Raw genomic sequence first — 72,089 nt, 5'->3', positions numbered from 1 at the left:
ATGAAGACCTGTCTTTTTCAGCACTTCTGTTTCAACACTTAATACTGAAGTAAAAGCAAAGAAATGTATGCCAGATATTTGAGAAAAAGCTATTTAAATTACACTACTCTGCTTCTTTCAAGACCTGCATAGATACAGAATCTTTTAAAAGAACTGTACCAACAAGGCCCCATGTTGCGAAATGACAGTTTGCAACTGCCATGGACTAGTGGTGCCGGGACATTTGTCAGAGTGAGGGTGCCATGAATATTACATCACAGTCATAGGAAATGTGAAAAATCCATGTGTCACACAAAGAACAAGTGCAGCAAATGTACCCAGCAGAGGACAGGTGAGGGTGTAGCATGTATCTGGTGATCCATTTTGGAGCACACCGTCCAAAATATATTACTAAATCATGGTGTGGTAACACACTGTCATTTACAGACAACATATTTTCCCATTTAATGGCACACAAATTTACACCGACATACAGTTTTACTGATAAAACTATGCAGAGCTCAACATTTGAGGAAGTGTGGAAATCGGGTTTCAGTTAATCTTTCATTTGTATATCACCATGTGTACTGACTTGTTTAGTTACTATTTAAATATTTGTTTCCTCCACACAATAATATATTCTGAAATATTTATAAAGCTCATTTGCAGGTTTCTAACTGTTGTTGCATGCTAGAAAAAAACAAGTATTTGCAATGCAGAGGGTCTTGCATTTGCTTGACTTAGAGCTATTAGCTTAGTAAATTCCTAACTGGACTTTTCTTGCCACACAAATTGAAAATGAAAAGTAAAACAGTTGACATACGCAAGCTGAATCTAAGCACCTTAGCCACCATGAGCATGAGCGTGAAGGAGAGACACAAAAGAAAAAAGAAGTTCGCTTGCAGTCAAATGTATCAGCAAAAGTGAAATTATCCATGTAACAGGGTCGATGACTAAGGCGTTAATAAACCTGCCCCAAGGAGGGACAAACGTAAAGCATTTACAATGATAACAAAGGATTTTTGAAAGGCAAGCCCATGAACTAATGATAGTGATGGGTGTGCGGTGAGCGTGGTTAAAAGCCCACAGATAGTTTACATTACATCACATCAGAGCACATGCGCACTCGACCTAATGGTATCCTGCAGCCTTTCCTTTCACATTTGCACAGATTGTTGCATAGTTCACTTTACAATATCCTCTCATTTTGCAGTCAGAGAAAAGCAAGTGAACACCAACCTCCCTTTTAAAAGAATAAAGAGCAATTTGTCTGAAGACGTGATCTGAAATTTGACTTCTGTCTTTGAATGCACAGCAAATTTGCTAAGGTAAAAATACAATTTAAAGGGCTCTTCTGAACTCCACCATAGTCGCAGGCATGCCTGATTGATGAAGTCATAGTGCCAGCGATAAGTAGAGTCAGTCATGCAAAAATGTAATTCTCTGAACAAAAGTGAACTTCTTAAACACACTGAAGACTGTGAACAGGATCTTGACGTGACCTGCCATGAGTAATTGTTTGAATACTAAATCATCCTTGTTGCAACAAGGGTAGCAACATACAGAAATTGTAGGAAGCATTTTCAAAGAAATACAGTACATTCATTACAATCCACTGAGCTGCAGCAGGTGCTCTTTGAACTAGCATACAAGGGAGTCAGCTGAAAACACAGGCACTCTTAAGGAGTGCCTCACAAAAAAAGAGTTCCTGGAATGCGAGCACTGGTGGGAAAATAAAAGGAACCAGTAAGAGAGGAGGTAAAGAGGCTATCCTCCAAGAGAGGGGAAAAGATATGGTGGAAGGCCTGCAAAAATAAAACCAGTGAATCGATTGGAATCACATGTGAGTTACAAAATACAAAGCTAATGGCAAGGAATGGGTGGAATACATTCCAAAGTACGTTTTCAGCATGCCTTGAATATATCTTTGCAACCAGACAGTTGTGCTGCCTGGTTGGCTTTGACCTAATAAAAAGTTTCACAACTTATTTTTCTGGAAGAATAATGTGAAATATCAAGCAATTCACAACACTGTGACTGAATAATACTTCAAGTGACTTTAAAACCATGCAGAGTATCTCTTGTAGTAGCTGTATTTGTTTCTGGAAATATGATGATTATATTCTTGAGCATCATAACCTGTAACCTTTGTTCTGCATCTGTCTTGTTGTATACTGCTTCCACTTTTACTCACCACCTCAACCTTCATGCTATATACTAGTAACCACTTGCTCTTTACAGTTTTTCTGATTGAAGTGCTCCAATAGTTTTAATGTATGCTGATGATTGTGTTCTGATGACCAGAAGGGGCCTTCAAAAAGTGTTAGAAACATTTGTGGAGTTCATGACTGTTTTGGGTCTGACCATTCACAAAGCAAAATCTTACACTATGGTTTGTGACGGCCCGAGAAGTAGAGTTCCCCCAGTTTTATATCGAAGGCATCCCCTTGAACTGTGTGAATGCCTTCACGTACCTGGGGATTCCCTATGACAATGAGAGTAAATGGAATCACCTCAGAGAAATCAAGAACACGCAATATAATCAGGCGGTCGCAGCCTTGCATAAATTGATGATAAAACTGGGTTGTGCACCACTAAAGCCTATTACCACTATCTATAAGCCAAGACCGACATCAATTGCTAGATATGGAGCTGGGGTGTGGGGATATACAGGTGCACCTCTTTTGCAAGTAAGTGAAAATACATTTTGAGAAGTCTACGTTCCCTCCTTCCAAGTGTACCCGCAATAATCCCACATGAAGAACTGGGACTTCATTTTATTGAGGACTTGATCAAATTAGCCCCCTTAGCTCTCTGGATGTCCGTTTGGATTAGACCAGAAGCGGCCCTCACTCAGTCATTGCTCACGGACTGTATGAGATTGGACGGTGTCCAGAGGTGCATGTAGGTTTATGTACTTTAAAGAATCCCTGGGCAGTTTTAATAGATTTTACATGACGAGGTTTCGTCTGAGGTTGGATTACTTCATGGTGGCTTATCCTCCAAAGGTGTAATGCCAGGGATTTAAAACCTTGTCCATGCGACATGCGTTTGGAACAATCACAAACGCACATGTTTCTATTTTTTTAAATTATACAAAGAGCAGAGAAAGTCTTTTTTAATTCCAACCCTTAGTTTATTAACATTAGGATGTGCAAGGAAGCTATTTTCTACCTGCAGCTATTACAGTCTGATATGTGTGCATGGCTGTTTACCATTTTATTGCTTCAGTGATAAAAGAGAGGGAAAGGCAGGGCTCTGACTGTTAAACACTTTGATATTTTTACTGGCAATTTGCACACACTATCAAAGTATCCTTTTTCATTTTTATGATGATATATTTATTGTTTTTAACTCTTTGAATCAATGTTTTATGGATGCTCTTTTATCGAAATTTTTAAAAGATCTGAATAAAGATTTTTTGACTGACTGTGTCCTGGATCTCCCACTTTAATCACAGACTCTTTCGTTTTTAATGCTAAACTGTGCTTGTGGAGTGTAATTGAGTACTCTCTCAATGATTGCAGATGCAGCGGTGGAGCTAGTCTGACAGCACTTTGCCTCTTGTCTCGTGACAAACAGTAGAACACATGCCCTTCTGATCAACATTCCATCTACAGTGGGTGATTTGCTTTTACTCCCACTATACATACTTATAAAACCCTCAGTATTCGGTTTCTGCCTTTTCTCTTTGACCTGCTAGCCCAGCCAACAGTGAATCTAGATGCACAAGCCAAAACTAACCACCCACGGAAAGCAGCTAAAGCTTCCTTATGAGGCCATGATGGTGACAGAGGGGATGTCAGAAAGCAAGGCTTATTGATTATGGCTTGGTGGATGTGAGGGTTCAGTATTTCAAACACACTAGAGTTGAGTTCTTTTCAGAGAAGAAAAGGCTGGCAGTGTTGACAGATAGTTGGTGCTGCCTAGTATTAGGCTTCGCTTAAGTGGAGAACGCACTGTGTGATGGTGCCACAATGACAAGCTACATTTCCTGGCAGTCCTTAAACTCTCACATTGTTTGAGATGGCACCAGCCATCATGGATCCTTGGGTATAACTTTCCTCATGTTTCACACCATTCCAACTAGGCAATCATGAGTATGTTGCTGCAGTAATTACTTGGCTACTTGGATTTAGATTTTGGTTTTAGAACAGTTGCTTCTTTCAGAGTTTACTGGAGAAATGTTTTTTGAAAACAGAGAAGTTTTCTAAAAAAAAAAAAAAAATCAAGTTGCACTGATAAACAAGCTTTTAATTATTTTGGATATTCGACTTTAAACATTGCTAAAGACTTTCTCAACTGGTTGCATGTGCACTTGAGGGTTTGATACTGTGAAAGAGAAATATGAATTCTCATGTCAAGATAATGATAACACACAATACATTTATCTAATTAACTAGGTGCAGCGCCACTTTTCTTAAAATTTTTCCCCATATTTCCAACCCTTGGTTTTCATTTAACATCCTAAATTGTTCTGTCAGTTGTAGTATTGTTAGACTTTTATTGATCAGAATGGAATGACAAGGATGAAAACACTGATATGGACTGTAAACAGTGTGGAGCTACATTGCAATAATAATCAAGAAAAGCCATCTACGTCTGCTCCCAAAAGTCACAATGAGAATGTGGGGTTTCACCAGAACTCCTACCCTACTGTTAACGCGTCCTTTTATGTTAATTTATTACACATTAGGACTCGTTTTAGGCCAATGAATCTTTTGACCCAGTTGAGAGACACTGTAGGACGAGATAGCTGATCAATATGTCAATCAATATATCAATAATGTCATCAATATTTATCACCACAATACATTTTACTTTGGTCAAAGACATTAATCAAATTGACGTTGCAACCATGACCTTTCAGCCATGAATAACCACACCTTTGATAGAATTTTATGAAGTTTATTCCCTATTAATTACAATCTAATAGCAAATGCGTTAATCTTAACACCAAGAAACATAAAAGCATAGTCACGATATGGCAACTTTGGTAAGATTTCATTAAGGCAAGAATCACAAACATCAGAATGTAGCACGGCGCAAACATAGATCTGAATACAGCAAAGTGTCAATTACACGTCAGTTCAACATAGCATAACGTCAGTCGTTTGTCTATTTGCGTCAATTTAGTGATCACCTATCCTAACCGCTGATGTTGGGCTTCATGCAAAACAATTTAGAACACTAATTTGGAAAACATCTAGCTATGGTCTCTGTCAAAAATTAGCAGTTGGTACCTAGAAAGGAAAAGCAAACAGACAAATTACAAATTGCATTGTCATAATTACCCTCCAAAGGTTAGGTCAGCACAGAGATTCAGTCTTCGTCTTCAGGACATCCGTCAAAGCACCATTAATCAGGACTCCACTAAAGGGCAAATGGGCACTTCCCTCATAAGGAGGATAAGTGTAAAGGGCAGTCTATGGGTGAAGATGGTTTCTAATAAGTCTCAAGTCACCAAACAGAGTGACAGAGTTTCTGGATAAAATCAATAGCATTCCCTACCTAATTTCTAATGGCCCTTCTGTGACATGGGTTTTTATCCCTTTTTCGTAGTACATTCCCCCAAAATTCTATTGGCCACTTACTATACCCCACTATCATGAGCCTATCAAATTTAGCATTTCGTAATCCCAATTGTCACCCTCATTAATTCGTTATTCTTTGATTGGTCTTCATAATTGACGTCTTCGGAGGTGGCACATCCGGAGTTACTTCATCCTTTGGCATCTTTTGGCACGTCCTTTGGTCAGCAGTTTTTGTCGTTCAACGGTCTGAGTGACCTTGTACATAACATTAATCTACACTTGTTTCAATATGTTTAAACATTTATTTCAGGGCATCGAAAAATGCACCTGAGAACGGATTAGACATAGATACATTAGTCTTCCAAGTTTGAAGAAAAAGAACATTTACAGGGTCACGGCCCTTTGCGAGTCAGTACACTGGAAAAACAGAAAAATGCATTTAATATGAGAGCTGAGCAGCTAAACTGCAGCTCACGCTAACTTAAGGCCTACGAGGAATTTCAATACAGTTTCATCAATACAAACGTTAATATAAGCTTAATTGAACATAACATAAACATTTTATTCATCATTATTAGTTGCATCTACATCGTGGCCACAATTTCAGTACACGTTTAAGCAAAACCGCTATTATTATAGTTTTCTATGCAGTATCGTCACACATTAATATAGATATTCTGCTCTAATATAGGTTATATAAAACTACGCTCTCTCAGTCCCTCCTCTAATGACGCTCGTCATCACACAAAAACCTCTCTCTTTGACCTTTCACCTCAATTTTTCACTTTACGCGTGATGCGCATTTCAACATCTTGTCCCTTATGTGAGCTCTCCCAATTTCATTTTCACTTTCTTCATTTCTCCTGGTTCTTTTGGTCCAATTTTTCTTAATTGTATCATTAATTTTGCATGCCCCCCATAATCCTAATAGACAGGCCAGAACAATTAATAGACCCATTAGTATTTTTGCAAGTACCCTATTCCAAATGTTGGTAAACCAGCTCCCTACTCTGGGAATGTCCTTTCCAAATTTCTCCCAAACTCCTGGTTCCTTCAAATCCTTCAAATCTGCACTATCTCTAGTTAGGTTAGTAAGCATACCTCCCATCTTTTTTCTCTTGTCTGGAATGAATGAGCAGCAATGGCGCTCATTGATCATCTTGCAGACCCCTCCACTCTTTGCTAAAAGAATGTCTAAAGCAAGCCAATTTTGAAGAGTCATAGTTCTTTCTGCAGCAAGTTCAGTATCCATCAGGAGTATAGCCCCTGTAAAATTTGTCAGCATGTTATCCACTATAGTAGACAACTTTTGAATCTTCATAGAATTCAAGATAACCCCTACTGAAGGGATTATAGCTCCAAATATATATCCAATGACAGCAGCCACTGATTCTCATTTTTGTCTAGCATGTTGTAATTCAAACGTTTTAGGTATTTTCTTTAAGTCATCAATCTGGTAAATCTTTGGGAAAACTATTCCCAAATAACATGTCCCATACCATCCCTTTGGGAGACGGTAATAAGCATTAAGTCCACAGATGTAATAAATCCCAGGGATCGCTTGATCCTGTCCATTCAACATAAATGTCCATTTACTCTGAAACAAAAACACATGTCTACATTCACTTGTTCCCACAAACAAATTTTCCTGTTCAGATTTCGGCCTATATATACAAAGCCTACCTTCATGTAGTGCATCTATAGCTAGTTTGCCTTGTGTTTTGATTGCGGTGTAAGCATAATCATTTGCATATGTGCGCTTTTCTAATCCTTTTTCTAATCTTTCTTTTAATGCTTTGCGTTTATCATCAGTGTGATCTAAAAAGCTTTTCTCTACAGGTGACAATAAGCAGGTCAGATTGTTGCGATGTGCGTGAGCGGTTCCAAATGTAAGCGTTGGCTCAAAGAATCCTCTAACTATTTTTATATTATGTTCTTTAGCTAGCTTATTCAAGAATTCAATCACAGGCACAAAGGAAAACACAACATCCAGATTTGAGTAAAAGTATTGCACATGCTCTTGATTATAGAATCTGGTTAATAGCAAACTACAGCTAATCCCGTAGGTTAAAGGAAGGCTATGATAAGTAACCCCTTCTTGCACAGATGAAGGAATTTTGGTACATACATAACAGTCTTTCGCATCCATGGTTTCCACATACTCATTCAGCAAGCGATAGAAGACATTAGTAGAAAGTTCCCACTTTGAATTAGTTCCCTCATACAAGTGTCTTGCATCTTGCTCAAATCTCTCCCATGGTGTTAATGTTGTAGTTTCAGGTTTTGAAGTAGCGTTAATAGTCTTTTTCTTCAACCATGGGCATTCCCACAATCACTCCCACAATTATTATTGCACACACAATACCTATTATAAGGCTTAACCAACCACACACCTTACTTCCCTTATTACTACCCCTATTATAAGCCATGTCTGTATAGAATCAAATAGCAGAATAACAATCAACTCGAGGATGATATAAAACTTCTTTCTTTTTTTTTTTTCTTCTTTAACGTGTATTTACAGCGTTTTCACTCGCTCCAGGACCCCTTCGTAAAATCAGGTAAGCAGCTTGTCATAATTAGGTTTTTTCGAAGTCCAATTAGGTTCTAATGTCACATCCGGTAATTTATAAGTCTCTTTCTTAGTTTTCAGTTTTCGATTTTTAACAAAGTCTCTCCTTTGAGTTAATTCAGGTACCGTAGTTTTGACCTGGTAATTCTCGATCAAAACAGAATGCTAGGAATTCTTGTTGCCATTCAGATGTTGTAGCATACGCCCATTCAGGACTTGTATATCTTCTGTTTGCGACTCTCTTTCTCTTCAACCTGCGTTCACCTTGCAGTTCTCCTTCACTTAGATCTTCCACTCTGGATGTATCAGTTTCCTCTGTTATGGTTTTGTCTGGTATGCTTCTTATCCTTAAAAATGGTGTCTCTGGCCAGTTATCACCCTTATGCGTCTTCTTCCGATATGTCTTTTCAGGACGCTGGACAGCACCCTCCTCTTGTGATATGGACCTGCAACTGGCTCAGGGGATGTTGGTACACTCTGATCTCTTTCTATTATTTCCCCTCCTTCTTCTTCTTCAGTAACGGGTTCTAGTTCTAACCCGTATCCGTCTACTTCTGGGAGAACCTCTCCTTGACTTAGTTCTCCTGGCGCCTCTACTGAGGTAGGCACTCTGTCATCTCTCTCGAACTCATTTACTGTTTGAGGGACGAGGCCGTTCTCAGTGGGCTCTCCCGCAGTCTCAGTTCCTTCTTGGCCACTCTCTGGCCTTGAGACTCCTCTTCCTGGAACTGTTGTGCGGAAACTTCAAGTTCCTTGTCAGTTGGACATGTTACCTTCTTTGTGTGACTGGCATGTATCCAATTTGGAACACCTGCACATTTCACAGCAGTGGTTGTTGTCAAGATTACTTGATATGGCCCTTTCCAATGCGGCTCCAAACAAGACTTTCTCATGTGCTTCTTGACAACCACCCAGTCACCGGCATGTAGGGTGTGACCTGGATCTCCGATCGGTGGCAATGTGTTAGCCTCTACCTGGTGAGAGAAAGAGCAAATCACGTCAGCCAAACCTTTGCAGTAGTCCAACACCATATCATCTGTGATATTCACTAGAGCATTTGCCGGTACTGCTGGCAACCTCATACCTCTGCCCATGAGGATTTCATGGGGTGATAGTCCTGTTTTCTTATCTGGGGTGTTCCTCATTGACATCAGCACTAAGGGCAATGCATCTGGCCAATTCATATTGGTAGCTGCGCACATCTTTGCCATTCTTGATTTCAGGGTACCATTCATTTGCTCTACTAGTACTGATGCTTCAGGGCGGTAGCTACAATGCAGCTTTTGTTCAATGTCTAGTGCGGCACATAGAAGTTCAATCACCTCATTGTCGAAGTGTCTGCCCCTATCTTATTCTGTAGAGACCGAAAACCCGAACCTTGGTATTAGTTCTCTAAGTAGCAGCTTTGCAACTGTGAGGCTGTCATTTCTACGTGTGGGGTAGGCTTCAATCCAGTGACTAAAAACACACACAATCACCAACACGTACTTCAATCCTCCACAAACAGGCATCTCAAAGAAATCCATTTGCATTTTGCTGAAAGGACCACCAGCTCTCCCGATGTGGCTCAAAGTTACCACAGTCCCTTTTCCGGCATTCATCTGTTGACAAATGATGCATCTGTGACAGGTAACCTCTGCGGCATGTCTAAATTTTACGTTGAACCAGTCGATTTTGAATGACCTGATCATTGCATCTCTCCCAAGGTGAGCCTGTCCATGATATAGCCGGGCGAATTGTGATAGAAAGCTATTTGGCAAGACTAATTTCCCCTCCTCTGAGACCCATAAATCATCAGCCCTCTATACACATTGCATTCTCTGCCAGGAACGTTTTTCCTCTTTGCTAGCACGACCCTGTAATGTCTTTAGTTCATCTAAGGTATCCACCACCCTTAATGCAAGGTTCAAACATGTGTCATTTTCAGTTTGCGGTAACAATTCCCACTGTTCCTTGAACGATATACAGTTCAATGCACAAAATCTTGTGACTTGATCTGCATAGCCGTTTCCCATGGACACAAAGTCTTGTGATTTGACGTGAGCATTGCATTTTACCACAGCAATTTCAAGAGTTAACTGAATCGCATATAACAAATCCTTTATTTGTTCACCATTTTTCACAGGAGAACCAGAAGAGGTCATGAAACCTCTCTGCGACCACAGTTGGCCAAAATCATGTACAATTCCGAATCCATATCTGCTGTCAGTATAGATAGTGACTCTCAGGTCCACAGCTGCGTGGCATGCCTTAGTTAGGGCAATCATTTCTGCTACTTGTGCGGAAAACACTTTCTCGAGCCAGGAAGCTTCAATGATACCAGCTATGGTACATACAGCGTAACCAGCCCTCAGTGTTCCAACGGAATCTCTCAAACAAGACCCATCAACATACATGATACAATCATTTTCTTTCAGCTGTGTGTCTTGAATATCTGGTCGTGGTTTGGTACATAATTCCGTTACCTCAAGACAATCATGCTCAAATTCTTCCTCGTTGCTGATTTCAGTATTTTCAGCAGGAAGTAGAGTTGCCGGGTTCAACACAGTACATCGTTTTAGTGCAACATTAGGTGACCCCAGTATAATTGTCTCATATTTAGTAAGAGGGGCATTTTTCATGTGTTGAGTTTTAGTTCGAGTCAACAACATTTTAACTGAATGCGGAACCATTACAGTTAGGGGGTATCCCATGACTATGCCTTCGCACTGTGTAAGGCTCTGACCAACTGCTGCGACTGCGCGCAAACAACCCGGTAAGGCTGCTGCGACGGGGTCCAAGGTAGCTGAAAAATACGCTACAGGGTGATTTGCACCTCCATGGACCTGTGTCAAGGCAGACAAAGAACAAGCATCACGTTCATGACAAAACAGTAGAAAAGGCTTTGTATAGTCAGGCATACCTAACGCTGGTGCCCTGCACATGCACTCTCTCAACTCCATGAATGACTCAAGCTCTTCTTTAGACAAAGCTATGGTATATGGGTCATCATTGATCTCTTTGCCTGTCAGTTTTATCAAAGGTTTTGAGATAATCGAGAAGTTGGGTATCCACTGGCGACAGTAGCCCACCATTCCCAGGAACATTCTAACATCCCTTTTTGTCGTTGGGGGATTCATTTGCAAAATGGCTGTTATTCTTTTCCTTCGATATGCTTTCAATTAATTGTCCTAGGTATTTCACCTCTTTCTGACAGTATTGCAGCTTCTTGGGTGACACTTTGTGTCTGTTTTTTCCCAAATGATTCAGTAAAGCAATTGTATCATATATACAGTTCTCCCTTGTTTTGGATGCAATCAGCAAGTCATCAATGTACTGCACTAGAGTTGAGTTAAAAGGCATCACTAAGGATTCTAAGTCCTTTTTCAATATCCGGTTAAAGATAGACGGTGATTCAGAAAACCCTTGAGGAATTCTGCACCAACTGTACACCTTGTCCAGGAATTTGAAACTGAATAAAAACTGGCTGTCCTCGTGAAGAGGTATTGAGAAGAAGGCTTGTGACAGGTCTACAACGGTGAACCATTCAGCATCACACGGAACCTGAAACATGATCACTGCTGGATTGGGCACTATGGGGCAACATTTTACCACAATTTCATTTATTTTTCTCAAATCTTGCACAATTCGAACTTTTCCACAAGGCTTTTTCAAACCCATTATCGGTGAATTACACGGGCTACTCAACACCTCTTTCAGAACTCCCTGTTTGACAAAATCTGCGATTATTTGTGAGACTTCAATGAGAACATCTTGTGTCATATGATATTGCAGCACCTGGGGAAACACTGCATTTAGCTTTACTTGTACTTTAACTGGTTCTACACCTTTTATTAGTCTCACTTCCTTTCCTGTCAGGTCCCACACTTTCTCTTTCACTGTTCCCTGTAACTCAACAGGTAGGTCAATCATTGTAAGCATCGGAAACAAGGTAATCAATGGATAATCCTCATTTGCCGTCCCTGTCTCTTCCTCCTGAAAACTGACCTTCATCTCCTTCATCATCACTATTTGTCTGTACTTCGATTACATAATTGGAACAGGAAATCGAACATTTTGCCTTGCACAGTAAGTCCCTTCCCTGTAAAGATACCAGACTTGAATCACAGACTACAAATCTATGCAGTCCCTGGAAATTACCAATCTCAACTTGCACTGGATGTGTAATCGGGTTGGTCAGGTATTGGTTTGCTACACCGACTACCCTCATGGTACGCCCCGAAAGTGGTAATTTCGGAACCTCTGCACTTCTGACTGTAGAGCGTGTAGCTCCTGTATCAACCAGGAATGAAACCTTGTGACACATTACCTTTCCTTCCACATAGGGTCCCCTCTGATCTACTTCTAGGGACGCTGCAAGCCTGCATTCTTCACTATCTGAGCTATCATCCGACCATTCTCCATTCATGCCATTTTCACCCCGTAATGGGAATTGCTGTACTGTATTATTTTGACTCCTTACCTGACCCGTGACCTGTTGAGGAAGCATGACCTGTTGCTGTCCATCAGAGCCATTGGTAATTGCATTTGCTGTCTAGGTACCATGGGAACCTGCTATTGTATTGGCTGCATCTGTACTGGCTGAAAACGCAGCATTTGCATCTGCTGCATGGGCTGTACCCCTTGCATCTGTACCATGTTATTCTGAAAATTCGAATTTTGATTTCTTAATTTTGGACCTCTTACATTTTGTAATGTACCGGCATTAGTGCTTTGTTGAACGACACAATCCTGTACCACATTCGGGCACTCCCGTTTCCAGTGTCCCACGCCCCCGCACGCGTGACATGGTGACATCTTTTTCATCCCTTGTGCATCATTTTGCACCACAACAGTATTTAAGTCGGGACCGCGATTCACAAAACCTCAACTTCGGCCTCGGTTGCGCCTGAAACACACCATTCATTTGTGGCTGCTGCTGTATCATCTGCTGGACTCCGTTTCCCTGTATTCCTTCCTGTGCAGCCCTTATCTGCATCACCATCACTTTCTCTTTCAGCTTCTTCTGCTTTAACTCAATTCGTCACTACAGTATTTCGCATACTGCAACACCTCATCAATTGGCTTTGCTTGCCAACAAATCAAATGATTCTTAATCATTTGACTGACCTCTGGTCTCAGGCCTTCAACAAATCTGAACACAAGATGGTTTATGTCCTTTAGCTCAATAGTCTCGGTACCACTGTAATGTTTGAATGCTTTTAACAACCTCTCATAGTAAGCATGTATTGATTCTTTAACCTCCTGTGAGGTCCGGTCAATCTTCTGCCAATCAGTTACCTTCGGCGACACCTTTTGCTTCAAAAACTCAATCACTTTATGATAGTACTTCATCACCTCCTCAGAGGGAACACCGGTCACTTTATCCCTTGCCGGCTCTTTCGTCGGCCAATCTACCCCTTTACACTCGAGCCACGAAGCTTCAGAAACCGGTCTGTTTTCTGATACCACTTGATCGGTTTCTCCCTCAATCTGGGATAATCGTTAGTAATGGATAGGATGTCTCCTCTGGACCACGGTACATGTACTAAAACACCACCAGCTGTCTCTTTCATGGGTAGTATTTTTACTGATTCTGTGTCGGGTGTGACCTTGGTCTGGCTTGACCCTGGACTGTCACCTTTTTCCTTATCTCTCTTCTTTGTCCATCTGCCTTCCTATTTTTCTAACGCGCCCCAAATTTGTGCACTTTGCAATAGCTCTTTTAAGTGCACCTTCACCCCAGCAGACCTCATGTGTTCAAAATCTTTTGAATCAAAATCTAGTCTGTAACTTCACCTCAAATGTTTGGTGTTTCCGATAGCAATATCGTATTTGTCGGCTAGATTCGCTAATCCCTGATGCACCTTGCCCACTTCTTTAGTAATCTTAGGACACAGGTATCTCAATTCTGCTTCAGTGTAGGACTCTAATCTGTTTACCCCCATCGTACCTTCCACCAATTCAGCAGCTTCCACTCCCAGTCTTACAAAATTTAGGTAGTCATCTTGCCCTACCCTTTCCAGTTCTACTGCATTTACTGTAGTCTTTTGCGAAGTATACGTTTTTCTAGCCATTCATTTAGCTGCTGCACTGTAAAACCTTGCAATGAAATGTTCCCTGCATGTATCATTGGCGTCTGTGAGGTGTTCGTACTCATCGTCTGTGGAGTTGAAACCCCTAACCCTGCCTGACGCATTGCTTCTAAGGGTGCTTCTACTGGGCTAATGTCTATTAAAGACCTCGGCTTTTCGACTGCTTGTTCTCCTGGAGCCATTATCTGGAGAGTTCCTATGGGCCTTCCTCTTATCGCATCTTGGGTCATTACTCCCTGATCACATGCACCAGGTTTGCCTTGTGCGTATAATGACACTTGTGGACCGACAGTAATAGGTAACGATATTGCAGCAGGTGTCTGACCCGGTCCCAGACTTTGTGGAGCAGTAACTCCATAGGTCTGTTCCAAAGTACCCGGGACAGGTACTAATGGAGGACCAGCTACTGGGTTGTACCCTGGTATCAATTGTGGCTGCGGCTGGTACAGCAGTTTCGGAGTTGACTCAATCTGCACTAACTTCGATTTTGTATATATCGGGTCTGGCGGCACTATCAGATTTGTAGTAGTCTCAAGTACTGGGACGTCTGGATAGACTCTCTGTATCTGCGGCGGAGGTTGCAACTGTATCTGCATGTCTGGCGCAGTGGGTACACTGACACCATTCTGTATCGAAGTCGTATCACTAGTTTGTACCGTATCAGTAACTCCCTTCTCCTGCGTCTGGTTCCCAGGAACCAGGCTAGTGCTTGGAACACTGTCGCTCACCGCATAAGGTGGCGGGCGATCATGTAATAATCGGTCCATGAATTCCTCGTCGTCTGAATCGTCTTCCTCTTCCCAAGGTCTCTTATTCTCTTTAGACTTACTAGAGTCCTTATCTGTTTTACAGGATGCTTTCTTTCCCTGTGACTCTTCTCCTTGAGCTATTGCGGGGAACAATTTTAATCCGTCAACAATCCCTTGTCTCCACATTTTGTTCTCGTTATCCCACCTAGCTTCTGCATAGGATTTTTCTGCTCTTTTTAGCCTTCTCTGGAATCTTTCTTGTCTATGTTTAAGAGTCATTAAGTCACAAATTGCTAAAGCCTCATATTGAGCTGGCCTCGGAGGTGGTTTTTGTGTACTTAGCTTTCACCTTAAGTTTTCTAGTATCTTTGGATTAAATGTCCCATGTTCTGGGAATGCCAAACATCCCTCCTTCTCTGTTAACTTGAGCCACTGTTTCATCCATAAGCAAGGCGCAACACCCTTCTCCTCCTTAACCATGTAAGCTGGAGTACCCTCAGGCGGTGTAGGCTCTCCATCAGTTGCCATAATATACACATCTCCTTTCATAGCACTCTTAAAAGCCTTGACAAAATTAATCTTTGCGTTTTTCTCTTATTTGTATTTAATCAGAAAGTGACTTTAATTCCCAGTACCCTTGTCACCCACCTTTCTCAACCTATTGCCTCTCACGGACGGCAGCCAATCCGTGCGTGACCCCTCTCGACAACTGACCTATCTCAGCACGGCACCACTGACATCACACTCACACACTGCAACTGACAAAGTCTTGTGACTCGTCCGCCCCTCACTGGATTCACACAAACTAATGCAAATCTTACTGCGAGCACCTTAACAACAACACAAATCTGTTGGTTTACTACAGGAAGGGTAACACATTCGCTTCAGAACTTTACAGAGATTTCACTTGAAGCCTCTGCCGCTACTCTCTCTTTCTCAGTCCCCGCATACGCAAGCAAAATTCGACCTCCAAATTCTACTCTCGACTTGTCAATGGTTCGTCCTAGTGCACTTTAGAACTTGCCAAATCTCCATCGAAAGTTTCACACATACGTTGCGACTCAAACTCGACTTGTCAACCACGCCCGATTGACCTATTAAACCGCACAGATTACAACAAAAACCCAAGTGTCTCCTACACTTGTCAATATACTCCGGAGTCTTAGACCACGACGGGTCCGTACATTAACTACCAACCACGTGGATAATTTTGAGCACAAAGCGCCACACTCATGTGAAGTGCGCCGACTTCCCTGCTTTCATACCATGGAGTACGCCCACTCCTACTAAAACAACATTATCTGGCCTAGATACACACAGATTTCACAATCACCTGCAAAAAGGCATAAGCTTAAGCAAGCGCAAAATCCTATACCACACACATTATGACGCCGAGAACATTCCCAACTCACTTAGGCAGGCTCCGAGATCCCGGGAAAGCCATGGTGAACTTAGAAACCCATCATACCTCCGACTTGCATTATCACAGAAAAACTATTTAAACAATGATTCTCCGTCCTAGGGCCCCAAAGGGCCAAACCGTCGCTCTGCTACCAGAACTGTTAACGCGTCCTTTTATGTTAATTTAATACACATTAGGACTTGTTTTAGGCCAACGAATCTTTTGACCCAGTTGAGAGACACCATAGGACGAGATAGCTGATCAATATGTCAATCAATATATCAATAATGTCATCAATATTTCTCACCACAATACATTTTACTTTGGTCAAAGACATTAATCAAATTGACGTCGCAACCATGACCTTTCAGCCATGAATAACCACACCTTTGATAAAATTTATGAAGTTTATTCCCTATTAATTACAATCTAATAGCAAATGCGTTAATCTTCACACCAAGAAACATAAAAGCATAGTCACGATATGGCAACTTTGGTAAGATTTCATTAAGGCAAGAATCACAAACATCAGAATGTATCACGGCGCAAACATAGATCTGAATACAGCAAAGTGTCAATTACGCGTCAGTTCGACATAGCATAACGTCAGTTGTTTGTCTATTTGCGTCAATTTAGTGATCACCTATCCTAACCGCTGATTAGCATTGGCATGTTGGGCTTCATGCAAAACAATTTAGAACACTAATTTGGAAAACATCTAGCTATGGTCTCTGTCAAAAATTAGCAGTTGGTACCTAGAAAGGAAAAGCAAACAGACAAATTACAATTGCATTGTCATAATTACCCTCCAAAGGTTAGGTCAGCACAGAGGTTCAGTCTTCGTCTTCAGGACATCAGTCAAAGCACCATCAATCAGGACTCAACTAAAGGGCAAATGGGCACTTCCCTCATAAGGAGGATAAGTGTAAAGGGCAGTCTATGGGTGAAGATGGTTTCTAATAAGTCTCAAGTCACCAAACAGAGTGACAGAGTTTCTGGATAAAATCAATAGCATTCCCTACCTAATTTTTAATTACCCTTCCGTGACATGGGTTTTTAACCCTTTTTCGTAGTACATTCCCCCAACATTCTATTGGCCACTTACTATACCCCACTATCTTGAGCCTATCAAATGTAGCATTTCGTAATCCCAATTGTCACCCTCATTAATTCGTTATTCTTTGATTGGTCTTCATAATTGACGTCTTCGGAGGTGGCACATCCGGAGTTACTTCATCCTTTGACATCTCTTGGCACGTCCTTTGGTCAGCAGTTTTCGTCGTTCAACGGTCTAAGTGACCTTGTACATAACATTAATCTACACTTGTTTCAATATGTTTAAACATTTATTTCAGGGCACCGAAAAATGCGCCTGAGAACGGATTCGACATAGATACATTAGTCTTCCAAGTTTGAAGAAAAAGAACATTTACAGGGTCACGGCCCTTTGCGAGTCAGTACACTGGAAAAACAGAAAAATGCATTTAATATGAGAGCTGAGCAGCTAAACTGCAGCTCACGCTAACTTAAGGCCTACGAGGAATTTCAATACAGTTTCATCAATACAAACGTTAATATAAGCTTGATTGAACATAACATAAACATTTTATTCATCATTATTAGTTGCATCTACATTGGTTGCCACTCATCATGGTCACAATTTCAGTACACCTTTAAGCAAAATCGCTATTATTATAGTTTTCTATGCAGTATCGTCACACATTAATATAGATATTCTGCTCTAATATAGGTTATATAAAACTACGCTCTCTCACTACCATTCAACTAACCATCAGGAGCTACAACAATTGATGATATAGCCATCTATCCCTGTGCAACATCGGAGCATGTTGAACTTTCATTCTATGCTTTCATAGTGGCACACCTACGACTAGTCCAGCTCATGCGTGGCTGCTATGTGGTCCCTTTTAATGGTGTCATGCTTTCGATAATGGCAATATTTACTTTATTATGATAATGATATACCTAGGATGCAGGATGACAAAATCCACGCAAACACGTTTTCTATTTATCTTACTTTTAACTTTTGTGAAAGCATTTTTCCTCCTGTGGTTTACCTCCATTTTCTGAATTAGCTTTAACCTTTAAAATAGAAACTTATGTCAGAGGAAAATACAATGTTGATGTTTAACACTGTATTAAAGGTGCAAAGTAAAAGATTGCATTTTCTCCTAATTTTTACCCTCACAAAACTGCATCCTCTTTCTTTGCAACATGACTTGTAAAACTGATTGGTATATGGCGCCCTTCTTTGACATCACTCACTCTTTCAAGGGCTGAAGACAGCTTCGAAAATGGATGACTGTCTAAGTGAAAACATGGTTCGAGGATAGTTCTAAAGAAGACAAAAGAAAAGAAGGTTCTCTTGGGGAATTGTAATGTATGCTCCCATTGATCTAGGAAACTCAAGGGTGACTGGGCAATCTTTCATAAAAGTTTGTTAGTTGTCTCTGGAACCGGTGGAACCAAATACTGCTTGAAAAAACTGAAATCAAGTCCCTTATCCATGAGTTTTGACTTTAAGGGCTTGACCAGGCTGAGCTATCACAGCTTAATTTTAGGGGGCTACAAGCTGGAAAGGTCTCAGACAGATAGCACACCGATTCTAGGAAACAGATTGTTTATTTATTTGCAGTTTTATATAGTACAACAAGACCTTTAAGGTTGTCAGATTCCTCTATATAAGAACCACTTGTATAACTGCAACTTTAACACATCAATTACATTTTACATCTTTCAGTTACATTTGCTTGCAATTTCATTTAAAGGAAGCCATTTTATGAATGAAAGTTGTAGTGACTTTGTGTGAGCTATCTGATCAGGCAGTTTGTTAAAAAGAAGTGAACTACGTCCGTCTTTGCTTGGATGAGTCAGTAGGTATTCGGTTGGCAAAGGACCACACCAAAGATGGCTGCTCCTGTGTCACAAGATTTCAAGCATGAAAACCCTCACTTCAAACAGAGAGTGGTCTAGTCTCTAGCTTAGTCCAATGTAAAAAGTTAGCCTTTGTCTGTGTGGAGAATGATTTTGATTTGGAAAACAATTTATGGCTCCATTGAGTACGTCTTTAATTCTGATACAATTGTTCAATTAGAGACCTTAGTAAATTTGTTGTTTACGTAGCTATGTCCAGGGTGATGTTTGTAGTAGCCAGAGCTTACTCAGGTTGTTCTGTCACTTCTATAGGTTATAAAAGAAATAACATTTTATACTCTTTCAGATTCAGTAGTTATATATAAATGCGATAGCTATGAGGTTTGTTCAGATTTTCCCCAAACTAAGAATAATCTAACTACTTTTGCATGTTCATAAGAATGCCATACAACTATTCATGCCAGAATTTTAGAAGAGGAAAATGGCAGATTTTAAAAATGTTTTCAGGAGAATGTATTCCCCCTGTTGACATCTATTGCAGAAGAGGCAATTTCAGGCAGTAGACAGTCAAAATAAAGCAACTTTTGGCCTCAAAATAAAGAAATCTCCCACCTGAATCGGGTCTATTGGCATGTATGCGTACAGCATGTGTGGTACACGGAATACTTGCACTTTTGAGAGTGTTTGTGACCTAGGCACTGTTTGTACCAATTGTTCTTTGAGGAGTTTGTCTAGCTTTTCCTAAGAGTTTTTGAAGGCTTCCTGTATTGGTGGTACTGTCAGGAGATCAAGTAACTTCAAAAGTGAGCTTTGGCAGCACATGGTTGGGGGTTAGTCCACGGGCCTGCTGTCAGATCTGAGTGGTTATCATGCAAGATGAGCAGCAAGCAAGAAAAAAAAGAACACCCAGCGTATATTTGGCTTCAATAATAAGCTTTTTGTTAGAATAAAAATATTTCATAAATCCAGATTTTCAAAAACAGCATGATCATATAAAGTCAGAACTGAAAGTTTTACACTAGCTCCATGTCCATGCCAGAATCAAGTTTAAAGTACTTTGCAGCACAAAAAACACAAAGGACATCCTTATTGCCCCTGTACATGCCTAGTAGTATCATCTACTTTGCATATGTGCACATAATTATCCAAGGAGCATTCATCCAGGTCAACTAGGGAGGCATGACCCTGGGAGCAGAGGCCAATGTGTTAAAAACATTGAATCCAATTTTGAGGAGTGGGGACCCAATGCATGAGGCTCGCAATCAGCTTGATTACTGAACTCTTCTGGATTACCTTCTGCTGGACCTTCTACATGTGTGAATTGCAATAAAGAACATCTGGGCTTTCTGTTACCAACTTGAACAGAAAGACAACACACAGCACTTTACAAAACTACCCAAGAGAATAACTAAAGCAGATTGGCAGATCAAAGTCATGCCTGAGGGATTTAAGCTGTTAGCAACCTCTGATGATCTTAAAACTTTAAATTAAGGCTTCAATGTCTCTAGACTTAAGACTCTGATTGCAAGTTGAAAGGAGTGGTATTCCTTGGTGGGATACTGTCCCTCCCAAATATAATTGGCCCATTGTTCCCACACTTGGATTTCCTAGGTGTGAGAATACTGGGCCCCATTTTACCTCTTGGAAAATAACTATGGGTTGAGCTGCAAGTACAGCTCAGTCCTGGTCCTCAACAAATCATCTTCAAAGGCATGGGGGAATAATGTAATGCTACTATCTGCTAAGATATCTTCTCCAGTTTCCTCTGCTGTCTTCACACCCGTCCCAAACCACCACCCCTCACTGCCCTCATTGAAAGTGTTAATCCACTTGTAACTTGGAATTTCATGCAGAATTTTGCCTAGAAAATCCAGGTTTGAAGGTATTCCTCATTCCAGGGGTTATAACTTGTAACATATGTATGGGGATATATGGGAATATGGGCCAGAAGCATTATTTCCAGGCACATGGCATGCCTGCTTATAACTCTGCCATACTGGTAAACAAAGTCTTAGAGATGCATTTGATTTCGTGCCAACCAAGTCAATGACATATCTTTGGATAATGTGGTGTCATCCTATTGGCAATTGTTCAAAAAACGCCATATATTTTCAGCACCAAACAAAACAACTCTATATACCGTGATCTAATTCACGAAACAACATTGTAGAGTTCCCCTTCTATAAAAAAACAGCAAACCTAGCTATATCAAAAATATTTTTTCATTTAAATCATTAAAATAATTGATCCCAACAATTAGATGAGATCAATCCAAAACCTCCTTCGGTTTTAGGGTTGACGAAACCCTTCGGTTTTAGGGTTGACTAAACAGTGAACATTCTAAAAACAACTTTGGTGTAGGAAATGGTAAAATCATCATCCTTTAAAGACCACTTTCTGCCAGATACCATAAATATCTTCATCTTCATATTGACATCAAATATATCTCTCATTATTGGGTGGGTCTTAAACAGTAAATAGAAGGAGCATAGTTTAGACAGCATAGTAATACCATAGCTGATCCCTAGTAATGCAATTATAACATTACAGCAATCTTATTATATTTACGCATGTTCTTTTGTTTGCCTTTATGTAATTATGTCCAATTATTTAAAATAATTACAATAGCCCTAAGATCATGGTCAAAATGGACATGCCTTGAAACAAGTTGGCTAATATTCAAAATAATTAAACATACATTCACAGTCATTTAGACCAAACTGAAAATTACAAGATTCTGAAAATGCATGCCAACATTTACAGCCATCTTACACTATGGGTCAAAACAACAGCTAAAGAAATTAGGAACCCAAAATAATTTTCAAAATGTTTCCAATTAAGGAAGTTCATAAATTAATACACTTCCCACAGGACACATTCCCAGTTGTGTATCCAATCATTTCCACCATAGATGCATCTGCAGCTCAAAAAGGTACACAAATGATGCTCACTGCCATAGTAAGAGGATAATTTACACCTACTGCTTACCCTACCTAAACAACATAGTTTACACACATTCATCCCAAAGTGCATGGGTATTAGCACACCTCTCAAACTTGTAATCACCAGCCCAGCCAGCCCATCTCCATTAACCACCTCTCAAACAGTGTGTGATTTTTCACAACTTACTAAGTTATAAGTAAGAATGAAAGTATACACATATATCTGCAATCTTCCACCTCTTATCACAAATATATGTCACTCCACAACCACTGCCAGGGTATTCATTTAGTATGGTGCAAGTGTCCTCATTTGTATACTGGGCAGGTGCATCCTCATGGCAAAAGCTATATTGTATCCGGAAGCTGGTTATAAAGTTGCATCAACATATTTTTTTGCCGCCACCTTATTACTTATGCGATGGGAGAAATAGGAGGATGCGAATGGTGTAGATAGAAATCCAGCTCATTCTTGTTAATCAGGAATCTGTTCAGCACAATAAAAAGTTACATGTACTGACCACAACCTTTCAAACTAGAATATGGTGGCCATCTTGGAGGTGCTAGTAACTTCTTACTGATCTGTCATCTTCTAGGCCCACAATTTCTAATAAGGTTATGTTACTTAACAACCCAACTTCAAAAGGATTTTTATATGTTATACACAGTGATTGAAACAATACAGTAATGTCCATATCAATTATAACTTAGAAACCCGGTTGTGGCAGCCATATTGGGAGCTATTGTTGTATATACAAAACTCCTTAGGCCATGATTTATTAACAGGTGCTATAGAATAATGAGCTAAAGACAAATAAATATGTAGCATGTAAAAACAACTCAAATTTCATGTTTAGGTTTATTTATTTCCAAGTATTCATCTTATAGAAATAATAATTCATTTTTTTTTTAAATATTCAACTAAATCCTCCTACTAAAAACTCCAAAAGTGAAATTGATTAGCACTAAATATCTACCTCACAAGTTTAAACAATGGATTCCATTGCTTTCAGATCATTATGAACAGTCTCAGCAGCACAAAATTAAACTCAACATTCCCTTTCCTCCCAACTAACATTTTGATAATTAATCCATGCATACACACACACAAATATATATTAAAAAATAGATTTAAAATTACAAACTAAAATTATAGTAAATCAGTCTAGTTAAAGACGAAGACTAGGTTCTAAAATTACTAATGCCATGTAAGTATGAATTAGTGATGTCCAAACTTCGTGGCTATGTGCATAGGTGTTACTAATTAAAACTTAGGGTCAAATTTAAGAAAAGTGGTGCTGCATCCAATGTAGCGCCACTTTTCTTGCTTCCCTTAGCACCCCCTAACACCACCATGTATGCACCGTAATTAACATATGGCGCACCATGGCGGTAGTCAGGGAACTGGCATCAACATTTTTTATGCTAGTTTGGTGTTTTGCAGGATTAGCTCCAAAAATGTTGACGCTAATCCTGCAAAGCACATTGGGGACCATTGAAAGCAATGGTGTGCCTCCTTTTAACACCTGCTCTGTGCAGGCATTGAAAATGGCACAAAAAATGGCACTACAAATGGCACAAAGAAATCTTTTAGATTTCATTGTGCCATTTTTGTCGCCCCCCCCTTATGGGGGAATGCCCCACTTGCATGCATTATGCCTGGCGCAGGCAAAATGTGCTGCAAGGGGTTACAAAGTAGTGCAATGCATGCATTGTGCCACTTTGTAAATATGGCCTGGCTTTTTTGCGATAATATCACCACATTAGCATTTAAAAAATGACTCTAATGAGATGCTAGGACCTTCTTAAATTCGGGCCTTAGAACCATAAATACTCCAATATAACCTTTTGGTTTTGGACCTACGTTTTCTGAATTGTGTTTATAAACCTTTAAGTTGCTATTGTGACCTCAAAGTTCGTCATTTCAAATAAAGTGCTCAGCACTTCGTTCTTGAGTAGACTTTGTACCTTTTAAAAATTGAGGGGAGCATTAATTTTCTTAATTCTTTAAAATATAGACAATCATGAAGCAGGTGGGCTGTGCTAGGTTTCACACCAAGAGCAAAGATCAAAGGCTTTGGTTTAGATTTATTCTGCTCTTGGTTGGGGGATTCTCCATAACCAATCTACATGAATGTGGAGGTATGGAATTTGGTTTCTGGTTCTCCTATTCAGGATTTTTGATAGATAGGCAAAAACCCCTGGGTCACCTGGGTTCTCAATGGAACGGATTACAGATTTTTTGGTCAGGAGGTATGCCCTATCTACTGATAAGGTAAGTTTTCCAGCAGATTTACTAATGATGCATTTTCAATTCCCCATTTTCAATGATTTATCATAACCAACCTTTGTGTTTTTTACAGGAGACCCACATCACCAAGGAAAGAGAAAGGCACATTACTTGGGGGCCTTTCTAACTTCGCTTCAGCAGCACATAGGGGAGAAGCTAGCAAGCGGATCTTGGGTGATATTATCAAATAGCTAACGGATAAGCAAGGCAGTTGTAAAAGTGATAGGTGATACACGGCCAATCATATTAGTGTCATTGCATGGCTTTGTAGCAGACAAGCTGGACCCCTTGTACAATTTCGTTTTCCACCTAGCTCAATTCTCTGAAAACATTATAATGGAGGAGGACTTTAATTGCGTCCAAGTTCCAGAAATGGATTCGAGCAACCCCAAGGTTAAGTAAAGGAAGCCCAGAGTGGCTCAAGCCATAGCTAGGCTGAAGAAGGAGCTAGGACTTACCCTTAGAGCAGATTGAACCCCAGCTTGAAGCAATATACGTTCTTTTCTGCTCTTTTGCAGGCAGCCTCAAGGCTAGATTATTTTCTTATTATTGAATCTCCATCAAATGTAGAGGTAGGATCTGTCCCTATCTGCTTCTTATACTAGCTTATTTGATAGTTCAGATGCCCTTTAGGAAAACCTCTACGTAGGGGTGATCTCTTAATAAATATTTGCTATCAAAGGAAGTATTTCTGGAAGTGATGGGGAATAAAACTCGCCTTTTTTTCTTGCAAAATGAAGGCTCTGCATCATCAGAATTTATTTGGAAGCCTTACAAATCAACAATGAGGGGTGAAATCATAGCCTATAAAAGCCCTTAGCGAAAGCTAGAAAATGAGCAGTTACTAAATTTCCCAAAAGCACTGCAGTGCCCTAAAGTTAAGCTGCAACAGGGGCCAGATGAAATAAGTTACCGAGCCAGAGACATAGCTAAGAAAACTTTGCAAACGTTCTTGCTGGAAAAGGAGATCATAAGCTTGCAGACTTATGGACACGAGTTAGATGAAGAGGGAGAAGGTAGTGCTAGATTTTTGGCATGGCGTCCCCACACTCGATGGGTGGAAAACAAAATTAATAAAATATAAGATCCAGCAACTGGGACGATATTAAGGGAGGGAGAGGACTGAGAGTTTATTTTTAATGCCCATTTCTGGAAGATTTATGATGAGAGTATCGATCCCTCTGGTGATGAAATCAAAAGATTTTTATGTTTGGCCAATGTTCTCTCTTTGGCAACAGAGATAGCAGGCAACTTGATTTGCCCAAAAGGAAACAGAGGAAGTGGTGGAGGTGGTGAGGGCACTTCCACGATGTACAGCTATAAGAGAGGATGGTGGCCCTCAAAATGATACATATCAATGATTAAGTGTTTGAAGTATCCTCTCACACAGATGTTTAATTATTTCCTGAAAGGTGGGGTTATACCCCTTTCTTTTAAGAAATGAATCTGAATTTGTTTCCCTAAAAAAGAACAAATCCAAAACAGGTATACTTTTATCACTTTATTAAACTCAGTTTTATAAGATCTTTATAAAGATTCTGGCCAGGAGAATATCAGCGGTAATACCCGACCATTGGAAGCAGATCAAAATGGGTTCATACCCACTCAGCAATTATTTCCAACACACATTTTTTAATTGAGGCTCGAATTATTATGAAGCCAATCAGATTCCAGCAATAGTTTTGTTTGTCGATGCTGAAAAAGCTTTAGATTTGCTGGGTTGGAAGTTCTTATTTCAAACCATGGAGGCAATGAAATTTCCTGCTCAACTGATCGGGAGAACAGCCAGTATATATCAGGGATCAGTGGCACAACTGTCATTAAATGGCAAAAATCAACTTTTATAAAAAATCTTTGCAGCACAAGGCAAGAGTGCCCACCATCACCCTTGATGTTCATGCTTTTCAGTGAGCCTCTGTCATGTGCCTTAAGGAGAACAGAACCAGTCCGGGCCCCTGTACTGATTCTCCTAAGCTCAAGTTATATACAAACAATATATTTAAAAAAAATATTCAACCAGATCCAAAATTTATAAAGGAAACATAGCGCTTTTAGAACATTTTAAGGCTCTTTCCAATTGTACTGTTAATACAGCCAAAACAGAGCTGTTGTTTTTTAATGCAGAGATGTAGAACTTAAGACTAGCCCTCTAGAAGGTTCGGACAAATAGACTCATTAGGTGTTTGGGCATTAGGACTATGAAAGCTCTTGATTATCTCTATGAATTAAATAATATCCCCATGATCAGGAAGATTGGAGATAAATTAGACAGGTGGCAGAAGCTTCTGATTTCGATTGTTGGTAGAATCGCAAGAATTAAGGTGCATATTTTGCTCTAAATAATTTTTCTCTTTATGACCATTCCAGTTCACCTGAATAATGCATTTTCCATAAAACTGAATGCAATGATTTCAGCATTCGTATGAAATAAGGCCAAACTGCAAATAAGCAAATTAAAATGAACTCTTAGCAGGGAAGATAGAGGGACGGCACTTCCAGATTGGAAAGCATATTATCTGGCAGCTTGTCTAGTTATGCACACTAGCATATATAGTATATTGAAGGTGTTGGTGGTAGACAGTTTTTATATGGGAAAAATTAAAATTCTGAATGAAGCTCCACCATATGTAAGCTTCATTAATCCTATGACATTTAAGCTCAAGTAAAATAGCTTGGGAGTTATCTTACCATTCCACAGATTCAAGTAGAGCTTCTCCTTAAATCTCTTTGCCCCAACGGATCCACAGAAAACTGCAAGAAAATGGGAAAGAGTTAAATGGGGAAGAGTAGGGGATTTTTTAAATACTAACAATACAATTGTTTCACTGGAGGTAGTAGAGGTGAGTCTTCCCCTCAGACAGGTTTTCAACACTCTGGATTACTTTCAAATACAAAGTGTGCTCAAGAAGTTCCTCCCGCTCCAGGTAGAAGAATCCGGCGAGAGAATGAAGGTGGCGTATGATTACAACAATACAAAAGAATACTGGGCAATGGGTAGAATGGCTGCATAAGAGCCATAGAAAGACTGCTGAAATGTTTCATATTGCTCCGGGGAAGCGGAGGAAGGAATTTGGTGTGAATTTGGCAGAGTGAGATTGATCAGAAGCCTTAGTGTTTTAATGTTCAAGTGCTCAGGTGAACCAGTTTTAGTGCATGCAAATGTATTCAGTTTGGTAGGTATACTATACCCCAGAGAAACTGCATGAGTGGAATGGGAATATTCCAAACAATTGCCCTAGATGTGACTCGGTGGGTACATGGGCGCACATGATTTGGAGCTGTCTGAGGTTGGTGGGATATTGGGATGCGGTACTAAAATCTGTTCAAAAGGTTTTAGGAGCTTGGTTTGTGCTAGTTGCTAAAGCTATACTGCTAGGAAGCACTAGACATATGGATATAAGGTTAAAAAATACGTGAGCCTGGTGGTACATAGCTATCTTAATCACTCAGTCAGTGATAACCAGCCAGTGGAAATAAAGGGACCCGCCTGATTCTCAAGTATGGTTTAATAAGCTGGTCAGAGTTTACAATAAAAAATGTTGTATGTGAAGGGGATAGGAAGGGGTAAGAAGTTTTTTTAAGTTTGTCCATTTTTTGCACTATATGGAAAGCACCTTAACAGAGGGTACTCTATATAAACACCTTTTTCACTTTATGCACTTTAGACATTTTGAGTCTATCTTAAAGCTGAGAAATTTAGGAATGGTATGAATAGGTACGCAGTCAGGTTAAATGATGAATTAGGATGATATGAAAAGGGGTTTTATCTAACGTACAGAAAAGCACTGGCACTGAGAGCACTTCATAGTAGCACTTTCTTTTTTGACTTGCACTTTAGCCATGCCAGATGCACTTTTATTTGGATATGCTGTGGTTTTTAAAGTGAAATGGTCAGTAGATGCAAGGTCTTAATTTTAGTTTATGTATGATGATCTATTAATGGGATGTATTAAAGTGCTAAATAGAAACAGTAAAAATCATTAGTAAAAAAGGGGAGATTTATCTTAATTAAACACATGAAATTTGAACTGTAAATTGGTAGCAAATTTTACAGTTTGAGGCTCTAAAATATGTTAGGCATATGGGGGCCTTTCACTATTTGAGCAGAGAATTTGAGATTCTCCTCATTTTGTAGGCGAGAGAATAAAAACTTTAGGGCACATGATTTTGCTAATAGAACCCATGCAACTGTACCTGTTTCGAGGCACATGGCCTGAATCATAGAATTTTCAGGAACAGAGAATAACTTCTTTAAACAAATTTGTTCCTTATTATCCCAACTTACACTATTATCAAGGCAAAATAACACTGCTCCATATAGAGCTTTGGGTATCAATTTACTGTGTATCCCTTTTTTTCAGGGGGGCAGCTTATAGCCCTCCATATCGCATATCAAATCTCTTTCAGACATTTATGGTTATCATTAAAGAGGATTTAGCATGCTGAAGTGCTTGTCCCATTGGCAATTATAAGAGAAATAAATAGCCAAATACAAACAGACCTTAACCTGTTCCAAGAGGACATTATTAAGGAACAATGCAAAGTTTATAGATCTTTTTGAGAAAACTAGAGTCTTGGTTTTATCTGTGTTGACTGTTAGTTTGTTGCTTTGACAGTATGCATGGAGAGTTTTTTCAGTGTAGGCCAATTGAAGTGTAGAGAATGAGGACTAGTTCATCTGCATACATTAGACACGGCACATGTTGTTCTTCAATTGTTGGTAAGAAGGATATTATTACAGATAGCTGTCTGGGAGGTCTGTTATGAAAAGATTGAAAAGGAGTGGACTAGAACATAGCCCTGACAAAGGCTGTTTATAAGTGGGATTCAAACTGATAGAGTACCGTTCCCATTTAGATCTACTTGAACCCAGTTTTGTGAGTGAAGCATTTGAATTGGTAGTCTAATGGAATATTATTGTCTTTTAATTTCTGCCTTATTATTGCTCGGTCTACCAGTTCAAAAGCGGCACAAAAGTCGACAAAGCAGCAACATAGCTTGCTGACTGAAAGAACAGCTTGCCAACCACTGCCCCACAGAATCATTTTCTCTATAACCTCCCTGCTTTTTTGAGATGATACCCGCTTCAGTAGTCACAAACGTCATCGGTATTTCTCTGATTCCAATTTGAAAGAGGAAAGTTCAAATGAGGAAGCTCCACTTGGTTTGCAGACAAGCTGCCATGCCATATTAGGACATAGGCTTGGGACAAACTGGCCTCATAACAATGCCTTACAGGAGACCCATCAGAATTTCAAGATGTTGAGCATGAATCTCCTGCTCTGCTTCCCATATGATACAGGAATAGATAAAAAATTAACTCTGGTCACATCGGATCTCTTAGACATGACAAATCCCACTGTGAGAAAGTCTGCTGAGGACACTGCCTTTAAGCTTGTAGCTGCCTTAAATGCCTCCAGAACACATGAATGGTGAAGCGGGTGCATCTTAATTTTCTTTTCTGATTTTCCGAAGGTTTAAAATAAAGAGTATTGGGAATGCTCATGTCCTTCCTGCAGAGCTGTTTCTGGGTTTATGGATCCTTTGCTTTCATAGGATGAGACCACCTTTTAGATCAGGGTTTTGCCCTACCAGCAGATCAGATAAGTGTACTGCATGGCCTGAGCTTTGAGAGCTGAGTGAAATAGCCACTGGTTCAAGTTTCTACTTGCAGGTTGAAGACTTATGATTAAGGCTGTTGTTTGAGTTTTCTTGAATTATTAGAAACTTTATTCGATTTCCGCAGGCTAAGTCCTAGCTTTGGTGTATGCCGACCTGGTTTAGTACAAGTTTTTACCTTTGAAGATGTACACCAAATTGAAAACCATAAATTAAGTGTTTTAAATAACAAATCATAGAAAAAGCAGCTCCCTCTTGTTTACATATTTAATTAACTATGCCAGGTGTGCTTCAAACATCCAATTTCTTCCACATTCTGATGAAAGAAAAAGAAAGCCATGATGATTGTACTTTTCTCCTGTTTCAGAGTGCTTTTAACAATTACTACCCCACTCATTACAGTACTTATTTGTCATTAGAAATACCTTGTAAGGATCCACATTTTTGACTAAGAGAACGACCTGCCTCATATTGAACATTAAGGAGAAAGACATCTTGTTACCAGTGGTCTTACATGCTCTCATGTTATATTACACTTTCCCATGTTATTCTCATATTCAAACTATTGATGTGAGTCCCAAACTCAAAGTCTGTTAGACCTCTTTTTTTATTTGTGTCACCACCACTTGCAACCCCGTCGATTTTCTTAATAAATGTTTAATAATTTTGGAAATTGGAATAGTGTCCATCGTTGATTTTGCCACTCATGGAGTGTGTATTGCTATGAAGTTTCCTACATTTTTGGAAGTTAAAGTTTGCTGGTCTGTAATCCGCACCTAGATCCCACAGACAGGTACAGCCATTTACAATAAATTGCCTCATCAGGATGATGGTTTGCATAGCTAAATCAGCATGGGTAAGGCACATACTTTTATTTGTATGTCTTTTTGACACATGATCAGGCAGCTTAGCTAGATTGTGATTCCATCTGCAAAATGTTAAGTGCACTGACATAAAATGGTATACACAAGTCAACAGTAAGAGAATATCGACATGCCAGTATTTCTTTTCACCAGAAAATCAAATGTGTCCTGGTCTATGTTTTGTCAGAGTGTTTAAGGTACTAGAATATTCTTTGTGCATTAAGTTTGCTGAAGTTTAGCTGTATCCAAGTATCAATTGACAAAGGACCTCATTAAGAATATCATCTTAATTCCATTGGGGTAAATAACAATAATTACCCACCCCATCAAAATAAGAGGTCGCCTGTAAACACCACCAATCTGGTGAAATGCTGGTGGATACACATCATCTATGTTCAGCGAACCCATGCACAGGTACAGCATGAATCATTTCACAATGGGACGTACATCTCTGTTGTGTGTCACTGTTTTGTTGATAATCGGACCATCACCCACGATTTGGGGCAAGTTTCATTATTAGGTCCTAGCTCATCATTGATATATTACTACAGTCAGGAGGGGCTCCACCAGGTCTGGGAGCGCTTAACATAATGTAGTGAGACTCAACTACCAATGGAAATGGGACAATAACATTATCTAGGGGATACACTCCAGCTTTCCTTTATTCAGGATGGTCCTGAAATGTTCAAACGAAGATTAGCTCCACAGCCTTTAGTCAGCATGTTTTATCCAGTCAATTATGCTGCTCTTCTGTTAGTTTCTTCCATCAGGGCTAGCGGATTCTTAACTATGCTCATCCTACCTGACCTTAAACCATTGTGAAAGTGTAGGGGCACTGAAATAAACAAGAATATTTTTACACAAATACCCGCTTGCTCAGGCGACTCCTCCTGGAAAAACATCACAATGCCATCACTTCAGACTCAATTAATGCCTTCTGTTTGGGATGATTCTTTCACATAGTTTAAGCAGAGGCTGATCCCTAGGCATATGAAATATGCAACCAGTGTAATAAAGCGCTGAACACTAGTTTTACCTCATGTGTTGAAAAAACCCTGTCAAGTTTACAAACAAATAATTTACAACATAAACTCACACTATGAGTCACTCTATTTTAGGGGAAGTGCAATGTCCTGGGAGTATCCCTGTGCTGCTAACACCCTGGAATACGTGAAAACGACGGCCCTTTTGTTAAAGAGGCAGCTATTGGTGTGGCACTAGCACTTGTTATTTCTTTGACTCCAAAAGCATCTAGTTCAAAGTTGTACGCCATCTGAAAACTACGTGCCTCCCACAGGCATGTCCAGAGGATCAGGGTGGTATATTAACGTTCAGGGGTGATGCATTTGTGTGTTAGGTTGCCCCAGAGTGTCTCTAGTGGCCATGCGTGATGACACAAGTGCTAGGAGTAGAGGCATCCTGTCTAAATCTTTTAGGCCTGGAATTCTTACAGAGATGAGAAATGAGAAAAAAGAAAAGTCCAAAAGGAAGGCAAATAATCAGCAATGTCTGGCCATTAGGATACATCGGTCCAAATTGAATGTAGTAAATTTGTTTTAAATAGTCTCTGATTTGCAAAATTCTGGTGCTACACTTGTGATGTGTCTATACATTTAACACAAAGTAGTTACCATGCCCTCAAATGCAGAGCCTCATAAAGTGCACAGAATGTACCACTGCAAATGGCTTATGCCACCAGATAGTCAAATTGATGTATGGTGGTCTATTTAATTCATTGGGGCACTGAAGGCATAAATGGTATACTACTCTATACATGTCCATTTCCCTAGGACAGATTATGAACATACATTAAGCGGTTTGTGAACTTTTTTGAGACTATGGCATTTTTTCAATTAATCATTGCTATGTTCGTCCAGTTTGCACACCTATCATTGTTCCCTGTTTATTAGTTGCCTTTTGCTCAAAGTTGGCTGTCCTTTCAATAGCAACTTATCTATCATGACCCATTCCAAGTCCCGGTCAGTGTGGTCACACTGAACATAGTGGTTGGTCATGCATATCATAGTTTTTTTGCACCTAATGCTTCTTGGATAATCATCCATGAGAATGTGGACCTTGGGTGTGTTCATGTCCATGTATCTTAGGCAGTATGAATAAATCATCATGTACACTACGGGGCATATTTATGGGGATTTGGTGCAGGGTAGCACAGCAAGTCACCTTGCTGTGTTGCCTTGTGTCAAAGTGAAAGGACAGGAATGCGCCGTATCTATAGCATATGGCACAATCCTGCCCTTTCCCCCTGCATTGGTGCACAATGGGCTGCCTGGTGCGAACACAGGAACCCCTGCACCATGGTGCAAGGGTGCATGCGTTGCATGCAGGATTGTTTGTGCGCAGGAAGAATTCAGCACCCATAGAAAGAGGAAAAAACTAGGAACCATAAGGATATTTCTCCTAATTGCATCTCCCATGGGGAGGCGTAAGGTTTTGGTGCATCCCACAACACCCATGGAAAGCCTCCGCTGTGCAGAGTAAGCCAACACAATGATGTGCGCTGCCTTGCCTTACTCCATATCCATGAAGCCATTCAGTGTCACACAAAGTGGCTTTGCGTGGCCTAATAGATATGCGTTCATGGTTTGTACCACCATTGCAACACAAAAAGTGATGCAATGGCAGCACAAGGGGATCATAATTATGGCCTTACATTTTCTGAGGTGCTAGTGTGTTTATTTCATCACTATAATGTTCATAGCTCCAGATCAATGGATTTTGTCATTTTGTGAATGGATATACATCTATTGCAAGAATAGTATTCCCTTTGCCAGGTGAAGGCCCCATAGAGTATTTATTTATTTATTTAACATGTGCAGTTAATTAAAACCATTACATGTATAATGACCCAGATAAAACATACAGCTTGTCACCCCACGCTACAATCTAGCGGTGGAAATTAATTTGAATAATATTTTTAAAATGCAGCTAAATAGTAAAAGGTGAGTAGACACCGAAGGCATGAATTGCAGTCATAACATTTGTTGAGATCAATTTTTTGCAAATCATACAAACAACTGATCCCTTCTTGGCTCTAGTCTTGATACAAGAACATAATACTACTGCAGCTGCTTATTACAAAATGTAATAGAGTGCTCAACAAATGCTAGCAGCTGTGCAGTAGCATGGACATATAGCAAAAACAAGAAAACAGAAGGATATTAAAGGAGCCAAAAGCTCTGAATCTGTGTGCCTCCACTGATTTATAAAGTGCCTAATGCCTCTTAAAACATTTTAAAATTGTGAGTCAATAAAACGCAGAAGCTTAGTGTTAGATTTGACAGCCTTAGGGTGGTCATCTCCCAACATTTTGCCTGCCTCCCTCCATTTTTCTGACCCTGTTTTTGCCGGTTTAAGGACTTTGTGCACTTTACCACTGCTGTCCAGTGCTAATATGTATATGCTCTCTCCCCTAAACATAGCAACATTGCTTCCTACCCAATGTGCACATTTAATTTACCTTTAAGTCCCAAGCAAAGAGCACTACATGTGCCCAGGGCCTGTAAATTAATTGCTACTAGTGGGCTTGTAGCACTGATTGTGCCACCCACATGAGAAGCCGTTTAACTATGTCTCAGTCCTACCATTGCAAGGCCTGTGTGTGCAGTTTCACTGCCACTTCAACTTGGCATTTAAAACTAAACTACTTGTTAAGCCTTAAATTCCCCTTTTTCTATATATAAGTCACACCTAAGGTAGGTCCTAGGTAGACCCTAGGGTAAGGTGCTATGTATGTAAAAGGCATGACTTGTACCTATGTGTTTTACATGTCCTGGTAGTGAAAAACTCATACATTCGTTTTCCACTACAGTGAGGCCTGCTCCTCTCATAGACTAGCATTAGAACTGCCTTAATATACGTTTAAGTGGTTCTGATCAGGAAGGAGTAACCCTGTCATGTTTGGTAGTGCCAGAATGGTAATAGGAAATCCTACGTACTGGTGAAGTTGGATTTAATATTCCTATTTTAGAAATGCCACTTTTAGAAAGTGGGTATTGCCTTATAGCCCTGTCTCCAATCCACGTTTGGTCTGTGCTGGTTGACAGCTCCCCTTGTGCATTCCACCTAGTCAACTATGAACACAGAACACTCAGTCACATCTACATTCATATGCATACTGAATGGGTCTCCCATGACAGGAAGGGTGGATGGGCTCTCGCTTATGCTTCAAAGGAAACGCCAGTGGCCTGCCCTCACTAAAGGACTGATAACCCCCCACAGAGATCCTGGCAGACATGCCTGGGCTGAAAGGGGAACTTGTGCACTTCAAAACCACTCTTTGAAGTTTTCCCCACTTCAAGGGCATTTTGGGTATATAAACTGGGTCTCTGACCCCATCAAATCAAACACTTCTGGACCTACACTTGGACTCTGTCAGAGAGGCTGCCTGGCTGCCCAAAGGACTCATATGGACTGCTTTGCCGAAGGACTGCTTTCCTGCTTGTTGCCCTGCTACCGGGTGCTCCTGAATTTGTTAGAAGGACTCTGCCTTCCTCCTAAAGTGCACTCCAAAGGATTGGATTGAGCTTGCCTCCTGTCTCTAAAGTCTCAGGGCCCAAAAAGACCTCACCTCTTCAAGAAATCCTTGTGCGTCGGAAAATTGATGCAACGCCTGCAGAAATTAATGTAGCACCTGCATCATGGCTGGAAAATCGCCATACTGTTGACCGGAACAACACAGTGACGGCTTTGCAGCCCGAAATTCGATGCAGCGCCTGCCTCACAGCTGAAATTTCACTGCATCACCAACCAGATCGACTCAACGCTTGCTCTTTCTCCCAGCGCTTCAAGGATTTTCAACTCATTGTCCCTGGGGATCAAATATCCCCCCATCATAGTAAGGAACCAAGGTGGCGCTCCTAGAAATCGATGCATCGCCTTGCAGTGGGGAAAGAACCAACACATCGTCAGTGCAACAACAGAAAATCTGTTAAACCTTTGAAAATTGATATTTCAACTTGTACTTACTGGATTTTCATCCTCCACAAATGGAACTGGGGAGTTTGACTCGGCTAAGCTGGAGGGATACACAGTTAACCAGCTGAAGGGCTTTTGCAAGGGGATACCTGTGGAGCCTCCATGAAGGAGATGTTCCAAAAGGCACTGAGGGCCTGGGCAGAAGCCTGCTCACAAGAGCATGATGAGTTGGGGGAGCAAGTGGATGGCTCTCGAGAGGAGCTACCAACAGCAGTGGGGGATGACACCCCTGGATTTGTGCCCCCTGCAAAACCAGGGATCAGTGCCTCAAGTCACGGCCTGACCTCAGAGGATAGGAGAGAGGAGAGAGAATTCAGGCTGCAGTTGACAAGATTAAAAATGGAGGCAGAGGAAAGGAAGGCTGAGAGGGAAACCGAGAGAGCCTTGGCAGAAAAGAAACTACTTCTGGCTCATGAACTGAGTCTGAAAGAGCTGGACCTCAAGGAGTGGCAGTCTCAATCCAGCAGTGATGGTGCAGCATACGTACAGTACCGGATAGAGACAAGAAGGTTTGTATACTCAAGGATTTGAGGCCCAGTCATGTGGTGGGAGATGACATTGACAAGTGGTTTTCTGTTTATGAAGTTGCCCTGAGGGCACATGGGGTTCCTGAAGAGCCCTGGGAGGGGCGGGTCTGTGGAAATACATGCCTACACTTGGTAGGGACACACTTCTGACATTAGAGGTTGGGGCCCAGAACATGTACACTCCCATAAAAGCCATTCTGATTGCCAAATTGGGCTCACCCCTTAGAAGTATTGCCAAAGACTCAGGGGCAGTAGCAAGCTCCCCAACCAAACCTGGGTAGACTACATTGATTTGTCCAGTAAGACACTGAATGGCTGGGTTCGGGGCAGTGAAGTCAGTGATTATGTTGGGTTGTACAATTTAATCCTGAGAGAGCATGTGCTCAGTATTTGTTTTACAGAGTTGTGTCAGCACCTAGTTGACAGTAAGCTGACTGATCCCAGGAAGCTTGCTGAGGAGCCCGACCTCTGGGCTAGCACCAGAGTGTCCAAAAAGGTATCTGGGGGGGACACCCACAAAGGTGGGCAGGATTCCCAACAGAAGAAAGAGGGGGGAGAAAAACATAAAAATTAGTTCTTTGAAGGCCCCCAAAATAATTCTCAAGGGAATAGTGGTAACCAGTCCCAGTCCGATCCTAAGAAGATAGGGTTCTTTGATCACAAGGCAGGGAGGTGGGTTCCCCAATGTGCAATGTGCTTCAAGTACGGTCACTCTTAAGGGCGACTCCAAATGTTCAAAGAGGGCACAGCCCCCCCACTGGTGGGCAGACACCTGGGTTGGCTAATGTAGCACTCAGGGAGGAGCTGGTCCCAGATAGCTTTGGGGAACAGACAGAGGTAACCCTACTGTCCTTGGTGGATGCATATATGGTGCCAAAAGCCCACATACCTGCCAATACTTCTAAGTATAGGCAGTGGGTCACCATTAAAGGGCAACGGGTGGAGGCTCTGCGTGACACAGGAGCTAGCATGAGTACTGTCAAGGGTCAGGTGGTGTCAGCAGAGCAGGCCCTACTGAACACATTCCACCAAGTCATAGTCGTTGACAATCACGAGAGCCATCAACCGGTGGCTCTGGTTCCCTTTGAGTGAGAGGGGTCTCTGGTACTCTGAAAGTAGCTGTGAATACTGCCGTGCCTGTAGATTGACTGTTAGGCAATGACCTAGTGCACACTACATGGAGGGAGGTAGAGTTCAGGTCTCACTTGGAGATGATGGGATTTCCCTAGTGGGTCAGTATGACCACACAGTCCATGGTTGCCTGGGAGGGGAGTCAAGGACGTCTGGAGCTTGAGAAAAGGGCATAGACAGCTGCCAATGAGAGGGGCAGGGGAAGCAGAAAACGAGCCTCTGAAGTTCCCGTAGTGGAGTTTGACAGGGTCCCTGAGGAGGAGGCCCCTGAGCCAACCGGGGAGGACATTGCCACCCTGGGTGACATGACTGAGCTTGCTGACTGGCAAGTTGAGGGTGGGGCCACCAGGGAGGAATTCTGCAAAGTGCAGAAAGAGTGTCCCACTCTTGAGGGCTTGAGGCAACAAGCCTCAGCCCATGCAGTGGGTGAAGTCTCTGGGGCTCACCTAATTTACTAGGGGAATGGTCTTCTATATAGTGAGCCTAAGGCTCTGGGTACTGGGGGCAGCACGTGTGCTGGTAGTCCCCCAGTGTTACCAGGCCTTCCTGCTGGGTTTGGCACATGACATACCCCTGGCGGGACAATTAGGGCAAGACAAGAACTTTGCCAGGCTTGTCACCCACTTTTATTGGCTCCAAAAGAGGACAGCCTCGGATAAATTCTGCAGATCCTATCCCACCTGCCAAGCCAGTGGGAAGACAGGGTAAAAGTTGAAGGCTCCCCTGATCCTACTTCCTGTCATTGTCATCCCCTTTGAAAGGGTGGGCATTGACATCATTGGTCCACTGGACCCCAAGACAGCCCTAAGCAACAGGTTCATCCTAATCTTGGTGGACCATGCCACACGCTACCCTGTGACAATCCCTCTGAAGGCGGTGACTGCACCAGTGGTGTCCAGACCCTTGATGGGAATCTTTACCTGTGTGGGATTCCCCAAAGAGATAGTGTCGGACAGAGGCACTAACTTCATGTTGGGGTACATGACGTCCATGTGGGATGCGAGTAGTGTAACCTACAGGTTCACCACACCCTATCACCTTCAAACCAATAGTCTAGTTGAGAGGTTCAACCAGACATTGAAGGGCATGATTACAGGCCTACCTGAGGCCATGAGTGGTAAGTGGGATGTCCTTTTGCCATGCCTTCTTAATGCTTACAGAGAGGTACCCCAAAAAGGGGTAGGATTTAGTCCCTTTGAGCTTCTCTATGGCTACCCTGTCAGGGGGTCCTTAAGCATTGTCAAGGAGGGGTGGGAGAAAGCTCCCAGAACCCCCCCGAATGTGGTCAGCTACATGTTGACCCTCCGCAACCAGATACACCGTTTATGGAAAAAGGCCAAAAGCAACCTGGAGGCAAATCAAAAGGTCATGAAACGGTGGTACGACCAGAAGGCCACTCTGGTGGAGTTGCATGGAACAAGTAGAGCCCAGAGCTGTCTAGGATCACTGGACTGGCCCATATGGAGTCAAGTAGTATAAGGGGGAGGCCACTTACTTCGTGGACCACCAGATCGCTAAGAACCTCCTATGGGTGATCCACATGAACAGACTGAAGCCTCACTGTCAGAGGTCTTAAGTCAGCATGCTCCTAGTGACAGATGAGGGTGTGGAGGAGGAGAGTGAACCTCTCCCTGACCTCCTCTGTGCACAGTGATGAGCTAGTGGAGGGAGTCAACCTCTCTGACCCTAGATCAGCGAGGCAACTGTTATTAGTTACTGGAACAGGTTTCCTCCCTGTTTTCCATCACCCTGGACTCACACATCTGTGTATCCATGATGCTGACACAGGAGATAGTTCCCCTGTAAAGAACAAAATGTACAGGTTATCAGACACGGCGAAGGCTAGGAAGGAGGAAGTTGCCAAGATGCTGGCTTTGGGGGTAATTGAAACCTCTAATAGTTCCTGGTCCAGCCCAGCAGTGCTGGTACCGAAGGCTGCTCCACAGGGTGCCAAACCAGATCTTCAGTTCTGCATGGACTCAAAAGGTATCAATTCCATCACCAAGATGGAATCACACCCCATCCCCCAAGCTGATGAGCTCTTTGATAGGCTAGGCACTGCCAAATACCTCAGTACCTTTGATTTGACATCAGGATACTGGCAGATCGTCTTGACTGAGGAGGCAAATGAGAGGTCAGCATTCTCAACCACTGAGGGATATTACCAATTCCGGGTGATGCCCTTTGCCTTGAATAATGCCCCTGCTACCTTCCAACGGTTGGTTAATAGGGTCCTGGCTGGTAAAGAGGCATTCTGTGCCTCCTATTTAGATGACATCACTGTCTATAGTGCCAGGTGGGAGGAACACCTGCTTCACCTCCCAGAGGTGCTCCAGGCCCTGCAATAGGCAGGACTGACAATCAAGGTCAATAAGAGCCAGATTGGGCAGTGTTCTGTGGTGTACTTGGGACACCTCCTGGGGCGTGGTGGCAAGGTGCAGGAAACAACAATGGCTTAGCAACCACCTAAAACCCTAACTGAAAGAGCCTTCCTAGGCTCACTGGTTACTACCGCAGATTTGTTAAGGGATGTGGCACCATTGTGGCCCTCTTAACAGCTGACTTCTAAAAAGCATCCCAGGTTGGTGATCTGGAAAGAGGCTTGTCAGAAAGCCTTTAATTCCCTCAAGGAAGCCATGTGGCACAGCACCTATGCTCAGGGTCCCTGACTACTCCAAGGAATTCATAGTGCAGATGGATGCTTTGGAGCATGGTAAAAGGGCAGTCTTAGCACAGCTGAGTGAGGAGGGCCTAGACCAATTGGTAGCCTTCATTAGAAGGAGGTTACTTCCATGGGAACAGAAGTGGAGTGCCATTGAAGGAGAAGCATTTGTTGTGGCCTGGGCACTGAAGAAGCTGAGACCACACCTGTTTCGAACTCACTTCCGAATTCAGACAGACCACAGGCCCCTCAGATGGCTCACGCAGATGAAGGGTGAAAATCCTAAATTCTTAAGGTGGTCCATCTCCCTACAGGCAATGGACTTTACAGTGGAGCATTGCCAATGCTGATGGTCTCTCCAGATTCTTCCGCCTTAGAGATGAAAGCTCCAGGGGGATGGGTAGCTAGCCCCACTTTCAGCTGGGGGGGACACATGATAGACTTGGCAGCCTTAGGGTGGTCATCCCCCAACTTTTTGCCTGCCTCCCTTCATCTTTCTGCCCCTCTTTCTGCTGGCCTTAGGATGCTGTGCACTTTACCACTGCTGTCCAGCACTAAAGTGCATATGTTCTCTCCCCTGGACATGGTAAGATTGGTTACTACCCAATTGCCACATTTAATTTACCTGAAAGTCCCTAACAAAGTGCACTGCATGTGCCCAGGGCCTGTAAATTAAATGCTTCTAGTGGGCCTGCAGCACTTATTGTGCCACCCACATGAGTAGCCCTTTAACCATGTCTCAGGGCTGTCATTGCAAGACCTTAGTGCGCAGTTTTACCACCACTTTGACTTGGCATTTAAAACTATTTACCAAGCCTTAAACACCCCTTTTTCTACAAATACTTCACCCCTAAGGTAGGGCCTAGGTAAACCATAGGGCAGGGTGGTATGTAAGTAAAAGACAGGCCACGTAACTATGTGTTTTACATGTCCTGGTACTGAAAATCTCATAGACTAGTATTAGAACAGCCCTCATGTACATTTAAGTGGTAGATTCTGATCTGGAAGGAGTAGTCCTGTCTTTTTTGGTATTGTCAGAATGGTAATAGGAATTCTTACTTACTGGTGAAGTTGGATTTAATATTACTATTTTAGAAATGCTACTTTTAGAAAGAGGGCATTTCTCTGCACTTACTGCCATCTGTTCCTTATAACCCTGTCTCCAATCTACGTCTGGTCTGTGTTGGTTGACAGCTCCCCTTGTGCATTCCACCCAGAAAGCAATAAACACAGGATACTCAGTCACATCTGCATTCATCTGCATTCTAAATGGGCCTCCCTGAGCAGGAAAGGTGGAGGGGCTCTCGCTTACACTTTAAATGTCAGTAGCCTGCCCTCACACAAAGGACTGATAACCCCCAAAATAATCCCGGCAGAAAGGACTGGGCTGAAAGGGGAACTTGTGCAATTCAAAACCACACTTTGAAGTTTCCCCCAATTCAAATACATTTTGGGGTATATAAACTGGGTCTTTGACCCCACCAAATCAGTCACTTCTGGACCTACACCTAGACTCTGTCAGAGAGGCTGCCTGTCTGCCCAAAGGAATCATCCGAACTGTTTTGCCGAAGGACTGCTTTCCTGCTTGTTGCCCTGCTGCCTGGTGTTCCTGACTCTGCTGGAAAAACTCTGTCTTCCTCCTAAAGTGCTCTCCAAGGGCTTGGATTGAGCTTGCTCCTGTTTCGAAGTCTCAGGGTCCACAAAGACTTCACCTTGACACCTGCATTGCGGCTGGAAAATCACTGTACCGCCGAGCGGAACGATGCAGCAACAGCTTGGCAGCCTAAAATACCAAGCAGCACCTGACTCCTGGCTGAAATTTCACTGCATCACGAACTGGATCGACACAGCATCTCCTCCTTCTCCCTGCACATCAAGGATTTTCAACACATCGTCCCTGGGCATTAAAACATCCCTGCGTCGCAGTAAGGAACCAAGGTTGTGCTCCAAGAAATTGATGCATCAACTTGCAATGTAGAAAGAAGAAACACATCCGAGTAATTGTGTGTTACAAGGATACAACCACTGTTTCTTAAGAATTGAAACTCTGTTAAACCTCTAAATAGTGATATTTCAACTTGTACTTAATGGATTTTTGTTGTTTTCACCTTATTCTATTGAGATAAATATTATCTTTTTTTCCTGGTGTTTTCACTGTGATACTGTATGTTATTGCACAAATACTTTACACATTGCCTTCTCAGGTAATCTTGACTGCTCAGTGCCAAGCTACCAGAAGGTGGGCACATGATATTTTGGATTGTGTAGTGGCTTACTGTAGCAGAGTACCATCTTTCTTGATATGTTCTCCCCAATTTCTGCCTGTTTGTCAGTGTGTTTTTACTGTCTCACTGGGTTCCTGCTAGTCAGGACCCCAGTGCTCATAGTATGTGGCTTATATGTGTTGTCAGTATGCTTGACTGTGTCACTGACGTTCTGCTAATCAGAACTCCAGTGCTTATGCTCTCACTGTTTACCAAAGTTGTCACTATAGTCTAGGGACTCCATATGCCAATTCAGATTGGCATACGGGAACCCCCATATAAGTCCCTAGTATATTGTACCTAGGGCATTGGGGTTCCAGGAGATCCTTATGGGGTGCAGCATTTCTTTTGCCACCCATGAGGAGCTCATACAAACACTCCTTCAGAATTGCCACTGCAGCCTGATTGAAATAGTGCACACACTATTTCACAACCATTTTCCACTGCACCAGGTAACACTATAAATCACCTATATGTCTAACATTCAGTTTCCGAAGGCTAGGTTCAAAGTTACTGTGTGTGAGGACACCCTTGCACTTGCAAAGGTACCCCCACATTGCCCAGGACTAATTTCCTGGACTCCGTGAGTGCGGGGACACCATTGTAAGCATGCACTACAAAAATGTCAGTACTTATATGTAGCTCCACAATGGTAACCCCAAATATGGCCATGTGAGGTGTCTATGATTGAGAAATTGTACTCCAAATCCAATTCTGGCATGGGGGCCAATTCCATGCAACTTGGGGTCTCCACCATGGACCCCCAGTACTGCCAAACCAGCTCTATGAGGTTTCCACTGCAGTCCTACCTTCTGCCTCCTCACAGACAGGTTTCTGCCCTCCTGGAGACTGGGCAGCTCAATCCCAAGAAGGCAAAACCATGCATTTCCTTTAGGAGAGGGGTGTTACACCCTCTCCCATTGGAAATATGTGTTACAGACATTGAGGGGTATCCTCCCAGGGCCTCTGGAAATGCTTTGAAGGGCACAAATGGTGCCCTCCTTGCATAATCCAGTCTACACTGGTTCAGGGACCCACAGTCCCTGATCTGGTGCGAAACTGGACAAAGGAAATAGGAGTGACCACTCCCCTGTCCATAACCACCCCATTGGTGGTGCCCAGAGCTCCTCCAGAGTATCCCCGGAGTTAGCCATCTGGGAATCCAAGGTGTGGGGACCTTCTGGGAGCATCTAGGTGGCCATTGCCAGCAGGTGACGTCATAGACCCCTCCTGATAGGTGCATACCTGGTTAGGTAGCCAATTCCCTTCTCAGGGCTATTTAGGGTCTCTCCTCTGGGCGTTTCCCCAGATTCGGTTTGCAAGTCTCCACCAGGATTCTTCTGCATCCTCTGCTTCAGCTTCTGACCGTCGGATCAACCACACACTGCTCTAGGAACTCTGTAACTGCAACAAAGTATTCAAGATGGCTACTGTGACCTTGCAACTTCAGCTCCAGCCAGCACCTGCAAAAGTTTCCAGGTTGTGGTCGCTCTGAGGACTGCCTGTCTTCATTCTGCACCAGAAGAACTGAAGGAATCTCCTGTGGAGTGACAGAGTCACTTCCCTGCTTCAGCAGGCACCTCTCTGCAACGACAATTGGTACTTTGGGATTCCTTTCCTGTTGACGAGCGTGACCCCTGAACACAGGTGGTAGACCGAAGTGATCCTGACTGTCCTTAGGTCCAGCTAGCCAAATTTGGTGGAGGTAAGAGCTTGCCTGCCTGTGTCAGACAGTACCCCTGTGCATCGTGTGTTCTGCATCTCCTTGGGATATTGTGCACTTCTTCCAAAAGTCATTCGTGCAGAGTGTAGCATAGGTCCCCAGTACTTTATGCAGCTCAGCTCCCTCAGTTGTTCTCTGGCGGCGTGGGACCCCTTTGTGTAGTGCTGCGATGACCGCAGTTTGCACCTCCTTTGTCCCCATGTCCTGGGACTCCTGTGGGTGCTGCCTGGTCTTCCGAGGCCTCTCTGAAGTGCTGAAAGCCCCCTCTGCCTCCTCAGTCTGAGCAAAGACCCCCAGGTCCCTCCTGGGCCCGGGCAGTGCCTCTTTGACACAAAAGGCATCATCGCCTAAACCAAGGCTTGTTGGTGGAATCCAGCGACGAAAACAGCCTGCATCCAATGACTCGATGTGGGACATCTCTTGCACCAAGCAGGAACCCACAGCTGTCTTTTTTGGTGCATTACTGTAGTTTTCTTCTAACCGGAGAATCCACTTTTGCACCTTCATCCAGGTTGGCAGGGGCTCCTGTTCTTCCTGGACTCTTCATTGACTTCTGGACTTGGTCTACTCTCTCCACAGGTCTTCAGGTCCGGGAATCCATTGTTGGCTTCTTGCAGTCTTGCTTGGTTTTTGCATAATGCTTTACCATGACTTCTAGTGTGTTCTGAGGAAACTTGCAGTACTTTACTCCTGTTTTCCTGGGCTCTGGGGTGGGGTATTTTACTTACCTTTGGTGTTTTCTTACACTCCAAGCGCCCCTCTACACACTACACTTGCCTAGGGGGGAACCGAAATTCGCATTCCACCATTTTAGTATATGGTTTGTGTTGCCCTTATGCCCATTTCAATCTATTGTGTTTTTCACTGTTTGCACTATTTTTTGACTGTTTACATACCTGATTTTGGATACTAGTGTACGTATTGTGTATACTTCTTACCTCCAGAAGCAGTACTGCCTCTAAGATATTTTTGGCCTTGTGTCACTAAAATAAAGTACCTTTTATTTGGTAACACGGAGCATTGTCTTTTATTGTGTATAGGTACTGTGTGACTATAGTGGTATTGCAAGAGCTTTGCATGTCTCCTAGTTCAGCCTTGGCTGCTCTGCTACAGCTGCCCCTAGACAGCCTAAGCTGCTAGATACTGCCTGGATTTCACTAAGGTGGATCACTGGGCCTGGTGTAAGGTGTAAGTATCTCTGCTACCCACTATAAACCGGGCCAGCTTTTCACATTGGTGGTGCAGAGGTGAGATAGGTATTTGCAATTGCCTTATCACTTTGTCACAAAATAAAGTTGTGTACTCTAATAACTTAGAGCTATATACAATTATACCTAGCAGTCTCATTTTCACTTACAAGAAATTCTTTCCAAATGTTTTTCTTTTTCTCTAAAAAAAGTTAGGTGAAATAGTTTTGCTTACTTCTTACTTTTCTCCCTAACTTTTCTATCACTATGTCTTCTATTGAGGCTATCCCCAGGGTTGTAAAGACAACCTTTGAGAATCTCAATTTCAAATGTGGGAGGGGGCTCTGCTTAGAAAGAAGCTTAGGGATTGAGAAGAACCTCAACAAGGATTTCCTTTTGAATCTCCTCTTGCATGATGACCAGGAGCATCATGATGGTCATGTACAACCAAAGGGGGATGTAGAGGGAAATTCTGACTAGGTAGATTCAGGAGAGGGTCCTGAAGATGCAGGGGAGGGTCCTTCCACAGATCTTTCACTTAACAAACCTCCTAGTGTAACTGGTAGTGAAAAGGGGTCACACACAAGTAGGGCACCCTTTACCCCTAGAGGCCAGGTTACTAGGGTTACACAAGTTAGGGAAAGATCAACCTCTGTCCACTCCCATATCACTTCTGTGTCAGAAGCGTCCCACATAACCAACCCTGAAGACCAGTCCCTAGATAGGAAACTCAGAAAGCTGAGGTTGGAGGGGGCCAGACTGAGACTATTGCAGCAACAGCTGGCCTTAGATAGGGAATCCCTAGCTGTGGAAAGGCAAAGACAGTGGTTGGGGTTAGTTCCCCTTGGTGGCAGCAGAAACAGCAGTTTTAGAAGTTTCAATGTTAACGAGAATAGATTTGATTCTAGAAACCTGCATAAGATTGTCCTCCCTTACAAAGCGGGGAGGACATCTACAAGTGGGTTGCTGCACTTGAGAGCCCCTGTAAAGTTCAGAGGGTCCCTCAGGTCCAGAGGGCTGCTATTCTGTGGTAGTCCTTCTCTGGCAAGGGGAGAGATAGACTCCTTACTGTCAACAAAAATGACTCAGATAATTACAATGTTTTGAAGACAGCACTCTTGGATGGATTTAGCTTAACCACTGATAGGATTAAGTTCAGAGAAACCAGAAAAGAGTCTTCACAAGATTGGATAAACTTTTTGGAATGTTCAGTGAAGGCCTTAGAAAGTTGGTTGCATGGGAGCAACGTGTCAGTTTATGAAAGCTTATATAATCTAATCTTGAGAGAGCATATTCTTAAAAATTGTGTGTCTGATTTGTTACACCAGTATCTTGTGGACTCAGATCAGACCTCTCCCCAAGAATTGGGAAAGAAGGCAGACAAATGGGTCAGAACAAGGGTGAGCAGAAAAGCTCATATAGGGAGTGACAAGGGCAGCAAGAAGAAGGATGGTAAGTCACATGACAAGGGTGGGGACAAAGATACAAAGTCAGAGTCTTCATCAGGCACACAAAAATCCTTAGGGGTGGTGGAGCCAAATCCTCTTCTAACCATGAGAAAAAGCCTTGGTGTTATTTGTGTAAAATCAAAGGCCATTGGGCAAATGATCCCACTTGTCCCAAGAGAAGCACCAAACCTCCCACCACCACAACTCTCACTGCTTCCACTAGTGTCCCCAGTAATAGCAGTGTTGGTGGGAAAAACTCTACAAATAGGCAAACAAAGTGTGTAGCTGGGCCCACTTTTGGTAACGTAGTGGGGGTTGGTCTTGTTAGGGAGACCACTGAGGCTGTTTTAGTCTCTGATGGTGGCATTGACCTTGCCACTTTAGTTGCTTGTCCCCTTAATATGGTACAAACAACTACCCCTAATAAATGGTGTTCAGGTTGAGGCCTACAGAGACACAGGTGCCAGTGTCACTATGGTGATCCACTAATTTACCTGTAGGGTGTCTATTGGGCAATGATTTGGAAACTTCAGCTTGGTCTGAAGTGGAGTTGGAGGCCCATGCAGCCATGGTGGGCATTCAGGGCACAACTTTGCTCTTACCAGGGCTCAGGTCAAGAAGCAAAGAGGACAGGGATACTTGGATCCTGGAACAATGGACCATGTGCTCCCAAAAACCAGGGGTAGAAAGGAGAAACCCTTGTCCACTATCTCTCAATCTCCAGAAGATTCCCCTTTTGATGAGGAGTCAACTCCTTGTGCAGAACCTACACCAGAGGGGCTTCAGGCTGACACAGCTGGACTCTTTGGTGCACGGGAACCTGCCAGGGAGGAACTGAGTGTGGCACAGCAGACCTGTCCCATACTATAGGGTCTAATACAGCAAGCTGTCAGAGAGCAAGCTGGGGATATCAGTGACTCACATAGATTTTATTGGGAGAACAATCTCCTTTATTTTGAGGCAAGGAACCCAATGCCTGGTGCTACCAGGAGACTGGTCATTCCCTTGCAGTGTAGGGAATTCCTCTTAACTCTTGCACATGATATTCCCCTGGCTGGACTTCTGGGGCAAAGTAAGACCTGGGACAGACTTGTCCCTCACTTTTACTGGCCTCACATGTCAGAGGACACAAAAGAGTTCTGTCGCTCTTGTTTCACTTGCCAGGCCAGTGGCAAAACTGGTGGCACCCCATTTGCCCCCTTGACCCCACGGCCTGTAGTTGGGATGCCCTTTAAAAGGGTAGGGGTTGATATTGTTGGCCACCTTGACCCTCCAACTGCTTCTGGAAACAGATTCATCTTAGTGGTAGTGGACCTTACCACAAAATACCCAGAAGCAATCCCCGTAAGGACCACTACAGCTCCTGCAGTGGCAAAGGCCCTCCTGAAAATATTTTCCATCATGGGCTTTCCTAAAGAGGTAGTATCAGACAGGGGTAGTAACTTCATGTCTGCATACTTAAAAGCAATGTGGTGTAACCTATAAATTCACCACACCTTACCATACAGAAAAAATGGACTGGTTGTGAGATTTAACAAAACTCTCAAAGGCATGATCGTGGGACTCTCTGAAAAAATCAGAAGATGGGATGTCCTCCTGCCATGCCTCCTTTTTGCCTACAGGGAGGTACCCTGGAAAGGAGTGGGCTACAGCCCATTTGAACTCCTATTTGGTCACCCTGTTAGGTGTCCACTTGCACTTGTAAAAGAGGGATGGGAGCAAACCTTGAAGCTCCCTAAACAAGACATTATAGACTATGTGCTTGACCTAAGATCAAGAATGGCGGAGTACATGAAAAAGGCCCCTAAGAAGCTTGAGGCCAGCCAAGAACTTCAAAAGCAATGGCATGACCAGTAGGTTACCCTGACTGAGTACCACCCAGGATGGAAGGTGTGGGTATTGGAGCCTGTGGCTCCAAGAACACTCCAAGACAATTGGAGTAGACCACATCTTTTTGTGGAAAAGGGATAGGTCCCCAATTTGGTGGACCTTGGCAGTCCCAGAATTCTCCTCAGGGTACTTCATGTCAACTACCTTAAACCCTACTATGATAGGGAAGATTTGACCCTACTCATGGCCACAGATGAGGGGCAGGAAGAAGAGAGTGACCCTCTCCCTGACCTCTTCTCCAACACTGAAGCTGATGGCTAAGTGGAGGGGGTTGTGCTTGCAGACTGCCTTACTGCAGAGCAAAAGGAGGACTGCAAGAACCACCTAGGACAATTTTCTGAACTCTTTTCACTCACACCTGGTCAGACTACTTGGTGTGAACATACTATTGATAATGGAGACAGTTTGCATGTCAAATGTAAGATTTAAAAGGCAGCTGGACCATGTCAGAGACTGTATTAAATCCGAGGTTCAGAATATATTGGACCTTGGAGTTATTGAGCACTCAGACAGCCTCTGTGCCAGCCCAGTGGTGTTTGTCCCCAAACCTCATAGTCAAAATGGAAAGAAGGGAAATGAGGTTTTGTGTAGACTACAGAGGGCTCAATACAGTTACAAAAACAGATGCTCACCATATACCCAGGGCAGATGAACTCAAAGATACAATGGCATCTGTCAGGTATCTAAGCACCCTTGATTTGGCTGCAGGGTATTGGCAGATCAAATTATCAGAGGATGCTAAACCAAAAACTGCATTTTCAACCATTTGAGGGCATTATCAATTCACAGTTATGCCCTTTGGTCTGAAAATGCACCTGCCACTTTCCAGAGGCTGGTGAACACAGTCCTCCAAGGTCTGGAAGCATTCAGTGCAGCATATCTGGATGATATTGCTGTATTTATCTCCACCTGGGATGACCACCTGGTCCACCTGTGGAAAGTGTCGGAGGCCCTGCAAATGGCAGGCACACTATCAAGGCTTCTAAATGTCAGATAGGGTAGGGAAAAGTTGTTTATCTGGGACACCTAGCTGGTGGGGAACAGATTGAACCACTACAGGCAAGATCCAGACAATTTTGTACTGGGTTCTCCCTACTGCTCAGACCCAGGTCAGAGCCTTTCTGATCTCACTGAGTACTACAGGAGGTTCATTAAGAACTATTGCTCCATTGTTGCTCCTCTTAATAATCTCACCTCTGAGAAAAATGCCCAAGAAGGTATTAAGGACAGCCAGCTGTCAAAAAGCTTTTGAGGAGCTTAAGCAGAGTATGTGTACTGCACCTGTCCTAAAAAGCCTAAATTACTCTAAAGAAAATGATTGTCCAGACATATGCTTCTGAACCGGGGGTTGGGGCAGTGCTTTCACAACTAAACTCAGAGGGCCAGGATCAACCTGTTGCTTTTATCAGTAGGAGGTTGACCCCCAGAGAAAAGGGTCAGTCAGCCATAGAAAGGGAGGCCTTTGCTGTGGTCTGGGCCCTGACAAAGCTGAGACCATACTTATTTGGGACTCACTTCATAGTTCAGACAGACCACTAACCTCTCTTATGTTTAAAACAGATGAAAAGAGAAAACCCAAAATTGTTGAGGTGGTACATTTCCCTACAGGGGATGGACTTTACAGGGGAACATAGACCTGGGAGTAACCACTCCAAAGCAGATGGAGTCTCCAAATATTTCCACTTAGACAATGAAGACTCATCTGGGCAAGGTTAGCCTTATTGTACCTTGTTTGGGGGGTGTTTTGTAGGAAAGTACCATCTTTCTAGGCACGTTACCCCCAATTTCTGCCTGTTTGTTAGTGTGTTTTTACTGTCTCACTGGGATCCTCCTAGTCAGGGCCCCAGTACTCAGGTTGTGGCCTATATGTGTTGCCAGTATGCTTGACTGTATCACTGAAGTTCTGCTAACTAGAACTCCAGTGCTTATGCTCTCTCAGTTTACCAAATTTGTCACTATAGTCTAGGGACTCCATATTCCAATTCAGATTGGCATACGGGAACCCCCTTATAAGTCCCTAGTATATGGTACCAAAGTACCCAGGACATTGGGGTTCCAGGAGATCCTTATGGGCTGCAGCATTTCTTTTGCGACCCATGAGGAGCTCATACAAGCACTCCTTCAGGATTGCCACTGCAGCCCGATGGAAATAGTGCACACACTATTTCACAACCATTTGTCACTGCACCAGGTAACTTATAAGTCACCTATATGTCTAACCTTCAGTTACTGAAGGCTATGTGCAAAGTTACTGTGTGTGACGGCACCCTTGCACTAGCAAAGGTGCCCCCACATTGCTCAGGACCAATTTCCCAGACTTCATGAGGGTGGGGACACCATTATAAGCGTTCACTACAGATATGTCAATGCATATATGTAGCTTCACAATGGTAACCTCTTATATGGTCATGTGAGGTGTCTAAGATTGAGAGATTGTACCCCCAATCCAATTCTGGTATTTGGGGGCCAATTCCATGCACCCTGGGGGCTCCACCATGGACCCCCAGTACTACCAAACAGCTCTCTGAGTTTCCACTGCAGCCCCAGCTGCTGCCACCTCACAGACGGGTTTCTGCCCTCCTAGGGACTGAGCAGCTCAATCCTAGGAAGGCAGAACAATGCATTTCCTTTAGGAGAGGGGTGTTACACCCTCTCCCATTGGAAATAGGTGTTACCGGCAAGGGAGGGGTATTGTCACAGAGCCTCTGGAAATGCTTTGAAGGGCATAAATGGTGCCCTCCTTGCATAATCCAGTCTACACCGGTTCAGTCTCCCCCAGTCCCTGCTCTGAAGCGAAACTGGACAACGGAAAGGGGAGTGACCAGTCCCCTGTCCATCACCACCCCAGGGGTGGTGGCCAGAGCTCCTCCAGAGTATCCTTGGAGTTAGCCATCTTGGAATCCTAGGTGTGGGGACCCTCTGAGAGCATCTGAGTGGCCAGTGCCAGCAGATGACATCAGACACCCCTCATGATAGGTGCATGCCTGGTTAGGTAGCCAATCCTCCTCTCAGGGATATTTAGGGTCTCTCTTCAGGGTGTCTCCTCAGACTCCACCAGGACTCCTCTGCATCCTCTGCTTCAGCTTCTGACCATCAGATCAACCGCAGACTGCTCCAGGAACTCTGTAACTGCAACAAAGTATCCAAGAAGGCTACTGTGACCCTGCAACTTCAGCTCCAGCCAGCAACTGCAACATTTTCCAGGTTGTGCACGCTCTGAGGACTGCCTGTCTTCGTTCTGCAGCAGAAGAACCAAAGGAATCTCCTGTGGAGTGACGGAGTCACTTTCCTGCTTCAGCAGACACCTCTCTGCAATGACAACTGGTACTCTAGGATTCCTCTCCTTTTTACGAGCATGATCCCTGGAACACAGGTGGTAGACTGAAGTGATCCTGTCTGTTCAATGGTCCAACTGTCCAAATTTGGTGGAGGTAAGAGGTTGCCTCCCCGTGCCAGACAGTATCCCTATGCGCCGGGTGTTCTGCAGCTCCTTGGGCTTCTGTGCACTTCTTCCAAAAGTCCTTCATGCGCAATGTAGCCCAGGTCCCTAGCACTCTACCCTGCACTGCTCAGCACCCTGAGTTGTTTTCCAGCGGCTTGGGACCCCTTTGTGTAGCGCTGCGATGACCACAATTTGCAACTCCTTTGTCCCCATGTACTGGGACACCAGTGGGTGCTGCCTGGTCTTCTGAGGGCTCTCTGAAGTGCTGAGAGCCCTCTCTGTCTCCTCAGTCTGTGTTGAGACCCCCAGGCCCCTCCTGGGCCCAGAAAGCACCTCTTTAACGCAAAACGCGTCCTCGCATAAACCAAGGCTTGTTGGTGGAATCCAGTGTCGAAAACAGCCTGCATCTAACGACTCAATGTGGGACATCTCTTGCACCAAGCAGGAACCCACAGCTGTCTTCTTTGGTGCATTACAATTCTTTTCCTCTAACCGGAAAATCCACTTTTACGCTTTCATCCAGGTTGGCAGGGACTCCTGTTCTTCCTGGACTCTTCATCAACTTCTGGACTTGGTCTCCTTGCTCCACAGGTTTCAGATCCAAGAATCCATTGTTGGCTTCTTGCAGTCTTGCTTGGTGTTTGCATAATCGTTTACCACAGCTTCTAGTGTGTTCTGAGGAAACTTGCTGTACTTTACTCCTGTTTTCCTGGGCTCTGGGTTGGGGTATTTAACTTACCTTTGGTGTTTTCTTACACTCCCAGTGCCCCCCTACACACTACACCTGCCTGGGGGGAAACCGACATTCGCATTCCACTATTTTAGTATATGGTTTGTGTTGCCCCTAGGCCCATTTCAATCTATTGTGTTTTTCACTGTTTGCACTATTCTATGACGGTTTACTTACCTGATTTTGGTTACTAGTGTATATATTGTATATAATACTTACCTCCAGAAGGAGTATTGCCTCCAAGATATTTTTGGCCTCGAGTCACTAAAATAAAGTACCTTTATTTTTAGTAACACTGAGTATTGTCTTTTATTGTGTATAAGTACTGTGTGACTATAGTGGTATTGCAAGAGGTTTGCATGTCTCCTAGTTCAGCCTTGGCTGCTCTGCTACAGCTGCCCCTAGACAGCTAAGCTGCTAGACACTGCCTACTTTTCCCTAAGGTGGATCACTGGACCTGGTGTAAGGTGTAAGTACCTCTGGTACCCACTACAAACAAGGCCAGCGTCTCACACTTACCCTGTCTAGGATTTTGTCCCTACTTGGACAAGGGTGCATACATCTCCCAACAAGAAACCCAATTTCTAACACTTAGGGGGTCATTCTGACCCTGGCGGTCAGTGTTAAAGCGGCGGCCAACCCGCCAACAGTCTGGCGGCCAAAAATATTGAATTCTGATAATGGCGGGAACCGCCAACACAGGCCGCCGCATTAACACTCCGACCCCCACGGCGGTACAAACAAACAGCGCAGCGGTCACCGCCAACAGGCAGGCGGCAGACAATGTACTGCCCACCCTATCACGACTCACCAATCCGCCACCTTTTCCGGGGCGGGAGCCCCGCTGATAAAAACACGGCGGAAACAGACATTTCAAAAGGAAAACGCTTACCTCGACACACTCCACGAGGAATCGGAACAGCATGGAACCCGAACTCCACATCCTCCTAGCCATTGCCTTCCTGCTCTTCTTCCAGGATCACGAACCTCGCCGCAGACGACAACGGTGAGTACTGCACCTACGACACAGGGGAGGGGGGAGGAGGAAAGGTTACGGGCACACACATACGCGACACACCCACCCCCACCCTCACCCCGACCGAAATACCTACACACCTATGCATATAAAAAGTCAGAGTGACACCCCCAAACCCCCCCCAAAAAAGCTAAGACAAAAGGCAATGAATGTAAAAGTAGAACTATATTATTGCAACAATAAAGTATAGCGATCTTAGCAATATATGAATAATAAATACACATCTAGAACTATATACATACAAGTAGCAAAAGTCCGGCCCAGTCTTTCAAAGTCCAAATGTCCGTGGGCCAATGTGCAGCAACACATGGGCAAAGCCCACACACGAGAACGAGTCCATTGGAGAGAACACTGCTGGGGCATCACAAAAAGATAAAACAGGCACCTCAGGGGGAAGGGAAGGGGGGGCACCTCAGCCACATGAGTCCACGACGCCAGATCCACGAAGGGCCTCCATGCCCACTGTGCCATCCTGGGGAGTGCAAAGCCACAGTCTCACAAGTCTCTACAGTGGGTGGCTTGCCCACTGTGCCATCCTGGGGAGTGCAAAGCCACAGTCTCTCAAGTCTCTACAGTGGGTGGCTTGCCCACTGTGCCATCCTGGGGAGTGCAAAGCCACAGTCTCTCAAGTCTCTACAGTGGGTGGCTTGCCCACTGTGCCATCCTGGGGAGTGCAAAGCCACAGTCTCTCAAGTGGATGACAGAGACCACTGGTCATGGAGGAGGCATGGTGGGCAGAGTGCGTCGTGAAGGCCTGCCCGACAAAGAACCGGGACTGCCAATGGGCCAGCGGTGCTTGACAGGAAGGGCCCAGCGGAGCGGTGCTTGACAGGAAGGGCCCAGCGGAGCGGTGCTTGAGACGGCGGTGCCCAGCGGAGCGGTGCTTGACAGGAAAGGCCCAGCGGAGCGGTGCTTGACAGGAAGGGCCCAGCGGAGCGGTGCTTGACAGGAAGGGCCCAGCGGAGCGGTGCTTGAGACGGCGGTGCCCAGCGGAGCGGTGCTTGACAGGAAGGGCCCAGCGGAGCGGTGCTTGACAGGAAGGGCCCAGCGGAGTGGTGCTTGACAGGAAGGGCCCAGCGGAGCGGTGCTTGAGACGGCGGTGCCCAGCGGAGCGGTGCTTGACAGGAAGGGCCCAGCGGAGCAGTGGTTGACAGGAAGGGCCCAGCGGAGCGGTGCTTGACAGGAAGGGACCAGCGGAGCGGTGCTTGAGACGGCGGTGCCCTGTTCAGCGGTGCTTCTCACGGCGGTGCCATGTTCAGCGGTGCCTGTCTTGTGTTTCCAGTGAACCACACCTGGCCAGTACTTGCCGCTCAGTCTGCATCGGACCTCTCCGTTGCGGGGCCCTCCTGTGATGGAGCCCTCGGGCCCTGTGTCTCCTCCGATACCCCCGGAATGGGGCTGGTGGGGCCCTCATGGCCAGGTCGGCTGCTCCCTGCCTTTTGCTCCTTGCTGCCCTTGCCCTCCTTGGCAGACTGTCCGTGGCCCTTGGCTCCCTTACCCGATGTGGCAGGTGACGGTGTAAGGCTACCCTCCTTGGGGGCAGGCGTATCAGGCCTGTCGCGCCTGCCCTTGAGTTTTTTGCTCCTCTTCCCAGGGGGGGGGGCTGGCTGTGCCTTTGCTGCTGGACGATGTCCCTGCCCAAGGAAAGGGCGGACTCCAAAAAACAGGCACGACGTTCTTGGGAGTTGCTGGGCTGGTGGTGGCTGAGGTGTTTGTGGAACTCTTACGGGATGGAGGGGGTGGGTCAGGTGAGGAAAAGAGGTCATGTTTAGAGAGGAAAATTTTCTTTGGAGCCATGGGAAGGGTAGCTGGAGTGGGTATGGGAGTGGAGGAAGAGGATATGGTTGTAGGAGAGTCAAGTGTGCTGTCTTTGGGTGCAGGTGCTTGGGCTGGAGGCTGACGTGAGGTGGATGGCTGTTGTTTGGGTGCCTGCCTGCGTTTGTGTGGTTGGGAAGCGGGGGTGACAGACACACTGGGAGAGGACACAGGGGACGTGTACATGGCAGTGGGGGTGGTGACTGCAAGTGTGCGGACTGTACTGGAGGGTGTGCTGGTGATGGGTGCAATGGCTGATGGTGGTGTGCTTGCAGGTGTGTGTGGAGATGTCACAGGGAGGGAGGAGGGAGACGAGGAGGTGGGGGACACAGAGGAGGTAGTGACTGTTGGCATGTCTGCATCTGGATGTTGCTTGGGTGAATGCTTGTGTGTTCTGTGGTGCTTATGTTTGGATGAGCTGCCCTTGGGTGTTGAGGTGTGTGCAGGCTGGTCTGTAGGTGTGGATGGGATAGGCAGAGGAACAGGGGAGTGGGACTGGGTGGAGGGAGTCAGAAGAGGGAGGCTGGAGACAGGGACAATCGCTGCCGTCAGTGCTTAGGCCAGAGCGTTGAACGATCGTTGATGGGCAGCCTGACCTGAATGAAGGCCATCCAGGTATGCATTGCTTTGATGCACCTCCCTCTCCACACCCTGGATGGCATTCAAAAGGGTAGACTGCCCAACAATGATGGTCCTCAGGAGGTCAATGACCTCCTCACTGAGGGCAGCAGGGGTGACTGGGGCAGGGCCTGAGGTGCCTGGGGCGAAGGAGATGGCCGGCTTCCTGGTCTGGCGGGCACGGGCCGAAGGCCCAGGGGCTGCTGGGAGGGCGGAGCTGGTGCGCTGGGTAGCGGCTGTACCTGTAGGATCGGTGGGCACGGATGTTGCCGCCACCGCAAGGGAGCTCCCTTCCGAGGACGTGTCGGTGTCGCTGAGGTCTCCACGGGTCCCCGTGGTGGAGCCCCCCTCGCCCTCCGTCTCACTGGTCATGTCGGAGTCAGTTGCATGGCCCTCCGGGGCCATGTGAGATGCAGCTCCCTCTTGCGCCAATGCCACTTCTCCTCCGCCTGATGATGCTAATGCACACATTCACAGAAAAACAAAGAAAATGGGGGGGGGGGAAACATAAAGACAAGTTGAGTGCATGCATTGGGGACACCGTTGGCGGAGAGGACAGACACAGAAGCCCCCTGCACTACGCTGCGCACTTGGGGTACACTACTCATTCACTGGGACATGCCCTACAAGCCTATGGGCGACAACTGCCCACACAATATACACTGGTCCATGAATCGCATTACTAGGCACCCTACAGAGGTGGGGGGCGGGGGCACAGGACCATACCTCACGGACGGGCCTATCCTACAGAAATCGCCCTGGCCTAGGGATACCCACAGCCCTCCTCCCCCCCCAAGGCACCTCCACTGCGCGCTAAATAGCCGAATGTGCTGGTACTCACCCCCTTGTGTCTGCTGTGATGTCCTCAAGCGCCCATCTAAATCGGGGTAGGCCACCGCCAGGATCCGGGACATCAGGGGGGTCAAGGTACGACTGGCACCCCTCCTAGGTTGGGAGGCCATCCCCAGCAGAGCCTCCGCGGTCTTCCTGCTCCCGCGGCGGATGTCCTCCCACCTCTTGCGGCAGTGGGTGCCCCTTCTATTGTGGACCCCCAGGGCCCGGACGTCCTTGGCGATGGCACGCCAAATGTCGATCTTCTGATGGGCGCTGACCTATGTGACATGTACAGGGGGGGAAGAGAAACATCATCAGCTTTCTGCATGCTCGATGTGAGTGGCCCCCCTTCCCCAACCTTGCCATGTGGCACATGCTCTCATCTGTCGTGCCATGCATTCGTCATTCGCTGCCCTCGCCTCCATCGTACATCCTCCCCACTCAACCCAGGCATTGGGCACTATGCATTGCCCCCGTGTACTCACCTGTTGGTCTGGAGGCCCGTAGAGTAGCGCATACTGGGGGAGGACCCCGTCCACGAGCTTCTCCAACTCCTCGGAACTGAAGGCGGGGGCCCTTTCCCCAGTCGCAGCAGCCATTGTCACTTCCAGACCAAGGTCACAGCAGCACTTGCAGTATAGGTCCTCTCCTGTGGATGGTAGGTCTCGTGTGAATAAGCATAGAGAAAATGGCGGTTACGGCCGCGGCGGTGCGTACTGCGGCGGTGCGTACCGCGACCGCCGGTGCTCACCGCCATTGGCTCCTGAAACCCATAGGGTTCAATGTTGTCCAATGCGGCTTTGCGCCGCGGACTGCGACCGCCTACCGCCACGGTGTGCCACGCTTGCGCAATGACCTCACTTCACATTGTCACACTTCACAGGTCAGGCAGCTGCCATTTCCAGGGCCCAAATGCCTTAATTCCTACTGCGTCACACATGGCTAGGCCTTGCACCGACATTCATACTAGCCATTCAATACCGAGAGATTCGTGTACTGTGCATGCTGTGGGCACTTACCTGTGGGATGCTTGACTCAGTGCTCCATGTTGTCCTTCCTAGGCACCGTCCGCTGGGACTGGCGAGGAGATGGAGGAATCCTCCCGTGTACAGACCGCTGGTGGACCTGTCGACAATGGAAGAAAGACACGTCATACTCACCTACAGACTCAGCCGTGCCACTATACAGGAACTGTGTGCCCAGCTGGAGCCAGACCTGATGTCACCCATCCGCCAACCCACAGGGATTCCGCCTCTAGTGCAGGTGCTGTCAGTACTGCATTTTTTTGCCAGTGGATCATTTCAAACTACAGTGGCCATTTCATCTGGGATGTCTCAGCCTATGTTTTCAAAGGTGTTGTCCAGAGTGTTGTCTGCCCTGATGAAATACATGCGGAGCTACATCATTTTCCCTGAGGTGGGTGACTTGCCTACAGTGAAGGGTGATTTCTATGCCCTGGGACACATTCCCAATATCATTGGTGCCATTGATGGTACCCATGTGGCTTTGGTTCCCCCAAAAGACGATGAACATGTGTAGAGGAACCGAAAAAGTTATCATTCGATGAATGTCCAGGTGGTCTGTTTGGCTGACCAGTACATCTCCCATTCAAATGCCAAGTTCCCAGGGTCAGTGCATGACGCGTACATCATGCGAAATAGCAGCATCCCTTATGTGATGGAACAGCTACAGAGACACCGTGTGTGGCTAATTGGTGACTCTGGTTACCCCAACCTGCCTTGGCTATTGACCCCAGTGAGGAATCCCAGGACCAGGGCAGAGGAACGGTACAATGAGGCCCATGGGCGTACTAGGAGGGTGATTGAGCGTACCTTCGGCCTCCTGAAGGCCAGGTTTAGGTGCCTGCATATGACAGGTGGATCCCTAATGTACCCACCAAAGAAGGTGTGTCATATCATCGTGGCCTGCTGCACGCTTCACAACCTGGCTTTGCGACGCCAGGTGCCTTTCCTGCAGGAGGATGGTCCAGATGGTGGTGTTGTGGCCGCTGTGGAGCCTGCGGAGAGTGAAGAGGGGGAAGACGAAGAGGACGACACAGACAACAGGGACAGAGTGATACTGCAGTATTTCCAGTGACACACAGGTAAGAATCTCTCCTGCATTGTATTAATTCTGTAACTGTAGAGGCTCTCTACTGTCTGACCTTTCACCCCAATGTATGGTAACTTAGTTGTGTATTTCACTTCCTATTTCAGTGATCTGATCCCCACAGAGTGCCCTCTGGTTTTTTTCCCCATGGACTACTGCTGTGTGACACTGGTATGTTGTCATCACAATGTTAATAGAAGAGTTTTGTTGGTTACCTCGAATACATTTGGTTTAAATAAATAGATAGCAGAATCCAGTTTGTTTTTGTGCAAAAAATTGTGTTTATTGTAGTTTTCAAATAGGTGTATAGTTTTAAAATGGTGATGGGTGATGGTGGAGGCATGTCCATGGCAGTGTCCAGACTGTCGTTCCTACAGGTCCATTGTCCATATGCCTGTGGAAGGTGGAGCAGGGGCAGTTCAAGGTTGGACAGGGTGTACAAGTGGGACAGTGGGATGACATCCGGAGGATTCCGTGCATGGCAGGGGTCTTGACATCCTACTCTGTCTTCTTCCTCGATCTCAGGCCTTTCTTGCGGGGTGGTTCTTGTTCTGCAGCGGGTGGGGTCCGGGTGGCCCGTTGCTGTTGTGTCGGGGCCTCCTGACCACTAGCGCCGGCGGAGGTGGTGGGCTGTTCTTCCTCATGCTAGTGGCAGGGGCCCTTTGGGGGGCCACATGGTCCCGCAATGTGGTGACAATCTGGTTGAGTGCCACCACGATTGTACCCATTGCGGAACTGATGCTGCGCAGTTCTTCCCGGAACCCCATGTCAGTACATGGCCTGCATGGCCTGGATCTCCTGGAACCTGGCCAGGACCGTTGCCATCGTCTCTTGGGAGTGGTGGTACGCTCCCATGATGGTGGTGAGGGCCTCTTGGACAGTGGGTTCCCTAGGCCTGTCCTCCCTCTGTCGCACAGCAGCCCTCCCAGTTCCCCTTTGTTCCTGGGCCTCTGTCCCCTGGACGGTGTGCCCACTACCAGTGCCCCCAGGTCCCTGTTGTTGTTGGGGTTGTGGGTTACCCTGGGTGCCCTGTACTGGTAGACACACCGCTGCTTGACCTGTCCTGGAGACAGAAGCATGGGCCCGCTGGGTGGGTGCTGTGCTGGTGTTTCCAGAGGGGGGTAGGTCTGCTGTGGCCTGTGGCTGACTGAGGGTAACCGACTGTCCAGAGGTCCCCGATGGTCCGGGCTGGTCATCAGGTTCTAGGTCGACAGAGCTGCTGTCATCACTGGGGGCCTGTTCTGGGGGTGGGATGGACAAATCTGGACCCTCCTGGCCGGTGTGTTGGCGTTCGGGCCCTGCAGGGGTAAAAGAGTATGGTTATTGCTTTTGTGTGTGCCATGGCGTGCGATTTGTGGGTGCCCTTGTCCCCCAGTGCTGGCAGTCCCTTGTGGGAGGAGTTGTGAGGGTGGTTTGGGGGGGGGGATGGGTATGTGCAGTGGTCATGCTTAGGTGATGGGTGTCCATGGTTTGTGTTGGCATTCAGGGGTTGGTGTTGGGTTGGGTGGGTTGTGCTGGTGAGACATTAACAGGGAGGATGTGTGCTGGGGGGTTGGGGGTGAGGGTGGGGGTGTGGGTTGGCATGCTGGTGGGTGGGGGGGTGAAGTAGTTGAGATTGAACTTACCAGAGTCCATTCCTCCGCCTACTCCAGCGAGGCCCTCAGGATGCAGGATGTTCAAGACCTCTTGCTCCCATGCTGTGAATTCGGGTGGAGTGGGTGGGGGTCCGCCGCCAGTCTTCTGCACAGCGATGTTGTGTCTTGACACCATCGACCGCACCTTCCCCCGTAGGTCGTTCCAGCGCTTTCGGATGTCTTCCCTATTTCTGGGATGCTGTCCCACAGCGTTGACCCTGTCGACGATCCTTTGCCATAGCTCCGCCTTCCTGGCTATTGTGGTGTGCTGCACCTGTGTGCCGAAGAGCTGGGGCTCTACCCTGATTATTTCCTCCACCATGACCCTGAGTTCTTGGTCCGAGAACCTGGGGTGTCTTTGGGGTGCCATGGGGTGGTGTGGATGAGGTGTGGGGTGGTGTTTGTGGTGATGAGTGTGGTGGTGTGTGGTGTTTTGTGCGTAGATTTGGTGTGGGTGATGATGTTGGGTTCCTGTGTGTGTTGTGCTTTGCGTTCCCTGTGCTCTCTCTCTGTGTTTTGCGCCTTGTCTCTGAATTTCGAGTTGTGGGGGTTTGTGGGTGTTGTGGGTGTGTGTTTTATATAGTGATGGGTGTGTGGGAGTGGTGTATGTATGTGTATCAGGTGTGTGTATTTCGAATTGTCCAATGTGGTAGTGTTTTGTAAATGTGTGTGTATTTTGACCGCGGCGGTGTGTACCGCCAATAGGATACCGCGGTTGAAAGACCGCCGCGTGGATTCGTGGGTCGTAATGGCATGGGCGTGTTTGTGTTGGCGTGACGGTGGAGGTTTGGTCATCTCCAGTTTATCGCTGACCGCTGATGAGGCGGCCTTCAGTGGATGTCGGGTTTTTGGCGATTTGGCAGTTGTGGGTCAGAATGACCGTGGCGGTTTACCGCGGCCACGGCGGTATGATGGCGGTCTTCTGACCGGCGGTAAGAGCCTTTTACCGCCGAGGTCAGAATGACCCCCTTAGTATTTGATAACATTTTGATAAAACTCAGAAGCTCAGTATGTAATAAAACCATTGTACTAAAATTACTAATTTTCCCTTGTGCATTTCTATTAAAGCATTTGCAGTGGGTGCTATTCAGTGTTTTAAAGAGACAATAAAGAGATACAAGATTATAAAAGCGCTTAACCAGTTAAATCTAAGAAAGTGTGTGTTACCTGCAACTATGTTAATCATGTTTGAAAAGCATGTTGCTGTAACACTGGAGTCGTACCTATCACACAAACGAAGGGGCATATTAGGAAAGGCCAGAATGTGCTTTGAGGAGCTTAGTATGTGTCACTAGGAATCATACCATCGGCAGGGTCCAAAGTTTTTATTGTAGCCGGCCTGCAAGATCGAACTCCTCCTTGACAAAGACTGATTTCAGTGATTGGAGGTGGGCTTTCCTTAGCGCCGGACAAATGCAGACCAAGTGGACAAAGTCCTCTTCCCCAGCACCACACAGTCTGCATGGTCACACTGCGATGCCTTCATAGAGATTGGTGAGCCAGCGATGGCAGAGCCCCTAATCATAAAGCTAACAGCTGGTGTTTCAAGTGAGCGAGATATGTCATGCTCAGACACAGAGCTGACTCCAAACTATTATAGTTGCGCATGACTATACAGGCATGTGACCGGGCCGCAAATGTGCGCTTATCATTCAATAGGGAGTGCAGCTTAGTTAGTCTGTTCAGTGCACAACAGAAAAGAGGAAATGATAGGTTGGAATGTAATAAATGTGAGGCATTGGTTTCATGGAGGGAGTATTTTAGATATCGGCTGTATGCTGATTTTGGGTCATTGTCCACGGAGTGCTATAGTGCACTCGTGGGCACTAATGATTCGATTTTGTACCAGGTTTTGATGGTATGATACTTTCTTGCTAGCTGTTGCTGCATAAGGCCAAATTCTAATCTGACTTGAGCTAATGAGGCACTCTGGGGAAGATGCAGGACACGCTTGTAAATTTTAGTTTGTGGTTGATCCCTGGTTAGAGCATTTCCCATGAGTCACTGCTGGGAGAAATGTTGCAGTCATGACAGACATTAATGGCTTAAATGAAGCGCCATCCATCTTCTCGACAATAGCACAGAAAGCAAAGGTCAGAGCCTTGCATTTCCATATCATGTAATGCTTGTGCGCCAAGAAGTTTGACTTGTTATCTATGACGAGACCCAAATATTTATAAAACGTGTCTTCTCCTTAATGTTGCATTGGCTAGCTTGAGGTTAAGGACAGGACCAAAGGCATTTCACACGAACATGGTTTTTGATCTGACAGTGTCAATTTCCAATTTCTTAGCCAAAGCAAATTAAGCCAGTGCATTGACTGATCTCTATAGACCCCCTCTTGTGTGACTCAAAAGAACGATGTCATCTGCATATGAAAGGTTGGATATAGTTCGTAACCCCAGCTTCAGTGTATGTGAATTAATCTAATCCAGCTCAGGAGATGGGTCTGCCATAAAAAGGTTAAACAGATGCGGGGCGAGTACACACCCTTGATTAAGGCTAATGTTTGTTGAAATCTTCCTCGATAACCTCGTCCCATCTGCAAGTTTTATTTCAACCCATGTTTTTTCATACAGCAGTTCAATGACGCGTAAGATTCTGTCGTGCAGCCTCATCTTCTTAGCTTCCCCCATAAGGAGGATCTGTCCACCGGATCAAAGGTGCTTTTAAAATCTATAAAGCATAAATGCAATTTTGTATTAAAGCGCCTGCATTTATCGGCTATTGTAATTAACACTAGTATATGCTAATCGTGGAACCATAACCCTTCCAGAAGCCAGTCTGATTTAAGGGGACCAAGTTAACAGAGTTATACCATTCTACTAAATAATCTATAATTTAGGAGGCATAGTACTCTGCTTCTGAGCCAATTAAATAAATCAGTCTGTAATTCACCAAGTTAGATTGGTCCTCATCCTTGAATATCGGGTTAATAATGGGTCCTCTCCAGCTACCTGGAACAGTGCTACTAATATCTACCTCAGTGTATAAAGCTGCGAGTGACCCCATAGAGTAGTCTCAAGGTCAGAGGTTTGAGGTCCTGTGTGTACCAATTCTTCTTGTAGGTTTGGCATGTCTTTCTAATTCAAAATAATTTTACTGATTGTAAGATGGTAGGAGAAGCATTACATATAATTTCACAGTGTTCAAAAGAAGTATTGTCAAGCAAGAAAAAAACAATCAGATTTTTACACTGTTGAGCACACTATCACAGCTATATCAAATCCTTTAGATTATAAATCATACAAAACATTCTTGTGTAATGGAACATGTGAACGTTGTTTGCACCTGAATGCTATGATAGGGTATATGAGTAGGGCACTTGTGATTGAAATGATATTACTGATAAATGATCAATAAAGTTATAGTTGATAGAAAAGAAAACTTGGTGTTAAACAAAGGAGTACTTAGAAAAGAGGACAGAAAGCTAAATGGAGAGAGACCAAGAATGAAAGCCACAAAGTATGTGTGTCACCTGGATGCTGATATGTGTGCCAGATGCTAACATGGAATGACTTGTTCCATCAATATTAAGATGTTCAGATGAGGAGGCTGCGATATGTTGTTGAATTATGTTTTTTCATTTTTCTTATTTTCTCTAAATATGCATCTTAATTGTTCCAAATTGGGCAACTTGCATAAATATGGATTACTGTTGTGCCATGACAAATTTAGCATCTCTAGTATATCTTAACTATTCCCACCTGGCATGTTTAGAAGTGTTTCCTAAATCCTTCCAGTTATTGATAATCACTTTGTGGGCAAGTAGAAGCATTAGATTAAACAAAAAGAGATCAGAGTTGCATAAGGACAGCTTGTCTATGCCCAATTATGTACCCAGAACAGCATAAGTGAAATTCCTGGGAGAGAAGAAGTTTAATATATCATGAATATATGTGTAAATCTTATCCCAGAAATTGCAAAGAAGAGGACAGTCAAAAAAACATGGTAGATGACCTATGCCTCTGTTATAGCTCCAGTAGGATTGAGGGCCAGATGTACAAAGGTTTTGAATTTGACTAAATCACAGTTGGGAAATCAATATTGTTAATGTATCATAGTTACCCTTCATCGATTTGGGAATCAGTGTTATTCACATTTTCAATTTAGTTGTCTCCTAATAGCAAATCAGTAAATTGCAAATTTATCAAACACAGCTTTATTTGGTTATAATTAACCATCAAAGCAATAACATCATAAAAATACAGAGATAAAATCAATTTCAAAAAGAGAGGACACAACTATCATGCTATCAGAAATAACTTAGGAGGAGAATAAAAGCATAAATGCTTAAAATCATAAACATACTTCCCCGCAAGTTGTATATAACCTCTTAGCTGCTGGGCATTTCCCCCCCCGTGCTGAGCCCTTTTTGGCTATTTGGGGTAGTTCGCGCTTAGGCCTTCATAAAATTTTGTCCACATAAGCTATCCACGCCAGATTTGCGTCCTTTTTTTCCAACATCCTAGGGATTCTAATGATACCCAGAGTTTGTGGTTTCCCCTGGAGGAGAGTAAGAAAATAGCCAAAATACAGTGGAAATTTCGTTTTTTTCAAGAAAATTTGAAAAAAGGGATGCCGAAGAAGGCTTGTGGTTTTTTCCCTGAAAATGGCATCAACAAAGGGTTTCAGGTGCTAAACTCACCATCTTCCAACCTTTCAGGAACGGGCAGACTTGAATCAGAAAACCACATTTTTCAATACAATTTTGCCATTTTACTGGGACGTACCCCATTTTTACTATTTTTGGTGCTTTCAGCCTCCTTCCAGTTAGTGACAGGAATGGGTGTGAAACCAATGCTGGATCCCAGAAAGCTAAACATTGCTGAAAAGTATACAAAATTCTGAATTCAGCAAGGGGTCATTTGTGTAGATCCTACAAGGTTTTCCTACAGAAAATAACAGCTGAAATAAAAAGAAATTGAAAGTGAGCTAAAAAAACAGCCATTTTTCTCCACGTTTTACTCTGTAACTTTTTCCTGCAATGTCAGATTTTTTAAAGCAATATACCATTACATGTGCTGGACTCTTCCGGTTGCGAAGATATATAGGGCTTGTAGGTTCATCAAGATCCCTAGGTAAACAGAGCCAATAAATGAGGTGCACCTTGCAATGGGTTTTCATTCTATACCGGGTATACAGCAATTCATTTGCTGAAATATAAAGAGTGAAAAATAGGTATCAAGAAAACCTTTGTATTTCCAAAATGGGCATAAGATAAGGTGTTGAGAAGCAGTGGTTATTTGCACATCCCTGAATTCCGGGGGGTGCCCATACTAGCATGTGAATTACAGGCCATTTCTCAAATAGACGTCTTTTTTACACACTGTCTTACATTTGGAGGGAAAAAAATTAGAGAAAGACAAGGGGCAATAACACTTGTTTTGCTATTCTGTGTTCCCCCAATTCTCCCGATAAAAATGGTACCTCACTTGCGTCTGTAGGCCTAATGCTCGCGACAGGAAACGCAACATGGACACATCACATTTTTACATTGAAATCTGACGTGTTTTTTGCAAAGTGCCTAGCTGTAGATTTTGGCCTCTAGCTCAGCCGGCACCTAGGGAAACCTACCAAACCTTGGCATTTTTTAAAACTAGACACCTAGGGAAATCCAAGATGGGGAGACTTGTGGGGCTCTGACCAGGTTCTGTTACCCAGAATAATTTGCAAACCTCAAAATTTGGCTACAAAAAACACATTTTCTTCAAATTTCGCTGACAGAAAGTTCTGGAATCTGAGAGGAGCCACAAATGTCCTTCCACCCAGCGTTCCCCCAAGTCTCCCGATAAAATTGATACCTCACTTGTGTGGGTAGGCCTAGCGCCCGCGACAGGAAATGCCCCAAAACACAACGTGGACACATCCCAGTTTTTGACAGAAAACAGAGGTGTTTTTTGCAGAGTGCCTGCCTGTAGATTTTGGCCTCTAGCTCAGCCGGCACCTAGGGAAAACTACCAAACCTGTACATGTTTGAAAACTAGAGACCTAGGGGAATCCAAGATGGGGTGACTTGTGGGGCTCTGACCAGATTCTGTTACCCAGAATCCTTTGCAAACCTCAAAATGTGGCTAAAAAAACACATTTTCCTCATATTTCGGTGACAGAAAGTTCTGGAATCTGGGAGGAGCCACAAATTTCCTTCCATCCAGCGTTCCCCCAAGTCTCCTGATAAAAATGGCACCTCACTTGTGTGGGTAGGCCTGGTGCCCGCAACAGGAATAGATCACACAACGGTCAATGTTGGTCCTTACATGAGGCAGCTGTTGACCCTGGGGTGATCCATTCCTGACGCAGGCATTAGGTGTAGACACTCAAGTGGGGTAGTGTTTTATCAGGACAGGTGAGGAATCACTGGGTGGTAGGAATTTTGTGGATCCCAGCATATTCCTGTAGTTTGTGTGACAGAAATGCGAGAAAAATAGAGTTTTTATTCAACATTTCAGCTTTGCAGGGTATTCTGGGTAAGAAAACTTTGGGGAATCCACACAAGTCACACCTCTGTGGACTCCCCCGAACGTCTAGTTTCCAGAAATGTTTGGGTTTAGTGTGTTTCTCTATATGGCCGCCAAACCCAGGACCAAAAACACAGGTGTCTGCCTTACAAAACCAGTTTGTTTAGCAATAGATAATTTTGATGTCTCCACAATACGATTTGGGCGGTGGAATTTGGGGCTGAACTAAATTGGGGAGCTCCCAAGAGAGCACTCTCTCTCTCTGCTTGCCGCTGCATTCACCTGCTCTCTGGGTTGGGGTAACCCCCTATTACCCCGTTGCACAGACTGTGCTTGCGAAGGGACAGCAGGACTGTCCTCATCACCTCCCTCATAATTTACTGGAAGAGGAGTTATGAATGGGACTCCTCCGACTGAAAAATCACTCCCAGAGTCTGCGCCATTGTCCTATCTCTCTAATGCTGCCTCAGTCTCTGATCCTATGTCAGAGCTGTCCTCTATAACCCGAGTGACTGCAGCAGTCATCCATCAAGATGCCATCTCTGCTATTGGCTAAACTGTTGCTCTAAAACACTAGCCTACGTAGACAGTCACAAAATCGATGGGGTTTGTGAGATATATGCAACAGTAGAGGCCACCTTACCTGCGCTTCTTCCCTCAATCAGCACGTTCTTTCAAGACACTCAAAAAACACCTTGTCACATACCATTCGTCACAGTCTTTAGCACCTCCTGTGCCCAGTCCAACAATCATTATTGGTGCTCCCACTCCCTCCTCCTCGGATTCCCTCATTACCACCCAGCAAAAGTTCCCTTCATCTCTCCATAGCCGCCCTCCACCCCGCACATACATTTCATTTGTATTATAGCACAGGTAATGGCTGACTTTACTAATGTACTCAGCTATTTACATAATATACAGATTTGCTCTTTTCAGTAGGCATATAAACCTTCTGCGCTTCTTTATGGCACTAAAACTGCCACTAGACAAGTCTGACCCTTTTGTAGCAGAAACATAATCACTATACTTACTTGACTTTTTTATTGCTGCCTAAAAGCTACAGTTGAAATGTGTCAGTTGAAGTATGTGCATTGCTTTGAAGACGCAAGCTGCAACTGCAAGCAACTGGTGGCAAATATATATATATATATATATATATTTATATATATATATATATATAGACACTCGAACTCGGCGTTTCCTTTCTGCACCAGACCGTCAAAGGTGCTAGTCTCAATGCGCGTGCCACCGCGTATTTTACCAACACATTTCTTCTGCGTTTACGAAGAAAGACAGCACTCCACGAACACAGCAAGTTAATTATTTAATCGCCAACAGGGACGCGTTTCGGCGTTGCCGCCTTCTTCAAGGTTGTGTTCGTGGAGTGCTGTCTTTCTTCGTAAACGCGGAAGAAATGTGTTGATATATATATATATATATAGATCACTTTTATATGTGGGTCTGGTTTTCCTGGGGGCCGATTGCAGCCCCCAGGGAAACCACACACCTATTGACAAAAGTGATTTATGTATATATATATATATATACATATATAGATCTATATTTGTTTTTATTTGTTGTATGGTTTCCTTGGGGGCCAAAATGGCCCCCAGGGAAACCCTACAACAACTAAAAAAAATATTGCCCCCTGTCCATTTCTTTTTTTTTCTTTTTAAAAAAAATAAAATTTAGCCCCGGGGGGGGAGGGGGACACCTACCTTTAAAAAAATATATATATATGACCTGGGGGGGGGGCTGGCCCGTTTTCCGAGGGGGCTGACCCCCCCAAGTGATCTCGCGACGCGCTGACGTTCAAAGGGGCGGGGGGAGACACGGAAAAGCTTCTGTGTCTCCCGGGGAGAATTTATTTTTTTTAAATCCTCGGGTGCCATGCACCTGAGGATTTATTATCCCCCTCCCTGGTATCGCCCACTGGTCGTGACCCCCACCAGGGTGGTAGGGGTTAAACACCTGAAAGCCTATTCCTCTTAGCAGTCTCATTAACAGCTGGTGAACAATCACAGTCATCTTAAAAGACATATATTAGTCAGAAATAAATAATTAAAACTATAAACCTTAGAACTAGTCATTATAGTTTTTTAGATAACGTGTGTATGTACCATGCGGCCGCAAGGAATTTGCTGACCGCACAGAACAGGGGAGTGGAGGTATACCTCATCATAATCCTTAGGGCATCTTTGCAATGTCTCATGCCCATATTCCTAAAAATTCGGCGTAGCCACTTCCGCCGTGCAGACTACACGTGGGGCATATAAACATAAAATGTACTACGGATTCTGGAGTGCAATTACAGCTAGGACACAAATCAGCTGTTGTAGTAGAACTCCACGTGCTGTTGAAAGATTTAAGAGGTAAGCATCCGTACCTCAACTGAATATATAAACATTTGCTTAGCGGTCAGAAATGTAATCCATAAATGGTTCAAGATGAGGATACCACTTGAGATCAAGAAATTGGGATGTCAATCTGCCATGTGACATATGTAGCAGGTAGTCTTCCCTGACATAAGTCCAATAAACTGTTTTCAAGTGTTTCTTGTGGTCCCTCCTTAAATTGTAAGGTTGACTCCAAAAGTTTTTAAGATCCAAAATATGAAGCCAATTTGAGATATGCTTAAGCCAAGGAATAGAAAGTGCATTGGGTCTATCTAGAATATCTTGGAGGGACTCCTTGTATACAATAAGTTCAGGAGTAGTCCAGATGTGAACCCAAAAAAGCAGGGGCCTTAGGACAATTACATCTGAGATACGCGAAAGACCAAGGTCCTAAAACATTGGGATCAGAGGGGTATTCCGAGGACATGCCAGAAGCGATCTTATAAACCTATTTTCCCCCACAGAGAGTTTACTTACATTAGAAAATCCCCAAATTTCTACCACATAAACCACAGCACCCTGGGCCTTCGACAAATAGATTTTGATTGCTGTAGAGACCACTCTCTCTGTGGTGGATTTAAGAAAATGCAAAATGGCCCCAGATCTGTGCGATAGAAGGGCTATGCTTTTATCAATTTGAGCCTCCCAATGCATATTATTGCTGATTCTTACCCCCAGGTAATCGATGGAACATACATTACTTAGAGGGGTCCCATTGTGAAAGATGGGATATCTCTTAGTATTACCTCAACCCAAGGTCATAAGTTTGGTTTTATTATGATTAAGCTCCAATCCGTAATCGACACAGAATGAGCTAAACCTGTCCATTAGGACCTGAAGACCCATAGGAGTTTTGGAAATCAAAAGGGAGTCATCAGCAAATAATAGGATCGGGATTTTTTGATTGTTCTACGAGGGCGCGTCATTACAGCAATCAGATACGACTTGCACCGCCTCGTTGATAAACAGGGTGAAAAGAGTCGGGGCAAGGACGCAGCCTTGAAGTACCCCTCGCCTAATGTCTATTCTGTCGGTAAGTTCCCCCTGGCTACCCCATCTTACTCGTGTATATGTATTCTCATGTAGCCTTTGGATTAAGTGCCCTAGGTTTCCTGGGGTACCAATTTTGTTTAAGACTTCCCATAGCTTCTCTCTCGGAACAAGGTCGAAAGCAGATATTAAATCTACAAAAGCAAAGTGCAATTGTTGCTTGTCTAAGGTGAAATATTTCCAAAATAGCAATGAAAGCCTAAAAACTTGGTCCATGGTACTGATTTTTGGGCGAAAGCCGGCCTGAAGAGGGGATAAAACCTGGTTATTCTGAACCCATTCTGTGAGCCTGTCTAAGACTTGCTTTGCAAAGATCTTTTGCAGGTTATCAATAAGGCTGATTGGCCGATAATTAGCTGGCGAACCCACATCACCTTTCTTATGTATAGGAATTATTTCTGCCCCATGCCACAAGTCTGGGATGGGACTACCTGCTGCTATAGCATTTGACAGTGTATTCATGTACCATGACCATATGGTGGGTTCAGATTTAAACAGGTCCCCCAATATCTTGTCAGGGCAAGGAGCTTTCGCTAGTCTCATGGAATTGATGGCTGCTGTTGTTTCATCTATTGTAAAAACGATGTCCTCCGCTGAGCTTTTGTCAAAAGCACTCTAGTCAACGCACCCAATATCTACAGGATCCTGTTGAGCAGGGGAAGCATAAATCTCCGAAAAATAAGTCACCCATCTTTCAGGCTCAATGTACATGCTTATATTATCATTGCCCCCTCTTGATCTACAAGCCAACAACCTCCAAAAGGAACCATCATCTCGGTTCTTAACTGCATCCAACAACCTCTGCCAAATCTCATGTTCCTAGCTTTTTTTTAGCTCATTCCAGGGACCTAATATACCTGAGTCTGGCATTCCTAATCTCCCCCTGTGAGTGATTTTTTAAAGCTACTTTTAAATTGGATCTTGCACAAGCACAATCCTTGTTATACCATTCCCTACTTGAAATATTGTCGGGTGTCTGCCTAGAAGAGGATTCCTTATAAAAGATACCCTGAAGGGGGCCTACCATTTCTGTATGAATAGCCATAATTGGAATAATAACAGCCTCTTGTTCCCCAAAACTAGAAATAAAAGATAAAAACGATAAGTAGATTCCCCTAATCAAGTACGGGTTTGATATCACTTTTGGCCAGCTGACACAGGTTTGTCTAAGATTCAACCGAGGAGTCGAAACTTCAGTGGTCTTTAGATGCTGGACTCTTGCAA

This window comes from Pleurodeles waltl, chromosome 6, assembly GCF_031143425.1.
Source record: "Pleurodeles waltl isolate 20211129_DDA chromosome 6, aPleWal1.hap1.20221129, whole genome shotgun sequence".
Lineage (NCBI taxonomy): Eukaryota > Metazoa > Chordata > Amphibia > Caudata > Salamandridae > Pleurodeles > Pleurodeles waltl.
The sequence above is the reverse complement of the archived record's forward strand: the minus strand, read 5'-3'. Positions refer to the sequence as shown.